General features: G+C 39.4%; 3 protein-coding genes and 2 pseudogenes across 13 annotated transcripts; all 5 read right to left on the reverse strand.

Annotated features, from left to right (window-relative positions):
- Positions 1–9,491: 9,491 nt before the first annotated feature.
- Positions 9,492–10,822, reverse strand: LOC308690352 (uncharacterized protein; the record flags this gene model as incomplete). The annotated part of the gene is made up of 2 exons (XM_081364755.1): positions 10,610–10,822; positions 9,492–9,746 (listed from the first exon to the last, which is right to left on the reverse strand). Exons 1-2 carry the CDS (start codon positions 10,799–10,801, stop codon positions 9,492–9,494), a joined length of 447 nt encoding a protein of 148 aa, XP_081220881.1. The 5' UTR covers positions 10,802–10,822.
- Positions 10,823–10,928: 106 nt separating this feature from the next.
- On the reverse strand, positions 10,929–13,140 carry LOC308690353 (myosin-4-like; annotated as a pseudogene). The gene is made up of 11 exons (XR_014032243.1): positions 13,025–13,140; positions 12,784–12,940; positions 12,676–12,703; positions 12,454–12,568; positions 12,206–12,298; positions 12,001–12,064; positions 11,809–11,907; positions 11,629–11,732; positions 11,403–11,541; positions 11,132–11,249; positions 10,929–11,021 (listed from the first exon to the last, which is right to left on the reverse strand). The product of XR_014032243.1 is annotated as a myosin-4-like (transcript).
- Positions 13,141–20,842: 7,702 nt separating this feature from the next.
- Positions 20,843–36,221, reverse strand: LOC308690355 (myosin heavy chain, fast skeletal muscle-like; annotated as a pseudogene). Its single transcript, XR_014032244.1, has 38 exons — positions 36,011–36,221; positions 35,784–35,927; positions 35,544–35,700; positions 35,413–35,440; positions 35,191–35,305; positions 34,946–35,035; positions 34,710–34,773; positions 34,518–34,616; positions 34,338–34,441; positions 34,112–34,250; positions 33,842–33,960; positions 33,596–33,745; positions 33,335–33,505; positions 32,893–33,207; positions 32,707–32,767; positions 26,988–27,159; positions 26,773–26,893; positions 26,554–26,669; positions 26,055–26,310; positions 25,722–25,964; positions 25,440–25,616; positions 25,215–25,360; positions 25,019–25,109; positions 24,550–24,939; positions 24,338–24,464; positions 23,840–23,958; positions 23,557–23,753; positions 23,290–23,473; positions 23,017–23,182; positions 22,781–22,905; positions 22,368–22,676; positions 22,044–22,247; positions 21,833–21,958; positions 21,572–21,742; positions 21,339–21,443; positions 21,165–21,260; positions 20,956–21,087; positions 20,843–20,863 (listed from the first exon to the last, which is right to left on the reverse strand). The product of XR_014032244.1 is annotated as a myosin heavy chain, fast skeletal muscle-like (transcript).
- Positions 36,222–43,407: 7,186 nt separating this feature from the next.
- hspb15 (heat shock protein, alpha-crystallin-related, b15) lies at positions 43,408–48,997 on the reverse strand (the record flags this gene model as incomplete). The annotated part of the gene is made up of 3 exons (XM_081365174.1): positions 43,408–43,564; positions 43,800–43,863; positions 48,631–48,997. 3 exons carry the CDS (start codon positions 48,995–48,997, stop codon positions 43,408–43,410), a joined length of 588 nt encoding a protein of 195 aa, XP_081221300.1.
- Positions 48,998–49,103: 106 nt separating this feature from the next.
- dab2 (DAB adaptor protein 2) lies at positions 49,104–59,737 on the reverse strand. Of its 9 annotated transcripts, none has more exons than XM_081366334.1 (16): positions 59,368–59,455; positions 59,256–59,291; positions 56,072–56,333; positions 55,825–55,964; positions 55,537–55,635; positions 55,284–55,415; positions 54,939–55,022; positions 54,600–54,626; positions 53,816–53,866; positions 53,638–53,700; positions 52,502–53,122; positions 51,571–51,703; positions 50,679–51,320; positions 50,410–50,582; positions 50,123–50,217; positions 49,443–49,972 (listed from the first exon to the last, which is right to left on the reverse strand). In XM_081366334.1, the coding sequence occupies exons 3-15, from the start codon at positions 56,202–56,204 to the stop codon at positions 50,143–50,145; spliced, it is 2,373 nt and encodes a 790-aa protein (XP_081222460.1). In that variant the 5' UTR covers positions 56,205–56,333; positions 59,256–59,291; positions 59,368–59,455; the 3' UTR covers positions 49,443–49,972; positions 50,123–50,142. The 9 variants fall into 9 exon arrangements, with proteins under 9 accessions (XP_081222465.1, XP_081222467.1, XP_081222463.1 ...); XM_081366336.1 differs by having other exon boundaries at positions 56,072–56,158; positions 59,368–59,396; XM_081366339.1 differs by lacking the exon at positions 52,502–53,122 and having other exon boundaries at positions 49,104–49,972; positions 59,368–59,737.
- Between the last annotated feature and the right edge of the window lie 1,211 nt (positions 59,738–60,948).

The following is a 60,948-nucleotide window of genomic DNA, read 5'->3' on the forward strand; positions in this document are numbered from 1 at the left end:
CCAACACGCTCACTGGCGTCCACCAGCTCTTGTTCAGCCACTTTGCAGCCTCTCTCTGTCTGCTCCAGAGCAGCTCTCAGCTCCTCAATCTCAGACTGCATCAGAGTGTTTCTGCGCTCCACCATGGCCACCTGCTCCTTCATGTCTTCCTGTCCTCTCTGGGCATCATCAAGGTGCAGTTGGGCATCCTGAACATAACAATAGCTTTAGAATAAGCTTTCAATGTGCTTTCTGGTGACCTTAACCTAACAAAAGTTAGGTTATACAAACATATTAGGCTAATACATCACAAAGTCGAACAGAAGTCAAATACCTTGAGTTGTCCCTGAATGTTCCTGAGCTGTTTCTGGGCCTCAGCAGTCTGGCGATTGGCGTGATTCAGCTGAATCTCCATCTCATTAAGGTCTCCCTCCATCTTCTTCTTGATTCTCAGGGCATCATTCCTGCTCCTGACTTCAGAGTCCAGAGTGCCCTGCATGGATTCAATGACTCTCTGGCTGTTCCTCTTGATCTGCTCCATCTCCTCATCCTTCTCTGCAAGCTTCCTGCCAATCTCTCCCTTGATCTGGTTAAGCTCAAGCTGGACACAAAGAATCTTGGACTCCTCATGCTCCAGTGTACCCTATGACAAATAAAGCAACATTTAAATATCAAAATAAAATTTTTCATTAACAACACAGTATGATGGTTCTAACAGGAATTCCATATTGATCTTCAGATACTCACTTCAGCCTCCTCCAGGGCAGTCTGAATCTCTGCCTTCTCAGTCTCCACTGTCTTCTTGGCCTTTTTCAGCTCATTGGCCTTACCAGTCTCACCTAACTGCTCTGTCAGATCTGAAATCTCCTCTATAGAAAGAAAAAAAAATATCTGTCATCATAATCACGTGTGTTTACTTTTGAAAGCTGATTTAGAATTAGAACATTGAAGTCTTTTCTAATTTAACGGTTTCATTCTTCATTTCTCAGTCGGTTTTGTTCTTACGCTGCAGATTCTTGTTCTCTCTCTTGAGGGTCTCCAGCTGATCCAGGCTCTCCTCATAGGAGTTCTTCATCTTGAACAGTTCAGTGCTGAGTGAACGAGCCTCTTTCTGGGCACCTTCCAGCTCGGCCTGATCTTCCTCATATTTCTGCTTCCATTCTGCCAGGACCTTTGGTTTTGGTGGAGATATTTTAGGATCAGTTTGTTTATAACATGTTTAACAAAGCCCATTCCAGCAATATTTTACAAAGAGAATATCATATAATGACTCAGATAGTTTACCTTGTCAAAGTTCCTCTGTTTCTTGTCAAGGTTAGCAGCCAAACCATTGGCTCTCTCCACATCGATCATGAGGTCCTCCACCTCACCCTGGAGTCTCTGTTTGGTCTTCTCCAGAGATGCACATTTGGAGTTTACGGCCTCAACTTGTTCCTCTGCCTCTTGCAGACGCTGAGCCAGCTTCTTCCTGTTAAGTAATACAAATTATTTTGAATTCCAATCTTAACCCTCAGACGGTCTTCGTTTCGGAGTCACATCCTGGGCCTTCCCGGTCAGAAGTGACCGGAGGCCTAAAAATGAAACTTCCTCCATCCCAGTAAAACCAATGCAATTTATTTTTGTTGTATAATATTTATTCTTTTTAATTTTGTATTTTGAGATCATTTTATTGAATTTACTAATATTTATGCAATATTTATGGTCTGTTTTTGCCATTGAAATTAATAAAAAAATTTATATATCCGTCCATCCATCCATCTTCTACCGCTTATCCGGGGCCGGGTCGCGGGGGCAGCAGTCTAAGCAGGGATGCCCAGACTTCCCTCTCCCTAGACACTTCCTCCAGCTCTTCCGGGGGGACACCGAGGCGTTCCCAGGCCAGCCGGGAGACATAGTCTCTCCAGCGTGTCCTAGGTCTTCCCCGGGGTCTCCTCCCGGTGGGACATGCCCGGAACACCTTCCCGGGAAGGCGTCCAGGAGGCATCCGGAAAAGATGCCCGAGCCACCTCAACTGACCCCTCTCGATGTGGAGGAGCAGCGGCTCTAATCTGAGCTCCTCCCGAGTGACCGAGCTTCTCACCCTATCTCTAAGGGATCGCCCAGCCACCCTGCGGAGAAAGCTCATTTCGGCCGCTTGTATCCGGGATCTTGTCCTTTCGGTCATGACCCACAGCTCATGACCATAGGTGAGAGTAGGAACGTAGATTGACTGGTAAATCGAGAGCTTCGCCTTGCGGCTCAGCTCCTTCTTTACCACGACAGACCGGTACAGGGACCGCATTACTGCAGAAGCTGCACCGATCCGCCTGTCAATCTCCCGTTCCATCCTTCCCTCACTCGTGAACAAGACCCCAAGATACTTGAACTCCTCCACATGAGGCAGGAGCTCTCCACCAACCTGAAGCGAGCAAGCCACCCTTTTCCGACTGAGAACCATGGCCTCGGACTTGGAGGTGCTGATTTTCATCCCAGCCGCTTCACACTCGGCTGCAAACCGTCCCAGTGCATGCTGGAGGTCCTGGTCTGATGAGGCCAACACGACAACATCATCCGCAAAGAGCAGAGATGAAATCGTGTGGTCCCCAAACCCGACCCCCTCCGGCCCCTGGCTGCGCCTAGAAATTCTGTCCATAAAAATTATGAACAGAACCGGCGACAAAGGGCAGCCCTGCCGGAGTCCAACACGCACCGGGAACAAGTCTGACTTACTGCTGGCAATACGAACCAAGCTCCTGCTCCGGTCGTACAGGGAGCGGATAGCCCTTAGCAAAGGGCCCCGGACCCCATACTCCCGGAGCACCCTCCACAGGCCGCCGCGAGGGACACAGTCGAATGCCTTCTCCAAATCCACAAAGCACATGTAGATTGGTTGGGCAAACTCCCATGAGCCCTCCAGCACCCTGTAGAGGGTATAGAGCTGGTCCAGTGTTCCACGACCGGGACGAAAACCACACTGTTCCTCCTGAATCCGAGGTTCTACTATCGGCCGGATTCTCCTCTCCAGTACCCTGGCATAGACTTTCCCAGGGAGGCTGAGAAGTGTGATCCCCCTATAGTTTGAGCACACCCTCCGATCCCCCTTCTTGAAAAGAGGGACCACCACCCCGGTCTGCCAGTCCAAAGGTACTGTCCCCAACCGCCACGCGATGTTGCAGAGGCGTGTCAGCCAAGACAGCCCCACAACATCCAGAGACTTGAGGTACTCAGGGCGGATCTCATCCACCCCCGGTGCCTTGCCACCGAGGAGTTTCTTGACTACCTCGGTGACTTCAGCTTGGGTGATGGATGAGTCCGCCTCCGAGCCCTCAGCCTCTGCTTCCTCAATGGAAGACGTGACGGCGGGATTGAGGAGATCCTCGAAGTATTCCTTCCACCGTCCGGTGATATCCCCAGTCGAGGTCAACAGCTGCCCACCTCCACTGTAAACAGCGTTGGTAGGGCACTGCTTCACCCTCCTGAGGCGCCGGACGGTTTGCCAGAATCTCTTCGAGGCCGACCGATAGTCCTTCTCCATGGCCTCACCGAACTCCTCCCAGGCCCGAGTTTTTGCCTCCACAACCACCCGGGCTGCAGTCCGCTTGGCCCGTCGGTACCCATCAGCTGCCTCAGGAGTCCCACAAGCCAGCCAGGCCCGATAGGACTCCTTCTTCAGCTTGACGGCATCCCTTACTTCCGGTGTCCACCACCGGGTTCGGGGATTGCCGCCTCGACAGGCACCGGAGACCTTACGGCCACAGCTCCGAGTGGCCGCGTTGACAATGGAGGTGGAGAACATGGTCCACTCGGACTCAATATCTCCAGACTCCCTCGGGATCTGGTCGAAGCTCTGCCGGAGGTGGGAGTTGAAGATCTCTCTGACAGGAGATTCGGCCAAACGTTCCCAACAGACCCTCACAGTACGTTTGGGTCTGCCGAGTCTGTCCAGCTTCCTCCCCCGCCATCGGATCCAACTCACCACCAGGTGGTGATCAGTTGACAGCTCCGCCCCTCTCTTCGCCCGAGTGTCCAAGACATACGGCCGGAGGTCGGATGAAACGACCACAAAGTCGATCATCGACCTCCGGCCTAGGGTGTCCCGGTGCCATGTGCACTGATGGACACCCTTATGCTTGAACATGGTGTTCGTTATGGACAAGCTGTAACTAGCACAGAAGTCCAATAACAGAACACCACTCGGGTTCAGATCAGGGGGGCCGTTCCTCCCAATCACGCCCCTCCAGGTGTCACTGTCGCTGCCCACGTGGGCGTTGAAGTCCCCCAGTAAAACGATGGAGTCCCCAGTCGGAGCACTTTCCAGCACCCCTCCCAGAGACTCCAAGAAGGCCGGGTACTCTGCACTGCCGTTCGGCCCGTAAGCACAAACGACAGTGAGAGACCTATCCCCGACCCGAAGGCGTAGGGAAGCGACCCTCTCGTTCACCGGGGTGAACTCCAACACATGGCGGCTGAGCTGGGGAGCTATAAGCAAACCCACACCAGCCCGCCGCCTCTCACCATGGGCAACTCCAGAGTGGTGAAGAGTCCATCCTCTCTCGAGGAGTGTGGTTCCAGAGCCCAAGCCGTGCGTGGAGGTGATCCCAACTATCTCTAGTCGGAATCTCTGAACCTCACGCACAAGCTCAGGCTCCTTCCCCGCCAGAGAGGTGACATTCCATGTCCCTAGAGCTAGATTCCACGTCCAGGGATCGGGTTGTCTAGGCTCCCGCCTTCGACTGCCGCCCGATCCACTTAGCACCGGCCCCTTACGGTCCCTCCTGCAGGTGGTGGGTCCACGGGAGGGTGGCCCCACGTCACTCCTTCGGGCTGAGCCCGGCCGGACCCCATGGGGGGAGGCCCGACCACCAGGCGCTCGCATACGAGCCCCAACCCCGGGCCTGGCTCCAGGGTGGGGCCCCGGCTGCGCCATACCGGGCGACGTCACGGTCCTCCTTTTTTTGGGCATCATAGGGGGTTTTGAACCGCTCTTAGTCTGACCCGTCGCCTAGGACCTGTTTGCCTTGGGAGACCCTACCAGGGGCATATAGCCCCAGACAACATAGCTCCTAGGTTCATCCGGGTACTCAAACCCCTCCACCACGGTAAGGTGGCAGTTCAAGGAGGGGAAAAAAAAAAAAATTTATATAAATATATGTATTTTTTTATTTTTTATTTATGCAGTATTTTAGTTTAATATAGACTCTAGGCCTTCAAAAAAAATGTTTGAAGCAGATTAGCACCATCTGGTGAGAGTATGGAGAGAAAGCGTAGGAGCATGGTGTAACCACTAGATGGCATCTACAGTTCTCTATGGAGAGGCATGTGAATTCCCCAGCTGTTTATGGACACATTTACTTTTTTTTTTGCACAGAATTTGTAACAAAAAATGCAATTCATTCAATTATAACACTTTTTGTAAAATATTTTTTTTTTTTTTTTTTTTTTCATTCATTTTCTATGAGGGTCATTTTTGACCGAAGACCACAAGTGTGACTATTTTTTTTTCGACCACTTAGCATGCTCGAATCATGACACCAATTTTTTTTGTGTGTGCACATACCTAATGCCATACAAGTCAACAAGTTTCGTAACATTCCAATGAAGCTGTGATTTTTAAAAATTCAAAACAGATTTTTTGTAATCAAAATTTATTGGTGTTTATGTGTATAAAAGTGTGTGTGTATGTGTGTGTGTGTGTGTGTGTGGGTGGGTGTGTCTTTTTTGTACTCTTGATGTTGTAGAGTGTCACCCCTTTACAGCGGTGTACTTTTTTTTAGGATTGAGGCCGATTTGTAGATTGTACACACAAAAATTCGGAGAATTTTTTTTTTTTTTGTCAATTTCCCATTCATTTCCTATGGGTCGGTCATTTTTGACCGAAGACCAAAATCGTCACTATTTTTTTTACGACCACTTAGCATGCTCGGATCATGACCGCAATTTTTTTTTTGTATTCACATACCTAATGCCATAAAAGTCACCAAGTTTCATAAGATTCCGATGAAGCTGTGATTTTTAGAAATTCAAAACTCAAAAATCACAAATGACCGAGGACCGTCTGAGGGTTAAATAGCTTTGAGAATTGGAAATATTATACGATAATATACATACTTGGACTCTTCAAGCTCCTCAGTGCGCTGGATGGCATCAGTTTCATATTTGGTTCTCCACTGAGCAACCTCACTGTTGGCCTTTGACATTCCCCGCTGCAGCTCAGCCTTTGCCTCCTGCTCTTCCTCAAACTGCTCACGGAGCAGGTCACAGTCATGACGGGCTGATTGCACAGCAATCACTCAATTTGCTGAGTGAAAGCTTGTTTGCCTCTGGTGAGCTGAGAAACCAGAGCCTCCTTCTCCTCCAGCTGACGGCCAAACTCACCTATTGAGATTTACATTTACAAAAACATTTTTAAAATGTAATGATGGTGAGGAAAATGGTTTATATTGATATTAATGGAGGGAAGAAGAACTGTTTTTATGACAGTGCCAATTCTTTACAGTTGAAAAACTAATTGTTCAGTCTAGTTTATGTTTGACTGTATCACACTAAACCACAACATACTTAAAATCTTCTCAGAAAAGTTGTATATCTGACATTATCTCTTTAATGTGTGCCAATGCCAGTGTGTAAACAATTTTGCCACTATAGGTTTGTGTTTCTATAAGTCATTTGTTAGTGGAGGAAATTAATATACATTTATATTTACATTTTTGAGATATTGTGCCACTTGTTACCATTCTCAGTTTGAAATCTTGCTCTTTGAGCACTGAGGTCATTTATCTGGCGAAGGTTCTCGTCATTCTTGGACTTAATTTCACTAAGTTGGTCCTCAAGTGTGCGGCACATCTTCTCAAGATTAGCCTGTAAACACATTTGACTCGTCTCAAAGAATCTTAACCATATTTGATATACTTCCTTAAAAATATTTTAGAAACGGTTCTCAAACCTTTGCTTTGGCAACAGCTTCCATGTTGCTGGAAAGATCATCAATCTCCATTTTGAATTCGCTCTTCTCTTTCTCAAGCTTCTGCTCGATACGCTGCAGGTTGTCGATTTGCTCTCCCAGCTCGGCCACACTGTCTGCCTGCTTCTTACGGAGGGCTGCAGCAGTAGCTTCATGCTGAAGGGTGGACTCTTCAAGATCACGACGCAGCTTCTGGAATTCAGCTTCACGCTTCTTATTCATCTCGATCTGAGCAGCAGTGGCTCCTCCAGCCTCCTCAAGCCTCTCACTGATCTCCTCAAGTTCCCTGGAGAGATCAGCTCTCTGCTTCTCAACCTTGGCACGAGCAGCGCACTCAGCTTTGATCTCTTCCTCAAGTTCCTCAATGTGAGCCTATGGTGGAAAAATAGTTCATTAGATTCTCAGTGATCTGATTATATTGATCGTAATGTTTGAAAAAATCTCAAAATACCTGGAGCTCCTTGATCTTCTTCTGGAGTTGAGCACCCAGAGATTGTTCATCTTCTATCTTGCTGAGCAACTGGCTTGTTTCATGTCTTTTCTGTGTGTAAAATGAGAAAACAATGAATGATCTGAAATGAATGAAAACCATTATTTTTTATAAGAATTTACAAAGAATTCCTACTTCTTCAGCTTCTCCTCAGATTGCTGCTTGTCATTCTCCAGGTCCATGATGGACTCTTGGGATAATTTCAGGTCTCCTTCAAGCTTTCTTTTGGCTCTCTCCAGGTCCATGTGGAGCTTCTTCTCTTCTTCAAGGGAACCCCCAAGCTACAGGACAATGATAAATAAAATATGTTGACAGCAGAAAACACAGTTAATTAATAACATGTTTGCATAATCAACTCACATCATCAACTTGCTGCTCAAGCTTTGTCTTGGATTTGGTCAGGGTGTTGACTTTGTCCTCCTCGGCCTGAAGATCATCCAGTGTCTGCTGATGTGCCTCTTGGGCTCAACCAGGACTTTTACCAACCACGTTTTTCAGGCATGAAAACGGGTCAGGGGTGAAGAAGGTGATAAGGATATTACCCCTTTAAGGGGGTCCGGGGGCATGATCCCCCGGGAAGAAAAATTTGAAAATTCCATATTTTAAAGCATCAATCTGATGCATTTTGAGATGCCTTTTTTTGTCAACCTTGGGAGAGCTGGAGACACTTAACTTTAGCCATGAGTCAAAAATATTATGGCCTCCTTAGTATTATGCAAGCCATTTCATGCCAGCCTGTCACTGGGTCTAACATTTACAGTAAATGAGGCACAATATGGTAAGGGCACCACAAATGGCTTAATGCAAAACCCCCACAAGATATGGTGGACATGCTGTAACTATACGAAACGCACAATACAGTGGTCAGACATTTTTTAAAGGGGTGGCACTACCCAGAGTGGGGTGGCAACTTGAGGCGGCAGGGGGTGAGGTTGGTTCTTGACCACTTTTAATAAGCCAAACCAAATTTTTAAATAACTGTCAACTACATGTTTTGGGCTTGGTCCACTGTTTTGGAAGCACAGCTCTATAAAATCTTAAAATAAAATAAAATATAGTCCTGGCCTACATCTCTACACTGCAAGTCTGAAGGGCATCTTAACTGTTCATATTGATACAATAATAAATAATATGTCCTACTTCTCATATAGTCTCATTAGCATATTGTAGCTGTACTGGACAGCAACAAATTGCAGCTACATCATCCTATCATCCTATATCATCCTCTATTGACGAGGTTTGCCAAATCGGGTTAGTCGAAGAGCCCATATACAGTACTGTAGAAGAGCAAGGTTTTCACAGTCTATAGGACTGTCACTCCAGTTCAACCCCAAACTTAGTAATATGATACTGTCACTGTTAGGGATGGGTTTCGTTAAGTATTTATCGATACTACTCCTCTTATCGATACTCCTTATCGATCCGGTACTTTAACGGTACTCTTATCGGTACTTAAAAAAAAAAAAAAAAAAAAAGTTAGATAGAGACTACTGTATATAGGCAATGTAGCCTAGGCCTATATTTATTTTTTATTACACTTTTTATTACACATTTACTCTACATTTGGACCTAATTTATTTCCAATTTGTGCAAACACTTAATATATGGGAGGTAAAATACAAGTATAGACCAAAATGTGTAAAATTATCTAGTAAATAAAGGATTAAGTCAAACAATTAAGTCAAATAATGACTACAGCATCCGCGTAGTCATTGTTTTGGTTTCCGAGAGAAGCACGTTAGAGCGAGGCTGCGTGTGAGATGCATTCAGGGACCGTAAGAAGTGCGGGAAAGGCGAGGTTTTTTTTTGTTGTTTTTTTTTCACAAATGCGCGGAAAATCTGGACAAATATATAACAGTCGAGTTCTCCAGCGGGTGGCAATAGTGGTGACAGGTAGGTTGAAGGGTCAGATTAAAGTGAAACACCGCAGATTAAAGTGTCTCCGACTGTAATTTGTAGCCTGATAAATACATTTTGCCTGCGCCGGAGGCCGGACCTGCCCTCAAGCCGGAAATCCGGCCCCCCGCCGGAATACTTTAAGCCCTGATATAAGACAGAGATTAAGTCTAGTCTTAAACCAACTCAATCTCCAACCTTATTCTCAGTGGCATGTTTCTCCTTCTCCACTTTAGCCAAGGTGAGCTCCAGGTCATCAATGTCTTTCTTCAGCTCAGAGCACTCATCCTCCAGTTTCCTCTTCTTGGCTGTCAGTTCAGCATTGATTTCTTCCTCATCCTCCAGTCTCTCAGTTGTCTCTTTGAGTTTAGCTTCAAGCTGGATTTTGCTTTTGATCAGACCCTCACACCTCTCCTCAGCATCTGAGAGATTCTCAGATTCCTGTTAAGAACAGGTTGCTATATCATTGAAAATAGCATTGCTCAATTTAATTGAGCCTAAATTTAATTAAAGGGCACCTATTATGACTCTTTTCCCAAGATGTAAAATAAGTCTCTGATGTCCCCAGAGTATGTATGTGAAGTTTTAACTCAAAATACCCAACAGATCATTTTTTACAGCATGTTTAAATTGTAATTTTTTAGGGCTCAGAAAAACGCGCTGTTTTAGTGTGTGCCCTTTAAATGCAAATTAACTGCTGCTACAACTAACAGTAAACAAATATACACACCTTTTCAGTAGGTGCTAAATAAACTGGTAAACCTTATATCCGTAAAATGACTCGAAGAGCTGTCATAAAGAGCGCGCTCGCACTTTCATTTCTTCCGTGTCTAGTCACGTTAGGCCTGTCGCTCCAGAGACCGTAAGCTAAATCACTAACAGTACAGATCCATCCTTGAGTAACAACGGCAGTAAATTAAGACTGCTATGTTCATTCTTACATCCATCAACAACACACCTCAATCGCTTAGGAGACATTCTTGTCTACAGCTGCTCAAGCGTCGAACAATGGCGGACTCTGTGTCCAGCTCACTCAGGGCGGGTCTGGGCTCAAACTGAAGTGTCACTCAACAGTCATGGGAGGGGCCTGCTCAATTCTACGTCACATTGCGCCGAATCTGAAAACAGCTCATTCTGAGACAGTGCTTATGATTTATTGAGATTGTAAAAAAAACACTGGGTGGATTTTTATCATTCTAGGGTGGTTTTGCTCACACACTGCCAACACACATTTATGTTCAAACACCATGTAAAAGTGAATTTTGCATAATAGGTGCCCTTTAAATCAATTCAAGAATACTCACAGATGCTACTTGCAGCTGCAGATCATTTTTCTCTTGCAGCAGTGCTACCATCTTCTCTTCAAGCTCCTTCTTTTTGGCTTCAGCCTTGGCAAGATCTTCTTTGCATTTTGTGAAGTCCTCTTTCATGGTTGCCAGCTCCTTCTCAGTCTCGGCACTCTTCAGCAGAGGCTTAATCTTGTAATAAACCTTCATCCATGGCCAGTGTTTGACATTCATGAATGAGCGGATGTTGTATTGAAGGGTGTAAATTGCATCCCTAATGAAACAATTTAGATAAATGCAGAATTATTGGTAAATGGACTTGTTTTTTTAATTGCATTCACATTTGCTCTCTAACAAACACATACTCTGAACTGAGAAGACACAGTGGAGCCACCCTTCTTCTTGCCTCCCTTCTTGCTGCCACCAATCTCTATTCAGATAAAGAGACAAAAGAACTTTTTTATTATTATTATTCTACTTCTGCAATAATTAGCCAGAATTTTAGGTTAAACACATGGCATGCTGGAAATGTTACTATACCTGTTGCACGGTCTGGCCTTTGGTCACAAACTCATTCCGACCTTGACTCTGGGGTAGCACAAAGCCTTCAGCATATCAGCAGAGTTCAAACCCAGAAGGTAGGCAACTTTGTCAGCGTCTGCAATTAAAAAAGTTGCAAAAAAAAATCCATCCCTTTTCTTGTCTTGAAAACTTAATGAAAACCACCATTTTCTTTGTGAAAATAGAAATACGGATCTCTCAGTTCAAAGCACTGCATGTTATGACACACATTAGTACAATGTAGTCTCACCCTCTGTGCCATCAGGCTCAGCCTGCTCCTCACGCTGCTTCTGCTTGAACTTCATGTTGCCATGATGAAGCACAGCTCCAGTGAACTTGTAGATGCTCATCTTTTCCTCATTACTAAAGCCCAGAATGTCAATAGCGCTCTGAAAATTACAGCTAAGAATGAGCTCTATGATCTTTTCTGCCATATTTAAATAGAATATGTAAACATTCAAACAGCAATGACTCACATCAGTAGCATCCAGCTCCTCTTTATCATCAATGCTGGCCACTGTGATCTGACCCTGACTGCACATGGGGAAGTCATAGGGGTTGGTGGTGATGAGCGCCATTTCTGTAAAATACACAGCATTTATGAAAGAGCATCTTACAATATTATCTGAAACATTTAATGAAATATCTGCACCTACCAATCAGCTCAGGCTTATGGTTGGTCATCATCTGGTAGAAGATGTGGTAGCCTCTCTCATCTGGAAGCTGGAATGACACTCTAGACTTCTCCAGCAGATCTGTTGAGAGAATGTAGTTGAGTCACAATCATCTGAAGAGTGACAGATAAAGACAAATGTTCAGGATGGATCAATGAAATCATGTCCACCTACATGTCTCAATGTCAGCACTAGCCAGTTTTCCAGTGGTGCCGAAATGAATTCTGATGAATTTACCCTGTTTAAAACAAAACAACAAATTATTATTATTATTATTATTATTATTATTAATGATAACAATAAAACAAAATTTCTTTATAGAAAAATCCAAACCAACTGACTAATTGAACTACATGTAAATAAGAAGTAGTGAACTTACAAAACGAGAGGAGTTGTCATTTCTCACAGTCTTGGCATTACCATAAGCCTCAAGCAGAGGGTTGGCAGCAATGATCTGGTCCTCAAGAGAGCCCTGTGATGTTTGAAGGGTTTTCAGTTATTTTCATTTATTTTCTATTTTATGACTATAACACTCTTTATAGGCACTTCACAAATTCACATATCATGTGAGATGAGTGTAAATCACCATCATTCAAAATAATATGTGTGCAGTTTTATATCTCATACCTGCATTTTGCCAGGAGTAGGTTCTTTCTTCTTTTCACCACCTGACACTGCAACTGTAGCAAAGTACTGGATGACACGTTTGGTGTTCACAGTCTTTCCAGCACCAGATTCTCCACTGGTTTATGAGAGATCAGAAGACAGAAGATGATAAGACATGTGGAAGTTCCACAAGAGGAAAATGTAACTGTTCTCAACAACTCTAATTGAAGGCTTGATACATACGTAATCAGGGCAGACTGGTTCTCTCTGTCTGTTAATTCAAAATGTAATAATGCTTAAGCAATTTTTTTATAAAAAACTTTAATTCAGATCTCCTAAATCAGATCTTACCAGTCAGCATGAACTGATATGCGTTGTCAGAGACAGAGAAGATGTGGGGTGGGGCCTCCATACGCTTTTTGCCTCTGTAGGCAGACACCACTTCTGCATCATACACTGGGAGCCACTTGTAGGGGTTCACAGTTACACAGAAGAGTCCAGAGTAAGTCTGAAATGAGCAGAGACGTGGTCAGATTGCAACAACACAGACAAAAATAACTTAAATGCTTTTATTTGTTGTTTCAGAACTTACGTAGATCATCCATGCAGCATAACGCTCTTTGAGGTTATACAGCACAGAGGCTTCATTGAGATGGGTCATGGCCATGTCCTCAATCTTGTCATACTTGGGAGGGTTCATTGGGTAGATGTCATCCTCCTTTACTGTTCTCTCCCATGAATTTGATCACTCAGATAATAGATAGACAATATATATATATATATATATATATATATATATATATATATATATATATATATATATATATATATATATATATATGTGTGTGTGTGTGTATAGGACATTGTGTAATATGAGCATCTTTTAAAATGTACCTCCTTAGTGTCAAGCAAAATAACTGTGGCTTTGCCACTCTTTGGCATCAGCCACATAGCAGGCAGACTTGGCATCAAATGGTTTGTTCTGAGCCTCAGTTCTCTCTTTCTCAGGCTTACGGAGGTAAATGGCAGCCTTGCCATAAATGGCCATCTCCGCGTCCGTACTCATGGTGGCGGCTTACTTCTGGAATTTAAAGATTGTCACAACCATAGGTAAACAGGTTAAATGTACAGACATTTGATCACTAATTTTCTACTGTAAGTAAAATCAAGGACATTGTAAAACAGGGTCCCTCAAATCCAGCCCTGAAGGGCCACTGTCCTGTACAGTTTAGCTTCAACCTTAATCAAAGACATCTGAGCAAGCTAATCATTGTCTTCAGAATTACTAGAAAATTACAGGTAGTTTTGATCAGGGTTTGAACTAAGCAGGGCAGTGGCCCTCCAGGGCCAGATTTGAGGAACCCTTTAGTAAAACATGGATATTGATTATATAAAACGCAGGGTTCTCAAGTCTCACGCATTGGCCATGAGACACACGCAATTCAACCAGTTCACACGCTCACACGCCACACCGTGTATTTCTCACGCTGAAAAGGCAATGCCAACCAAGTAGTGATGTCAAAGAGTATAGAAGCCCAAGAGGCGAAACTCTGTTTTGTTATGGGTAACAGTCTGTAGATGGCGCTGCGGAGGCGCGTCCGCCATTATGGACTGAAAGCTGCTGAAATCGTTAGCGCCAGTCAATGGCAAAATCCATTTTAGTAGGTGTTTATAGTTCATGTGTGCACTTGCTAGATTGCACATCTTTTTTGTACCTTTCCGCCTGTAATAGGACATTCATAGATTATTTTTCTTGCCATTGAAACGTTCACTGTGTAAAATATTAACTGTCTTTAGAAATGTTCATTTATATATATAAAAAAAATTTTCAAATCATATATATGGTGATGTTAACTAATTTCAAAATCAACATTTGAATAAATATCTTATTACTTATATCTAATTACTGTGTGTCTGCCTATAGCCAAGCCTATATTATTTCATTAATTTCTGTTAGTCATATAAAAAGGAAAATGCATATAGAACATAAATATTGATAGATTAAAGTTTTGCAGTAATTTTATAATTGTATCTTTGCTAACCGTAAGTGGTAGGCTAATGAAGCCGATTCGGTGGGGATACCCTTACTAAAAAGTACTAAGGAATCTTATAGTAGGCCTATTTCCGAACAATATATATATATATATTTTTTTTTTAATTGTTTTCATATTTATAGTATTTTGGGACAAAATATTATAGTAATCTTATAGGAATACTATAGTAATTTGGGACATACTAAATAAGTACGATAAGACTACTATAGCAGCTTAAAAATATTATAGTAATCTTATAGGAATACTATAGTAATTTGGGACATACTAAATAAGTTGCCTACGATAAGACTACTATAGCAGCTTAAAAATATTATAGAGGTATTACAGAACATCACAGAAGTATGTTATGTTCTGTAATACCTCTATAATATCCTAGAGCCGCTATAGTATTTCTATAGTAGTCTTATAGTACTTCTATAGTAATATTTTGTCCCAAAATACTATTTTCCTAACCAACACATATATATTTTCTGTCATTTAACGTCATTTAACGTCGGTCATCCTCATTAATGCATTTTAAATTGTTTTCATATTTAGATATGACGGCCAGAAAAAATTAAGTTATGTTAAGTTTTTGTTATGTTAAGTTTTTCAGTGCCATTGACTCCCATTATTTTTCGGCGTTTTCCTTCAGTTTTCAGTCCATAATGGCGGCCGCGCCGTCACGTCATGGGGGCAACTGTTGCTATGGAGCGTTCTATTGAGTTTCGCCTCTTGGGCTTCTATACTCTTTGGTGATGTGTCGTTCATGAACGATTCGTTCATTTTGAACAAATCTTTAATATGACTCTGGACTACCGAGTTGTCTCAGAGAGTGATTCGTTCATTTTGTGTTGACCGCGCATGCGCATTACGCAACATATGGGTCAGTGACTCGTCTGTGTCTGACTCTGGTCTGTCTGCTGGGCCGGAAAAAGAAACGATTAGTTGATCTTTCGAGTCTCGAGTTCGAGTTCGGGTCCGAGTCTTTCGTTCTTCTTCCTGTCACTCCCATAGAAGCTATGCTGTCAGTACCGGAAAGAGAAATGATTAGTTCATATCTCGAGTCTTCGGGTTTGAGAGTCCTTCGTTCTTTTGTCACGTGACTTGTCAGTCACCGTATTAAATAGCTACTAATTCACTACCTTTTTACAAACAAGCGCGTAGTTATTTTTTATTTTTTTACTTTTACAGTTACGTGATGCGTTTCTGTTCTCAAATGTATAGGCTATATTTGTGAATTTCTGTCATGAAGATTATTTTCTGTAACATTGAATATTTAAGAGTTGGTTAATGCAAAGCTTTATCCGTATGATAGGGGAAACCACTTTGATGAGACTTGTTTAGAGTGGATTATAATTTTCAGTTAATATCATAGACATATAGCCTACAAATGTGGGAAATATGGGAAATATTTTGACTATTCAAGTCTAACTTAACAAATTCAAGTCAATTAGACTATTACTAATTTTGAATAAACTGTAATTTATTTTTCTCTATTGAGTTGTTATATGATTTTTTTTTGTCCTTGTGTTATTAATGAATAAAAATCAGTTTAAAAAATTGAAATGATGTGTTATGTATTTTGGATTCATGCCTATTTTTGAGTCATTCACTATGTATTTTAGTGCTTTTTTTTTGTCACCTAAAGTTTGAAACCTACACCTTTGTAACATAGCTTATAGCCTATGTATAATATATATATATATATATATATATCAACAATGTGTGTTATTATTATAAAAATTAAAATATTATAATAACAGCAACAATAATCATAATAATAATAATAATAATAAAACACACCACAGATGCACAAGAAACATTTAGAAAAGAGACGGACAGGGCAATAAGATGGAACTTTTATTTTCAGATAATGTTTATTGCACATATTTTGTCATTTAAAATATAAAAAAATATACATTCAGACGCAGTCAATAATACGAATCTAATGTTGTATTTGATGCGAGATACCAGCGGTCACGTGACAAAAGAACGAACGACTCGAACCCGAAGACTCGAGAGATGAACTAATCTTTTCTCTTTCCGGTGCTGACAGCATAGCTTCTATGGGAGTGACAGGAAGAACGAAAGACTCGAACGAACCCGAACTCGGGACTCGGGACTCGAAAGATGAACTAATCGTTTCTGTTTCTGGCCCTGCTGTATCACACACGGCACGGCCCAGCAGACAGATCAGAGTCAGACACTGACGAGTCGACAAACGTCTCGAGACACGAGAGGAGGAGTTACAATTCAAACGGGACCAGAAAATAATTATTTTCTCCCATTCACTTGCATTGACGGTTTTTCAACTTTGAGGTCCAGCGGGGTTTTACGGAAGGGGCGGGACTCACCAGCTCAGAGCTGGTAAGTCCCGCCCCTTCCGCTAATCCCCCTGGACCTCTAGGTTGAAAAATCGTCAATGCAAGTGAATGGGAGAAAATAATTATTTTCTGGTCCCGTTTGAATTTTGCCATGAATGTGAACATAATGTTGTCTGTGAATTTTTGATATAACTTTTCGTGTAAAGAATGCTACAATTTAGCGGGTAGAAGTTTGATATACGGTTAGACTTTGTGTGAGAGCACTTTGTGGACTACAACTCTTCGCTGCTTTCGACGCGTTAGAAACGTCAACACCACTCGCATACGGACACTAGCTCACGGATCCCGCTAAACATGGCTGTGTCTTTGGTGCACTTCACCGCCTTCTTTCAGGGAGAGGACAAAATCGTTGAGGTTGGCGAAAACCACGGGTAAGTCAACTTTATGGGCTGACGTCACATAGGCGACATGTAGTCTTTCTCGTTATGTCTTTTCCACAACTGCTAGCCGAAGAATCATACAATATACTGTCAAACTCGTAACATGAAAAATTATATAAAAAATTCACAGACAACATATGTTCACATTCATGGCACAATTCAAACGGGACCAGAAAATAATTATTTTCTCCCATTCACTTGCATTGACGATTTTTCAACCTAGAGGTCCAGTTGGGGTTTTACGGATGGGCGGGACTTACCAGCTCTATTAGGTGAGTTGTTTTTTTCTTGAGAAAAATGAATGCCTATCTTGTGTACCCTACCTAATATTTATCCAAATGAGTCAATATTAAATCAAATCACAATAATTGAATTGAAATAATAAAAAAGCGTAGCTTACCAGAAATTGTACCATGTAAACATTGTAACATGTTGTCACTAAACCTAATAAAATTCAGTTTAGTTACTAAAATGTTTTGACAATCACAATACACTTATTGTTATGCAATATTTTTTTTACATCAGCCTAATCCCCCCTAACAATATAAACAATTTGTTATATTTGTGTAATTTTTGTATATTTGTAATTTTTAAAATATAAAATTAAAGAGTATATTTGATGTGATGAATTGCTCTGTCATTTATCAGATTTACCAATTGTTATAATTTCAATTTGTGCTGGTTAATTATGAACAATGGGTAAAATTGGGGGGCGGGGCTCCATTAGGCATGTGATCTCACTCCAAGCTTTTGATAAAACTTGAGAACCCTGAAAACGTGTGTGTGTTTCTACACTGGGCCAGAGCCATAATGCTTTTTTCAGTATGTTCATTTTTCACATAAAATGTCTAGTTTAATTTAGCATCTTTAGTTTAACTTACCACACTGTCACAAGTTCTGATGAATGGCTGAAACTGTAATACACACAGGAAGATATTATAACCATGCTTTTTTATTTCTAAAAACTACATTATAAAAATATTAGCAACTTATGTTTTTAAATGAATTACTTTACAAACAGTTTAAAAATAAATTAATGTTTTGTCTCACCAGAAGCAAACTTGACTGGTCTTCCGAACGCAAAGGTCTCCTGTCCCACCCATGCTCTTTATACTGTACTTGCTTTGCAAGCAATGCAGAATTTAAATATGGCTAACACCAAATATGGCTAACACCAAATATGGCTAAAATTTGAGTCAGGAAATTGATCAGATGGACCATTTGGTGCTATCCATAGTTGGGAATAGAATAAATAACTGGAAATAACACTTAAGGATAGTTTGTTAAAAAGAGTTTAACCTCAGTACTTTGCTTAAATATGCAAGATACAAAATTTATGAAATTCACATTTGAAATTAAAGGGGTGAGCAGATTTTTGATTACATTAAACATGACATGAAACATAGGCAACACTTGGAATAATTTGTAATTCCTCTTCATGTGTCTGAGTGTATTGTTTAGCAAGACTTGTCCACATAAGATAATATTCCTTATAGTAAAAAAAAAAAATGCTAAATGCTAGTCATTAAGACCATTACTGCTAACCAACCTCAATGATTTCAGCTAATGGGTTATAGCAGATGAGTGAATAAATAGATTTTTGTAAACTTCTAATATTGGTTAGTTTAATTCCTATAAATGTAACTATTAGAATGAGGTTATTTGCTATGATTTGGTCTTTTTATTAAACTGTTATTGGAATTAACAAATCAGTGTGTCTGGATTTATATATTTCTCATTTATGTTTTCTATTGACTTATTCACTGTCAATGCTGTAATCTGAATACTGAGCATTTACTGTACCTATGTTTATATTTATTTTTCATTTTATTGCTTTGCTTGATGAGTTTGCATTCCATGGACAGGCACTCTCAAGTCTCAGATTTATTGCTGTGCCTTATGTAAAAAAAAAAAAAAAAAAAAAAGACCTGTATGTAGGACTGCAATGTTAGAACTATGACTGTTCTTGACTCCAGTACAATTGCATGACTGTCTTTTTTGATGTTTTTAGTTTTAATTTAAAATAATTATATACACAACCTTTAAGACTGTCAAATAAAAAGGTCAAACAATGGACAAGATTGATAAAGTCTTATATTCACATTTATTTATTTGTATAGCGCTTCTCACAATACATATCATTTCAACTTTACAGCTATACATGCTGTGCATAACAACTATTAGCTTTACAGAAATGCATGAGTCCACATTACACATGATATGCTCTTGTCCTGACAGTGACAGATGTCTTTAATGCTTGCAAAGTCTCCATGACATATTCCAAAAATGCTTATGCTGCATCATCAAAGAGTAGGCTACCTGATACTGTTAGCTTATATATTTCATTGGACTAGTTTGTCATAGATTGGTAAATCCATGTGACCAACAAGGCAATTCATTTCTTTCAGACCATAATAATAATATGTATCACTGACAGAGCACATGAGGATGTGGTGTTTGTGTCATCATTATAATAATTACCTTCATCATCATCATCATCATCATTATCATCTTTGCTAGTAAGCAGTCATTTCAACCCCTCTCATACTATTCATGAATCATGACTATACATGATTTCAAGGATCATATTTTATTCTCACAGCTAATACACATACGTTCTTATTTTATTGCATATTCTTTCTGTCAAGGCATTACCATCCTTACTCTTTGAGATATTTTGTTTTATTACACGTGTATTTGGAAATATAGAAAACATCAGGTTAGGTAAGATGTGGTTAGTACATCAAGTATTAGACAGATATTTGTTTAATGCTTCACAATTACAATTGCTCAGAAATGTTTGCATCAATACAAACACATTTATGCCATGTGTGCTGATCTATATTGTTGTGTATAATAATTTAAACTTACCTACTTCTGCAGAGTTTCAAAACAAAAATAACACTGTACAAAGAACATGACCAAGTGGACTGTCTGGACCATGTCTTTGGTTTCATCATTAGGAGCAGTTTAATCACGCACATCCCAGTCAAGTACAGGTGCTGGATCTCATATATAATGTAGTAAAGATCCGCACACCGGAGAGCTCCCATTTACATAATTTATTAATGTGTGACGTTTCAGGCCTTTCCTCAGACAGACTGACTTTAATGATGAGACTTTGGTTTCATCATTAAAATTTGTTTTGTTTTTATAGCATAATATATAGGTTTTATTTATGTTTGCGCTGTAATCTCCTGTTAACATATCCAGTGCCTCTGGAAACTGTATCAGACTGACATGGTGAAATTCTCAACAATAAGTTCAAGGGAATTCTGTTCAAAAGAGATAACAAATTTGAGCTACACGATTAAGTTTTGTTTTTGACTTTGACACTTTTTTAATGCTAATGTAGCTATAAAGAAAAATAATATGCAGCTCGAAATCAAGTACATCAAGTTCATAAACTATTTGTTAAGCTGTATACATATCTATCAAGTGTTATAAATACCATGAAGCATACTATAGTAACAGCACAACATAAACAATGGTGAGTGAGTGAGTGAGTAAATAAATAAATCAAGAAAAATTACAACAAAAGCTTTTTTTGCTGAATTGCAAGGTTTATTGATTTCAGTTTCAGAGATGTGTAAATGGTATGTTAGGTTTTTCACTCAGCTGCCTCTTTGCCCTTGAAAAAATAGAGAGTGAACAAATACATGATTAGAATAAAAGAGAATACATGTTAAGTTTGAAAATACATGCATTAGAAAAATAAATGACCTTTCCAGCATCACGGCTCTTGGCTCTGAGCTTGTTGACCTGAGACTCAGCAATGTCAGCACGCTCCTCAGCCTCCTCAAACTCATGCTGCACCTTCCTCAACTTGGACAGGTGAGTGTTTGCTTGTTCATCCTGCAAAGTCACATACAATTATATCAGTAACTTAATATGTTCACAGGGTGTTTATATTTCTCAAATGAGATACTCACAGCTTCTTCAGCCTGTCTCTTGTAAGCCTTGACCTTCAGCTGAAGCTTGTCAACCAGATACTGCAGTCTGTTGAGGTTTTTCTTATCCTCCTCAGTCTGCAGATAATGAACATGGATCAGACTAGAACATAATCATATTATAGTGACCTGAATTTTACTACACATTGTTTGTACCTGGTAGGTGAGCTCCTTGACTCTCCTCTCATATTTGCGGACACCTTTAACAGCATCAGCTCCACGTCTCTGCTCTGCCTCAACTTCAGCCTCAAGCTCACGGACCTATGGTTAGTGGGAGACATTATGAAAATGATTTCAGTCAATGAAAACATGTATGTAAGTATTAAAGCATTACACAATTTATACCTTTCAGATCATAACTATTAACATCAGAATAAAGGCAATCTTACTCTTGACTACAGTTTCTGGAGTTGTTTCTTTCCTCCCTTCATGGCCAGATTCTCAGCCTCATCCAGACGATGCTGCAGGTCCTTCACTGTGACCTCCAGATTCTTCTTCATCCTCTCAAGGTGAGAACTGGTGTCCTGCTCCTTCTTCAGCTCTTCTGCCATCATTGCAGCCTTTTGCATTAATACAGAAAGTCATTAGATCCACATTTTTTTCAAGTACACAAGTGTCTTTTGAAACATTTGGCAGCTACTGATGCTCACATCAGTGATGGCCTTCTTGGCTTTCTCCTCTGCATTTCTGGCTTCCTGTACAGTGTCATCAACTTCACTCTGGATCTGAACAAGGTCAGCCTCAAGCTTCTTCTTGGTGTTCAGGAGACTTGTGTTCTACAAAATGGAAAGCAAAAGTTTGAACATTTTAAATGATGCTCTCAATTTCCTTAATTTCATTATAAAACCAAAATGCCCTTACCTGAGAGTGCAACAGCCCAACACGCTCACTGGCGTCCACCAGCTCTTGTTCAGCCACTTTGCGGCCTCTCTCTGTCTGCTCCAGAGCAGCTCTCAGCTCCTCAATCTCAGACTGCATCAGAGTGTTTCTGCGCTCCACCATGGCCACCTGCTCCTTCATGTCTTCCTGTCCTCTCTGGGCATCATCAAGGTGCAGTTGGGCATCCTGAACATAACAATAGCTTTAGAATGAGCTTTCAATGTGCTTTCTGGTGACCTGAACCTAACAAAAGTTGGATTATACAAACATATTAATACATCACAAAGTCGAACAGAAGTCAAATACCTTGAGTTGTCCCTGAACGTTCCTGAGCTGTTTCTGGGCCTCAGCAGCCTGGCGATTGGCGTGGCTCAGCTGAATCTCCATCTCATTAAGGTCTCCCTCCATCTTCTTCTTGATTCTCAGGGCATCATTCCTGCTCCTGACTTCAGAATCTAGAGTGCCCTGCATGGATTCAATGACTCTCTGGCTGTTCCTCTTGATCTGCTCCATCTCCTCATCCTTCTCTGCAAGCTTCCTGTCAATCTCTCCCTTGATCTGGTTTAGCTCAAGCTGGACTCGAAGAATCTTGGACTCCTCATGCTCCAGTGTACCCTATGAAAAATAAAGCAACTTTTAAATATCAGAATGAAAATATTCAGTAACAAAACAGTATGATGGTTCTAGCAAGATTTCCATATTGATCTTCAGATACTCACTTCAGCCTCCTCCAGGGCGGTCTGAATCTCTGCCTTCTCAGTCTCCACTGTCTTCTTGGCCTTTTCCAGCTCATGGATGCTCTTACCAGTCTCACCTAACTGCTCTGTCAGATCTGAAATCTCCTCTATAGAAAGAAAAAAAATATCTGTCATCATAATCACATGTGTTTACTTTTGAAAGCTAATTTAGAATTAGAACATTGAAGTCTTTTCTAATTTAACGTATTTGTTCTTACGCTGCAGATTCTTGTTCTCTCTCTTGAGGGTCTCCAGCTGATCCAGGCTCTCCTCATAGGAGTTCTTCATCTTGAACAGTTCAGTGCTGAGTGAACGAGCCTCTTTCTGGGCACCTTCCAGCTCTGCCTGACCTTCCTCATATTTCTGCTTCCATTCTGCCAGGACCTTTGGTGGAGATATTTTAGGATCGGTTTGTATATAACATGTTTAACAAAGCCCATTACATCAATATTTTTTTAAGAGAATATCATATAATGACTCAGATAGTTTACCTTGTCAAAGTTCCTCTGTTTCTTGTCAAGGTTAGCAGCCAAACCATTGGCTCTCTCCACATCAATCATGAGGTCCTCCACCTCACCCTGGAGTCTCTGTTTGGTCTTCTCCAGAGATGCACATTTGGAGTTCACGGCCTCAATTTGTTCCTCTGCCTCTTGCAGACGCTGAGCCAGCTTCTTCCTGTTAAGTAATACACATTATTTTGAATTCCAATCTATAAAATAGCTGTGAGAATTGGGAATATTATATAATATTATACATACTTGGACTCTTCAAGCTCCTCAGTGCGCTGGATGGCATCAGTTTCATATTTAGTTCTCCACTGAGCAACCTCACTGTTGGCCTTTGACATTCCCCGCTGCAGTTCAGCCTTTGCCTCCTGCTCTTCCTCAAACTGCTCACGGAGCAGGTCACAGTCATGACGGGCTGATTGCACAGCATGGGCCAGTGCGTTCTTAGCCTAAAGGACAAAGTCACATAATATTAGATTGTCTCTGCAGTAAAGTAATTGACAAGTATGTGCATGAATTAATTATGCTGTATTACCTTAACCTCCTCTTCAATCTGCCTCTTAAGCTCCTCAATTTGCTGAGTGAAAGCTTGTTTGCCTCTGGTGAGCTGAGAAACCAGAGCCTCCTTTTCCTCCAGCTGACGGCCAAACTCACCTATTGAGATTTACATTTACAAAAACATTTGTAAGATGTAATGATGGTGAGGAAAATGGTTTATATTGATTTTAATGGAGGGAAGAAGAACTGTTTTTATGACAGTAGTGCCAATTCTTTACAGTCGATAAACTAATTGCAGAGAGAACTAATTTAGTGCACTGCTATCAGTCTAGTTTATGTTTGACTGTATCACACTAAACCACATCATGCTTAAAATCCTTTCAGAAAAGTTGGATATCCAACATTCTCTTTAATGTGTGCCAATGCCAGTGTTTAAACAATTTTGCCACTATAGGTTTGTGTTTATATAAGTAATTTGTTAGTGGAGGAAATTAAATATATATTTATAATTTTGAGATATTTTGCCACTTCTTACCATTCTCAGTTTGAAGTCTTGCTCTTTGAGCACTGAGGTCATTTATCTGGCAAAGGTTCTCGTCATTCTTGGACTTAATTTCACTAAGTTGGTCCTCAAGTGTGCGGCACATCTTCTCAAGATTAGCCTGTAAACACATTTGACTTGTCTCAAAGAATCTTAACCATATTTGATATATTTCCTTAAAAGTATTTTAGAAACAGTTCTCAAACCTTTGTTTTGGCAACAGCCTCCATGTTGCTGGAAAGATCATCAATCTCCATTTTGTATTCGCTCTTCTCTTTCTCAAGCTTCTGCTTAACACGCTGCAGGTTGTCGATTTGCTCTCCCAGCTCGGCCACACTGTCTGCCTGCTTCTTGCGGAGGGCTGCAGCAGTAGCTTCATGCTGGAGGGTGGACTCTTCAAGATCACGACGCAGCTTCTGGAATTCAGCTTCACGCTTCTTATTCATCTCGATCTGAGCAGCAGTGGCTCCTCCAGCCTCCTCAAGCCTCTCACTGATCTCCTCAAGTTCCCTAGAAAGATCAGCTCTCTGCTTCTCAACCTTGGCACGAGCAGCGCGCTCAGCCTCGATCTCTTCCTCCAGTTCCTCAATGCGAGCCTATGGTGGAAAAATAGTTAATTAGATTCTCAGTGATTTGATTATATTGATCATAATGTTTGAAAAAATCTCAAAATACCTGAAGCTCCTTGATTTTCTTCTGGAGTTGAGCACCCAGAGATTGTTCATCTTCTATCTTGCTGAGCAACTGACTTGTTTCAAAGTCTTTTCTGTGTGTAAAATTAGAAAACGAATGAAACGAATTCAGATCAAATGAATGATCTGAAATAAACGAAAACCATTATTTTTTATAAGAATTTGCAAAGAATTCCTACTTCTTCAGCTTCTCCTCAGATTGGTGCTTGTCATTCTCCAGGTCCATGATGGACTCTTGGGCTAATTTCAGGTCTCCTTCAAGCTTTCTCTTGGCTCTCTCTAGGTCCATGCGGAGCTTCTTCTCTTGTTCAAGGGAACCCTTAAGCTACAGGACAATGATATATAAAATATGTTGACAGCAGAAAACATAGTTAATTAATAACATGTTTGCATAATCAACTTACATCATCAACTTGCTGCTCAAGCTTTGTCTTGGATTTGGTCAGGGTGTTGACTTTGTCCTCCTCGGCCTGAAGATCATCCAGTGTCTGCTGATGTGCCTCTTGGAGGGCTTTCTTCTCCTTCGTAAGCTTGACAATGCTCTCATCCTGAGCTGCCATTTCCTCAGTCAAGTTCTTAACCTGTATCATTTTTGTTCCAAATAAGCTTATATTTTACAGTTCATATTATATATCAACATATCAAACAGAGATTAAATCTAATCTTAGACCAACTCAATCTCCAACCTTATTCTCAGTGGCATGTTTCTCCTTCTCCACTTTAGCCAAGGTGAGCTCCAGGTCATCAATGTCTTTCTTCAGCTCAGAGCACTCATCCTCCAGTTTCCTCTTCTTGGCTGTCAGTTCAGCATTGATTTCTTCCTCATCCTCCAGTCTCTCAGTTGTCTCTTTGAGTTTAGCTTCAAGCTGGATTTTGCTTTTGATCAGACCCTCACACCTCTCCTCAGCATCTGAGAGATTTTCAGATTCCTGTTAATAACAAGTTGTTGTGTCATTGGAAATAACATTGCTCAATTTAATGGAGCCTAAATTCAATTAAATCAATTCAAGAATACTCACAGATGCTACTTGCAGCTGCAGATCATTTTTCTCTTGCAGCAGTGCTACCATCTTCTCTTCAAGCTCCTTCTTTTTGGCTTCAGCCTTGACAAGATCTTCTTTGCATTTTGTATAGTCCTCTTTCATGGTTGCCAGCTCCTTCTCAGTTTCGGCACTCTTCAGCAGAGGCTTAATCTTGTAATAAACCTTCATCCATGGCCAGTGTTTGACATTCATGAATGAGCGGATGTTGTATTGGAGGGTGTAAATTGCATCCCTTATGAAACAATTTGGAAATTCAAATGCAGAATTATTGGTAAATGGACTTTTTAAACCAGTCAATAAAAATATTTCCTTCAATTCATGGGTCAAAAATATTTGTATAGAGTATTTTTAAATACATTTATAAGCCTATTTGACAAGAAAATGGGCTTGCATAGACAGAAAAATATTTTTATTGATAACCCATTAACACTATAAATGAATGCAGGTTATGAATCATTGTTGTGCAATTTCCAACTGAGTAAGTTTTATACTAACTGAAATAGTTATTATAATAGTCATTGTGACCAGAGCAGCCAGTTTCTCATCACGCATCTCCTCAAAAACACCCAGAAGACCAGCTTTAAAGAACACCTGATATTATGTAAAACAGTAAATCAAAATATATTGATTTACCTGTATAAGCTAAATGACCACGATCACTGAATCTTTGAAAGTTGTAAAGCTGAATATTAACCTTTGTGGTTCCAAATCTGTACTCGTCATGAACGTCGATGGATCCCAGGAGTTTCTCACTGGCCTTCTTGTTATCCATAAACTGTCCCTCTGGGATAACACTGGCATTCAGCACCTTGTATCTATGGAAGATGGGAAGATTTATCAAAATGTTTTATATCTTCAAATAAAAAGTCTCCAACAAGAAATTGTATTTTCATATGGTGTCATTTATACCTCTGTTTGAAGTCACCATAGAGGATTCTGCTGGGAAAACCCTTTCTGCAGATTCTGATACCCTCTAATACAGGGGTTCCCAAACTTTTCCATGCCAAGGCCCCCCAAATACCACTAGGTTCTGGCCAAGGCCCCCCTTTTGCAGGATGTGTTATTGAACCCATCGACAACACTACGGCACGTGTAGAAATAAATAAATAAAACATCTAGGTGAACATCAGATATATATATATATATATATATTAGGGCTGGGAATCGATTAGAAAAAATTAACTAATTACTTGCACAATTTGCTGCAATTAATTGCAATTAATTGCATTTCCTCCAAGCTTGTAATCATCAATAATTAAAACTTAGAATCACCAGAAAAAAGGAACAGAAAATAGCCCTATATTAAAATAATATTAAACATCAATATATCAATGTATTATTCTTTTTCAATAATCAATCAACATAATCAATTTAAGATTTTTTTTTTCAATTTTTTTTTTTTTTTACTAATTATAAAAATAAACTATAGTCCTAAAAAAGCTATTATTACACATAGCATGTGATCAGAGCAGGTCATTTTAAAGGAATAGTTCACCCAAAAATTAAAAATTCTGTCCTCATTTACTCTTCCTCAAGTTGTTCCAAACCTTTATGACTTTCTTTCTTCTGCTGAACACAAAAGAAGATATTTTGAAGAAAGTCGGTAACCAAACGACTGATGGACCCCATTGACTTCCATATAGGAAAAAAAATACTATGGTCATGGGGACCAGCAACTGTTTAGTTACAAACCTTCTTTAAAATATCTTCTTTTGTGTTTAGCAGAAGAAAGGAAATCATACAGGTTTGGAACAACTTGAGGGAGAGTAAATGACAGAATTTTCATTTTTGGGTGAGCTATCCCTTTAACATTGTTGCCCAGCATGAATAACAGCGCAGCAAACAGAAGTCTAGAGAGAAATTTCACCTTATTTGAGCGGACTTGCTTTTCCAGTGCGTGATCGGTACATGATTGGAGCGTTTGGGCCGTGAACGACAGAGCAGAACGCGCAGCGCGCCGACACCTATGGCCGACACACACACACACACACACACGGAACGGAGAGTGCGGCGGCGCACACGGAGCGGAAAAGACCCGCTCATTAAAGCTGCTCGAGAATGAAACCCGATCCACATATTTTCGGCTTTTTAATAGCAGCCGCAACAGGAAATCATTAAAACGAGGCAAAAAAAAAGTGCTGCGTTAAATGCGTTATTTTTTTAACGCGTTAAACATTTCAAATTAATCGCAAAGATTAACGCGTTAATTCCTCCAGCCCCAATATAGCCTATATATAATAAAACACCACTTTTACCCAAACTGATTAATAAAAACAAGTTTAAATTAATACATTTTCTATAAATATTTTTGTCTTCATTTTCTTTAGTAGGCTATGTCAGAAAAGAAAATGAAGGCAAAAATCCTACTCCAGTTCTTGTTCAAACACACTATACATGCAATATGTGCATTTTAGGTACTTTTTGTGTGAAATCATATTTATTTTGTCCATCAAAAGTGTGCCTTCACTTTAATTGAGCGTGAGCAGCGCAGCAAAAATAGACTCGGCGCCGAAACCCTCCGCTTCACTGCTGCTCACGCGACGCTCCTGCTTGACGCTCACGCGCTGCTCCTGCTCGCGGTGTGAATGCACTCTCAGTGAGTGCACGCCGGAAAAAAAATCGCGCTGCTCGCGCGCCGCTCGCGGTCTGAAACGACCGTAATTCACAATGTTTCCTACATGTGCGTTCTGTGTGCATGTGTGATGCTGATGTTGCGCGATCATGTTATTCATGCGGCGCCCGAGTGCATTTGAATCGGCATATGTCAGACTGAAAATCACGTGAAAATCGGCCAATTCTTGTCACTAGCCGATCAATCAGTTCATCTCTAAAATATTAACATTAAAAGTATAATGTTAAGATAGGCTATGCAACAAATTATTATAATGTTATTTCATAACAATACTCATATTAGCAAATATTTAATATTTTTTATAAATATATATTTTTTTACTTTTTTCCGCTTTTTTCCCCAACTTGCTGCGGCCCCCCTGGCGCCCCCTGGCGGCCCCCCAGGGGGCCGCGGCCCCCACTTTGAAAACCCCTGCTCTAATACACCGTTACACCTCAGCTGGTGGATAACCAGGAAGTTCTCCATGAGACCTATAATTTACATCATAAGCTTGGTAAATTAACATTAGCATTATTAACCCATTTAATCCCACCGGTCACAATAGTGACCGTAAAAAAATGTTTCATTTCTAAGGCTATAAAAATGTTACTGAATGATCTATCAATGCATTTCCAGCAGATATTGAAATAATAAAGGGTCTCAATGAAATATGTGCAGTGTCGCATGTTTACTGTAAATTGTCACATGACCAGAGCTGTTTACTTCCTGTTTGCGCCAAGAGAAGAGGATGGCAGCAAGAAAGCTCCCAAAGAAAAGGTTATTAAAGTATGTTAAAATAAAGATAGGACATAGATTTTTGGTACACATCATGTTTAAGGTGCATTTGCAATTACTCAACTTTATTTAATGTGGTCATAGAACTCACAAACATGTCAACGGCAACAATAGTGACCGGTGGGATAACCCATTGTATCTACATGTAATACACATAGGCTAAGTGTTCTACCTTACTTTCTGCTGCTACCTTACTTTCTACCTAATTTTACACACAGACACACACACAGAAACACACACACACACACGGACCCAAGGAAGACTAGCTAGCTAGCTAATTCTGCTAGCTAATTCTGCTGCTACCTAACTTCCTACCTACTGCAACTTTCCACACACACACACACACACACACACACACACACACACTAGCTAGCTAACTAATTCTACCTAACTTTACACACACACACACACACAAACACACACACACACGCACAAGTGGTCTAGGAAGAAAAACTGAAAAAAAAACCCATCAAAATGTCCTAAATGGCCAAGATACTATCCCGTGGCCTTGAGACACTATCCCTTGGCCTCGAGACACTATCCCGTGGCCTCCAGACACTATCCCGAGGCCTCGAGACACTATCCCGTGGCCTCCAGACACTATCCCGTGGTCTCCAGACACTATCCCGTGGCCTCCAGACACTATCCCGTGGCCTCGAGATACTATCCCGTGGCCTCGAGATGGTATCCCGTGGCCTCCAGATACTATCCCGTGACCTCAAGACACTATCCCGAGGCCTCCAGACACTATCCCGTGACCTCAAGACACTATCCCGAGGCCTCCAGACACTATCCCGTGGCCTCGAGACACTATCCCATGGCCTCCAGACACTATCCCGTGGCCTCGAGACACTATCCCGTGGCCTCCAGACACTATCCCGTGGCCTCAAGACACTATCCCGTGGCCTCCAGACATTATCCCGTGGCCTCGAGATACTATCCCGTGGCCTCCAGATACTATCCCGTGGCCTCCAGACACTATCCCGTGGCCTCCAGACACTATCCCGTGGCCTCCAGACACTATCCTGTGGCCTCAAGATACTATCCTGTCGCCTCCAGATGGTATCCCGTGGCCTCCAGATACTATCCCGTGACCTCCAGACACTATCCCGAGGCCTCCAGATACTATCCCGTGGCCTCCAGACACTATCCCGAGGCCTCCAGACACTATCCCGTGGCCTCGAGATACTATCCCGTGGCCTCGAGATGGTATCCCGTGGCCTCGAGATGGTATCCCGTGGCCTCGAGATGGTATCCCGTGGCCTCCAGATACTATCCCGTGACCTCAAGATACTATCCCGAGGCCTCCAGACACTATCCCGTGGCCTCAAGACACTATCCCGTGGCCTCTAGACACTATCCCGTGGCCTCCAGACACTATCCCGTGGCCTCCAGACACTATCCCGTGGCCTCCAGACATTATCCCGTGGCCTCGAGATACTATCCCGTGGCCTCCAGATACTATCCCGTGACCTCGAGATACTATCCCGAGGCCTCCAGACACTATCCCGTGGCCTCGAGACACTATCCCGTGGCCTCCAGACACTATCCCGTGGCCTCGAGATGGTATCCCTTTGCCTCCAGATACTATCCCGTGACCTCGAGATACTATCCCGAGGCCTCCAGACACTATCCCGTGGCCTCGAGAAACTATCCCGTGGCCTCCAGACACTATCCCGTGGCCTCGAGATGGTATCCCTTTGCCTCCAGATACTATCCCGTGACCTCAAGATACTATCCCGAGGCCTCCAGACACTATCCCGTGGCCTCCAGACACCATCCCCTGGCCTCCAGACACTATCCCGTGGCCTCCAGACACTATCCCGTGGCCTCCAGACATTATCCCGTGGCCTCGAGATACTATCCCGTGGCCTCGAGATACTATCCCGTGGCCTCGAGATACTATCCCGTGGCCTCGAGACACTATCCCGAGGCCTCCAGACACTATCCCGTGGCCTCCAGACACTATCCCGTGGCCTCCAGACATTATCCCGTGGCCTCGAGATACTATCCCGTGGCCTCGTGATACTATCCCGTGGCCTCCAGACAGTATCCCGTGGCCTCGAGACACTATCCCGTGGCCTCCAGACACTATCCCGTGGCCTCCAGACACTATCCCCTGGCCTCCAGACACTATCCCGTGGCCTCGAGACACTATCCCGTGGCCTCGAGATACTATCCCGTGGCCTCGAGATACTATCCCGTGGCCTCAAGATACCATCCCGTGGCCTCAAGATACTATCCCGTGGCCTCAAGATACTATCCCGTGGCCTCAAGATAGTATCTTGTGGCCTCAAGATAGTATCTTAAGGATTTTATACACTCTTATGCACGCATGCACGCACACACACACACACACACACACACACACACACAAACACACACACACACACAAAAACACACACACACACACACACACACACACACAAACACACTGCACAGGTCAAATAGACCTATATTCAGTCTGTCCAATGGTTGATACAACACAGTATCCCACCGGTCACAATTGTGACCGATCATAAAACACACTTTTTCACACACTTTTCCATGAAAATTTAAAAAAATTATGATTGATTGTTTCAAAGGGATACTAATGACACATGATTTGGATATTTTTGTTTCTGAGAAAAATTCGGGATTAAATGGGTTAAATACATTTACATTAAATATTGTGTTAATATGAGAATATCTGTTAGTCCTTTATTACTTTACCTGGAGTCTTAAGGCCCGTTCACACCAAGCACGATAACTATAAAGATAAAGACAAAGATAACTATTTAAGCGTCCACACCAACAAAACGATAACGGTCTTTTTATTCTAAGCACGCGCGCGCGCCCCATTTTAAATCCTCATTTCTGAAAGTGATCCCAATGATATCGTTCCTCATATCTTTATCGTTATAGTTGTGGTGTGAACTCTGTTATTCTTTAATATGGAGAACGATTTTTAGAATTATATCTTTATCGTTATCTTTATAGTTATCGTCCTTGGTGTGAACGGGCCTTTAGACTCATTGGGAATCAGACAACGCCAAAAGTGAGGGTGGGTGCTCCTCAAGTTTGTCATGAGCTTGCCCAAGTTCTCCTGTTTAATCATGAAAAGATTTAGCATTCTCACTCACATTCTCTCAGTTGTTGATTTCTAGACTCAAGCAAGGTGATGTACAGTCACTGCTTCTTAAGTCCTTTCAATTGTATCAATTTTCACATTTGCTCTCTAACAAAGACATACTCTGAACTGAGAAGACACAGTCTGCATGGAGCCACCCTTCTTCTTGCCTCCCTTCTTGCTGCCACCAGTCTCTATTCAGATAAAGAGACAAAATAACACATTATAAAGAAAAAACAAGAAATGACTGCAACCCTGAATCAAAGTTTGGTCAAAATTATGTACATAATCATGTTAACATTCAGTTGTTTACCCTCAGCAACAGGTGGGTAGAGAGTAGCCAGCAGTTTGACTGAAGACTTCTGGTACAGCTGCAGAACAGACTCATTCAGTGGATCCTTGTTCTTGTCCAGCCAGCCAGAAATGTTGTAGTCCACAGTTCCAGCGTAGTGAACCAGGGAGAAGTGGGCTTCAGCCTTGCCTTTGGCAGGCTTTGGTTTTTGGAAAGCATTGTTCTTGCCAAGATGCTGATCATACAGCTTGTTCTTGAAGGAAGTGTCTGTAGCCTTGGGGAACATACACTCCTCTTCAAGAATGGAGAAGATACCCATGGGCTGTTTATGAATGTTGAATGTTGAATCATTACTAAAATGATTACTGTAGAATGTTGTTTCATTACTAAAAATGTAAGATTTTGAGAATGGACCATGGAAATGAATACATTCAAAAAACGGTCAAAACCTTCTCAATAAGCTCAATGCAAGCGGCCAAGTCCATGCCGAAGTCAATGAACTCCCAAACAATGCCCTCCTTCTTGTACTCCTCTTGCTCCAGCACAAACATGTGGTGGTTGAAAAACTGTTGCAGTTTCTCATTGGTGAAGTTGATACACAGCTGCTCCATGCTGTTGAACTGGAGGAAAAAAAATAACAGAATAACATTTACTGACTTCTGAATATGATCCAATTTACCATAAAAAAGAGATAAAAGAATCATTCTTACATCAAAGATCTCAAAGCCAGCAATGTCCAGCACACCAATGAAGAAGTTTCTTTGTTGTTTTGTGTCCAACATCTGGTTGATACGAATGACCATCCACAAGAACATCCTCTCATAGATAGATTTGGCCAAGGCGCTAACAGAGTTGTACACCTGTATGTAGAATAGAGTGGATAATTTATTCTGCTTCTGCAATAATTAGCCAGAATTTTAGGTTGAACATATGGCATGCTGGAAATGTTACTATACCTGTGGCACGGTCTGGCCTTTGGTCACAAACTCATTTCCGACCTTGACTCTGGGGTAGCACAAAGCCTTCAGCATATCAGCAGAGTTCAAACCCAGAAGGTAGGCAACTTTGTCAGCGTCTGCAATTAAAAAAGTTGCAAAAAAATCCATCCCTTTTCTTGCCTTGAAAACTAAATGAAAACCGCCCTTTTCTTTGTGAAAATAGAAATACGGATCTCTCAGTTCAAAGCACTGCATGTTATGACACACATTAGTACAATGTAGTCTCACCCTCTGTGCCATCAGGCTCAGCCTGCTCCTCGCGCTGCTTCTGCTTGAACTTCATGTTGCCATGATGAAGCACAGCTCCAGTGAACTTGTAGATGCTCATCTTTTCCTCATTACTAAAGCCCAGAATTTCAATAGCGCTCTGAAAATTACAGCTAAGAATGAGCTCTATGATCTTTTCTGCCATATTTAAATAGAATATGTAAACATTCAAACAGCAATGACTCACATCAGTAGCATCCAGCTCCTCTTTATCATCAATGCTGGCCACTGTGATCTGACCCTGACTGCACATGGGGAAGTCATAGGGGTTGGTGGTAATGAGCGTCATGTCTGTAAAATACACAGCATTTATGAAAGAGCATCTTACAATATTATCTGAAACATTTAATGAAATATCTGCACCTACCAATCAGCTCAGGCTTATGGTTGGTCATCATCTGGTAGAAGATGTGGTAGCCTCTCTCATCTGGAAGCTGGAATGTCACTCTAGACTTCTCCAGCAGATCTGTTGAGACAATGTACTTGAGTCACAATCATCTGGAGAGTGACAGAAAAAGACAAATGTTCAGGATGGATCAATGAAATCATGTCCACCTACATGTCTCAATGTCAGCACTAGCCAGTTTTCCAGTGGTGCCGAAGTGAATTCTGATGAATTTACCCTGTTTAAAACAAAATAACAAAATATTATTATTATTATTATTATTATTATTATTATTATTATTATTATTATTATTATTATTATTAATGATAACAATTAAACAAAATCTCTTTATAGAAAAATCCAAACCAACTGACTAATTGAACTACATAAATAAGAAGTAGTGAACTTACAAAACGAGAGGAGTTGTCATTTCTCACAGTCTTGGCATTACCATAAGCCTCAAGCAGAGGGTTGGCAGCAATGATCTGGTCCTCAGAGCCCTGTAATGTTTGAAGGGTTTTCAGTTATTTTCATTTATTTTCTATTTCATGACTATAACACTCTTTATAGGCACTTCACAAATTCACATATCATGTGAGATGAGTGTAAATCACCATCATTCAAAACAATATGTATGTAGTTTTATATCTCATACCTGCATTTTGCCAGGAGTAGGTTCTTTCTTCTTTTCACCACCTGACACTGCAACTGTAGCAAAGTACTGGATGACACGTTTGGTGTTCACAGTCTTTCCAGCACCAGATTCTCCACTGGTTTATGAGAGATCGGAAGACAGAAGATGATAAGACATGTGGAAATTCCACAAGAGCAAAATATGACTGTTTTCAACAACTCTAATTGAAGGCTTGATACATACGTAATCAGGACAGACTGGTTCTCTCTGTCTGTTAATTCAAAGGAAATAATGTTTAAGCAATTGTTTTATAAAAGACTATGAATGTGAATTTCAACTGAAATTTAATTCAGATCTCCTAAATCAGATCTTACCAGTAAGCATGAACTGATATGCATTGTCAGAGACAGAGAAGATGTGGGGTGGGGCCTCCATACGCTTTTTGCCTCTGTAGGCAGACATCACTTCTGCATCATACACTGGGAGCCACTTGTAAGGGTTCACAGTTGCGCAGAAGAGTCCAGAGTAGGTCTGAAATGAGCAGAGACGTGGTCAGATTGCAACAACACAGAAAAAAATAAGTTAAATGCTTTATATTTCATTTCAGAACTTACGTAGATCATCCATGCAGCATAACGCTCTTTGAGGTTATACAGCACAGAGGCTTCATTGAGATGGGTCATCATGGCCATGTCCTCAATCTTGTCATACTTGGGAGGGTTCATTGGGTAGACGTCACCCTCCTTTACTGTTCTCTCCTATACATTTGATCAATCATATAATAGATAGACAAAAAAAATATGTAGGACATTGTGCAATATGCGCATCTTTTAATATTTACCTATAGTTTCAAGCAAAATAACTGTGGCTTTGCCACCTTCTTTGCTCTTGATTGTTCCCTTGAGGTACAACTCTTTGTCATCAGCCACATAGCAGGCAGTCTTGGCATCAAATGGTTTGTTCTGAGCCTCCATTCTCTCTTTCTCAGGCTTACGGAGGTAAATGGCAGCCTTGCCATAAATGGCCATCTCTGCGTCCGTACTCATGGTGGCGGCTTACTGCAGTGAACAGAAGGTAACTTTATTTAATTTACATGAAATCATCACTATACATCATTCACTTTATAAAGTTTAAATTACACAATTGTCATCATCCATCCAAGTGTAATAATATAAAAAAAAATATATTTATGACATTGCAATTGCACTACTACATGACGAAAAAAAATAATTAAATAAATTAACTATCCATGGCTTACAAATGAGAAATGTTTCATTATTACCAAGATAAATATGGATGAACTTTACCTTTTTCTCTTCCCACTGGTGAAATTTTTCCAGCAGCCCTGTAATAGATTTAAAATTGATGTGACCTTTCTGTTCTACATTTTCCTCTAATTTAATTATCAAACATCTTGCATGCAAACATCCAGAATATTCAATAGTCACCCTTTCCTATTTTCTCTAATCATCAACTATAGTAAGTGTATTTGTAACAACTAATTTCAAACAGTAATGCTTGAAGAAAGTAGTGTTCTCACCACAATCAAAAACTCTGCTGTCTCCTCAACAGTCCTCAGGGCTTGTCCATGTACCGCCTTATATTGGATTTGTTCTGCTAGCCAAGCAGAAGTTAAATATGGATAACTAATATCTAATATGACACAAATGGGAGTCAAGGAGTTAATCAGGTGAAACATTTGGCACTGACAAACATTCTGAAGATGGAAATAACTGTACTGGTTAATATTTTTTTTCCAGAACGTAAATATATGTTTGCAATTTTTTTTTTACTATTATTATTATTTTTTGTCTTAGAGAAAAAATTTGATACATCTGATACTTTTGTTTGATACATCAATTGCATTGATATAACTGATAAGTTATGATGACATTCAACACTACATTGAAGATGCATGTAATGTCAACGGATGTATTATGATACATCAGTGACTCTGAAACCAAGACTGGATTAGTCACACATGGATTAGTTCTTATTGAATGTAACCGTTAATGTCAAGGAGAATTATGTTGAGCTGCTTGGCTTTGTCATCACTATGCAGCAGCAGCATCTCTACTGGATAATGGATTTTTCTGACTTCAAGAGAAGTATTTGTAATTAGAAAACCTCTTAAGAAATTATAGAAATAGGTATGGGCATTATATGTTCAGGACTAGTCTCAATATGAATTCTGTTGTGATCTTTTTAAATGAGAGAGAGACCTAGAGATGTTGACAGTGATTTCGCAATTGGTAGTGTCAAATGTGGGTTTGTTGTTTTTGTTACCTGGAGAAAATGTTGGAAAATGTTAGACTTAAAGGGGTGGTATAATGCCCCTTTTTACAAGATGTAAAATAAGTATGGAAGTAAAATAATTACAAATGTTTTTTTTAAAAAAAAAAAAGCTTGTTGAATTGCACTACTCTGTAGTAAATAAATATGCTTTGCATTAACCCTGCTTGCATTTTAATGCATTGTATTTTCAGGGCTTGCATTTTTATGGGCTGAAATTCAACATGGTTGTATATTTAAGCTGTGGATATTTCAATTCAAAACATTTCACACGTTTTCATTATTAAAAATTCAATAATCCTTAATAACCTTTCAGATTTCACTTCCAAAATGTTCATTCTGTTTAAAAATACAACCTATAATATTCAACCGGCAATTTTCGGTCCATTTTATTTCGCTTTACAAATTCACTTCCACAAATTCAATGGTTCAAATTCGACAGAAAATTCAACATTTGACATCCGGGAACGGCAGGAATATCAGTAGATTGCCGATTGATGATCTCCATAGCTGTTAGTCGGCCATCACCAGCAGGGGGTGCAAGTGGCTGTTGACGAAGAAGACTAGAGCAACGGGTGAGAGACTCATTCATTCGTTGAATTACAGAAATTGAGAAAGCAGTAGGCTATTTGTGATTATTATCAGGGCGATGAATTGTGATGATTATCATAATGGAAAAGCTGATAAAGACACAAAAGCTGTGTTTACATTAAAGTCTTCACTGATACTTTTGTACAAGGTTTGCACAGCTTTCTCTGTCGTGACCGAGATTATGTTATTCCCCGATGCTGATGTACAAATCAAACGTTAAATCTGAGGTAGTAGACATATATTTCTCTCGGTTGTTTAGTTTTTTTAACTTTATATTGCGGCGCTGTGCTGCAGAACTGGGGATTCCCTCAATATGTCACTCTCCAGGATTCCCCTGCAGTCTCAGGCCACTCAAAGTAATTCAATGGACAAAATACAGTGATATAAAAGACCAAACTCCCACCTTATTGTGGATGTAGGCTATATTAATAGGCTACAGGCAAGCAGATGGACTAGAATATGAACGTAACGCGCAAAGTTTCACGCTAAGCATTTCCCACTGATATACTGGCATAAGTTCACCTGACACTGGATAGTCGCACATTTAGGGACCGTCTCGAAAGTTACATACTACATCGGTACACACTTTTCTAACTTCAATAGCATTTGAAGAGAATGACTTACAGTCATAAAACCAATTGTAAAGTGTTCATGTAGGTGCCAGACATGATGCACACTTTGAGATTTTTTATATTTAATAAAATAAACTGTCAAATCATGTGTAGGCCTACATATTGTTATTTTTTCAGTACCACATGAGCTCATATTTATTTTAATATCAACTATCTAAAAAGTGTGCATCATGACACCTACATGAACACTTTACAGTTGGTTACCCTTTAAATGCAAATGAGCTGCTGCTCCCGGCACAGAGGGCGGAGCTTCAAGAGGTCAGAAACTGTTCTGCCTTTTATGTTTAAACTGGAGTCGGACAATGATGAAGAGACTCAAGAAGAAGTCAACATGTAGAATGCAACAGCCAAAAGTGAAAAGACGGATGCAACAGCTTGAGCAGACTCACAAATGTGCTCTACTACAACAACTCTTCCTCTTCTCAACATGGACTGCATTTGTTGTAGTCCTTAAAAAAACTATTTCTTTAAAAGCTAATATATTCCTTTGCTTAGAACTTTGAGCGTTGTAACTTTGTTGTTTATGCTCAAACAGCTACATTACTACATACACACAAAAACTAAAGTTAGAAAACCACCCCTTTAATGTTCAAACATCAGAAGCCTCTGTCAAACTGGAAGCATGTTACATTCATCAACAATTATCAGTATAACAATGTATGTATTGCACTATACAGTGTACTGTATGTACCCCCCCCCCCACCCATGTTAATCATGTTAAACCATTTTTTGAAATATTTTGCTTAAAATGTTTGAGAAATTGTTTTTTAGTTGATATATTGTTATATAATGGAAAAATACATTAAGTTTGTCTAAAGTGTCAACAATCATGCTTCACATGTGATATATTAGATACATGGCCGTAGCCAGCTATGAGGTCACCGAGGTCCGGACCTCGGTCATTTTTTTATATTCAAAAATAAAATTTCAAGCTCTCTGAATGATTAATTAGCCGTTTAAACCGCGTCATATGTGTGTTTGCAATTTATGTCGCTGCGAGAAGGTAGATCAGTGAACGGGGCTTGAGAGCGTGTTGTGAGCATAGACTGTAAAAAATGCGGCAGAGCGCTTTATGTCACTTTATTATAATTTATAAATAAAGCGCAAAAGAAACTACAAGCATGATGCAACAGCATCGTAGTTGATGTCAATTTGAAAGTCATGAAATGACCAAAAAGTGCCAATAAACTTTTTTTTCTTTTACATTTCCGATAATGGCGCGTATAATTTGCACTAAGTGCCTGTCTTTTTAGCAAAAAAGGCACCCACAACTAAATAGCTACAGTTGCACGGGTCGTTGGGCGTGCGTGAGGTGCTTGAAACTAAGTAGCTTTTGACGCGTTCGACTCGAGTTCGAATCCGCCTTTTGCCGAACTCGCTCTTCTCCCTCTTCTCCCTTTTCCCAATACACATGAGATGTAAAATGTATAGCCTAACATAAAGGTCTCTAGCGTTATATTTTGCCAACGAACTAATATCGAAACCGTGATATGGTTTTGTGCTTTATAAAACAGCACAAGACTTTAAGTATCCTATATAGGCATTATGTTTGTGCTGCGTGATTTAAAGAAAAGTGCGCACTTTGCTCACGCGATCAAAGGGTTTATTTCTTGCAAGTGAAGACATTAGGACAAAAGTATTGTAATTTTCCTATAGTGTAATGTAAAATATACTTTTGAAATATTCATTTTCATTTATTAGGCTATATGGATTTTATGTCATAGGAATAATTATAGAAATCATTATTATATTATTATACTAATTGTTTGGCATACTAAAACACCAGTTATAATGTAATGTAGACTGAAACTCCATATCATAACTAAAAAATATGTTTGAGCCCCCTTTAATGTCCAAGTACAAGTCAATGTTTTTTATTTGTGCACAGTTCATGGGTTGAAGCCCGTTGAAGCTCTTAATTTTGAGCTCTCAAAGAGCACCAGATTGATGCATTTAACCTTAAAATGTACAAAATTTTCTTGCGGGGGAGCATGCCCCCGAACCCCCCTAGAGGGACAGAGGTTTACCCAACATAGTTTTACAAAATCCTATATGGGAAAGATCTATCATTTATGAACTTTACTCCAGCATAGTACAACAAAGTTCCTTTTAAGTCAGTAAACTAAAACTCTTAATGCAAAATTAAAATGTCCTTGGACAAACTATACATTAGGCCTGCCTAAGGGGGGGCCTACAAGACATTGATTGTGCCCAGGGGCCTCTGAATTCTTAATCCGGCCCTGCACCTCACCTCGGACCTCACTAATTTTCAAACCCTGGTTACGGCCTTGATTAGATATTAACAATATTGCAATATCACCTCAAACATTCAATCAAAAACATCATTCACTCAAGAACAGACATCAACACTAGCATAACATTTGCCACAGCACGGAATTTTTTTTACAGCAGGGCAAATGAGTGTAGCACTGAGCCTGTACATTCTTAGCATACATGGCTTTTAGTAGGTTAGGCAAGTGAGTAAAAGAGATACAAGCCAAGATAGACAATCAAATTAAAAGGCAACCAAAATAAAACTTTTACAGCATTACATGCACATTCTGTAAAGTAAAACTTTTTTAATTACTTCCAATGGTGATCATGAAAAAATATTGAATTGCAATTATTTGAATTTCTGCCCTGAAACCATCAGTCTCCTCATACTTTATATAATGTTTTTAACAATCTTTGGAAAAAACAAGATTCATTTTCCAAGACCAACATTCAAGATCTTTTTTTTTTTTTTTTTTTTACATACTTAAGATGTATACTAGGTGAAGCTTCTTCAATACATCAGAAAACGCTAAATGTGAATAACAGATGTATTCCTGAGCAAAAGTGTTCCTTTATGCTCACACATTTATGTTGTGCATGTAACATTGAAATGTGAAGATGTTGACAAATGAAACATTTATTGAGCCGTAAATCTTAATTTGCTCATTACACGTTCATTCCACAGACAGTGGAGAGTGGCCACTGATGACCTTCTCACTATTTCAACACCATCCTTCCTCCTGAATAGCTTAAGGCTTGTAATGTAATTGGAGATTCCCTGTGCTGTATTTTTGGCATGTCCACCATGTGTGCACTCAGTAAGTTAAATGACGGTGCCAAGTGGCAGTTCCACATGCCGCGGTGTTTTGGTGTATATTTACAGGCTTAGTTCCAACCCACAATTTAATCTGGCATGTACTAACAACAGTCATCATAAACATTTTAATAGGCTCAGACTCTGTATAATACAACTGATGGCACATTCATTGGTCTTAATTGACTTATTGATGCAAGAAATAGATACATTTCTTAAAAAAAAATTAGAAAAAAAACTTTTAGAAAAGTTTTTAATAGCTGATTACGCTAATTGATTTTTAACATATATTGACATTTGATTGTGTAAAATCTATATGCGCACATACTGATCCCTAACTTGTAGGAATGACTTAGCGGAAGTTGTTTGTGCCTTAAGCAACAAATTAAATTCTGCTAGATATGGATAGAGATAAATTATGTGTGTTCTTTGCACACTTACACACTATATCCAGGTCAGAGTCTAATACAACCTAATGAACATTAAAGTCTTTAGTTAACTCTTTGGAATCATTTCAAAATAAAATTCATAGTCAGAAATCAAGAAACTCAGGAAAACCATCATATGGTAAACGTTGCCAATGGAGCTCTTCTACAGATTTATAGCATGTGGACATCTGCAACATACATCTGGCTATTTTAAAGTATTTAGTCATTTTATGGATGCTGAATTGGCACTCCATTCTATAAGTAACAGATGACACATCCTCTGGCCAACTCATGTTAGAGAAATATTTGAATCATACAAAGATAACAGAACAAAATACTTATATACATTTTCCCAAATATACATTTGGGAACATGTTGCTGTTTTTACCATGAATAGTGTAACTGAGACATGTCACTTGATTACTGCTCCTGACCAATGTGATGAAAGCTATGGAACACATCCAAAAATAGTCAAGGTACAACTGTAGCGGTAAGAAGAAACCTCTCTCCGTACTTTTGATCATCTCCATGAAGGACCAAAGAAGGAAGGCTTTGGGTTTCACAACTGCCACGACCTGCTGCACAAGCAGTGTGCTTGTGGGAAGTTCAGTACACAGAATCTGGTGTGAACTCTATGACTTTAAATAGCACCATCTATAGGATGTGACATGAAGCTCTACTCGGCTGCATGATGCTGAGATTTAGTTATGCTAACCTAATTATTGTTTAGAGATCACCATTTCAGTGTCCTCTTGTTAAATATATTTACATGATTGTATTGTTTTATTGTTACACATTTAGTAAAATGGTCTCTCAAAATCAAACAGATTGTCCTGGCATATGACACCAGCCTCAGTATGAAACCCTTTTCAAACATTTTTATTCCAGCCTGAAAAAGAGTGAACTGGTCTGATCTCTCTTTAGTCTGTCAGTACTGGTAATAGGATTGATGATCTTGGAAGAATTCATATGAAGCACAAATTATGTATTGCATAATGGTCAATCATTTAAACCAAAGTAACTTATCTATTTAGCCAGTTACTGTCTGCACACACAGTAATGTTTGTCATTTGGTAATGGTTCAAAATATGATAAATATTATCTTGCAACACCAGTATTTACAAATACTTGGTTAACCATCAAAAACAAAAGGTTAGGAAAACACATTCAATACTTTTATTGGGCATATGAACCAGTAACTAAGTTACTACTTTGCAGGCAACTGCTTGTCCATCATGTGAATAGGGATGACAGTCTCTCCAGGAAGACTGGTGTTAGAGCCAGGTAATGGGACCTCAACTGAGAGAATACCATCTCGAGACAGCATGGACTTGATCAGTTTTAGGTCTAAGTCAGCTGGAAGCCTAATGAATTACACAAGGGAAATGAAACCAGCCATGAGCAATGATGGAGTAACACCCTACATCATGTAAAGCTGAATTATGTGATGCAAAAACACAGTATTAAAAACAGCATAATTTCCGGTTAGGTTCAGCTTGGAGAAATAATTGTTGTAGTTCTTTTCATTTTAAAATACAGTATGAGTTAGCATGAGAACACAAATCAACAACAAAATAAATAAAACAAAAGCTCCCTTACTTGTATTTTCTTGTAAAGCTTCTTGAGATCAATCTGTGATTATCATGCCTTTCCTCGTGATTACCTATGAATGAAAACAGATATTAAAAGAACATGCCTATGCCATCTGAATGAAATGTGATTTGCAGAATGTGGTTGTTGTATGTGCTATTTTTAGTACATGCTAAAAAATAATTCTGTGGCTTCGTAAATATTACAGTAGCCTAATATTTAACTTTATTAAAATCTCTGATCGTTTTCTTGATTGTTTGAGTTAAACATACCAAAATAATTGACTAAAAATTCAATAGTTAATTTTATTTAAAATTTACAGTTATATTTATTTTTTTTTCACTAAAAGAATTTAGTATTTGACTAACCAATTATTTATTTATAATACATTTAATATATTTGTGAAATTTCTATCAAAATATTTGAGAGTGGAGAATTAAACTGATCTGTTTCAAGAAACAAAAATATTACTTAATTCAAATCAATATTATTCATATTTAACACACTCTTAAGAAATTGAGTAAGTTTACTCAATTAAAACAATGCACCCCTCCCCCACCCTCTGACGTGATGACAACTCGAAGGTTGAGTGAGCGCGGGCTGTTTGAATTCTCACCCCAGAACAGTTCTCTTCTCAGCGTCGCAGAATTGGTGCATTTCCTCTGTGAAATTCAGGTTTGTGTATGTTTTATTTTATCTATAAAATCATTACTGTGCTTTAAATCATTTTATAAAACGGGTAGTTCCAATCCTTGATTCTGATTGGTCAATAGCTGTGCTTTATTCACGATAAAACCAGAGAATGTAGACGGGCTCTGATAACACACAGCTATAACCGCTTCACCCAACGGTTCTATTTATCACTGCGCCCTTAGCAACACCCTTAGCAACACCCTTAGCAACACCCTTAGCAACCACACGTATCAACATAAACAGAAAAAAAACGTACGAATTAAAAAGGCTAAAATGTTTCGAATAAATTTCGATTTACTAGGTGGCATGACGATGGATGAGTGGTTTGAGGAACAATTTGGAGAGACTTCTACAAATTTGAACCGTCATGCTGAAGTGCTGAAATGTAACATTGATACATTCGAGAAGACTCGTAATGAAAAAAATACCAATGGGCAGTGAAATGCATTGGTGACTGGTGTAGTGAAAAGGGTCGCAGCATTGATTTTAAACAAATCACCAAGACGGAGCTCAACACACTTCTCCGTGACTTCTACGGAACTGTCAGAAGCTCCAAAGGCGAAAAATATGGGATCAGTAGCTATGTAGCGTTACGTGCGGGTCTGAACAGATTCCTGAATGATCCCCCTTTGAGTTTGTCCTGGTGTCTGATGAGAGAGCGAATTCACCTCATCCAATAATGTTTTCGTTGGAGTCGTAAAGACAATGAGAAGAGAGGGTCGTGATAAAACGGAGCATCACACACCAATTTCTACTAAAGATTTCAGCGCCATAAAACTGTCCGATGCGCTTAATCCCAACACACCTGAAGGACTCGTAAACAAAGTCTGGTTTGACGTGCAGTTACACTTCGGACGTAGAGGAAAAGAGGGGAACCGAGAACTCATTCCAGACTCATTCCGCATTTTAACAAACGAAAATGGTCTAAAGTAACGTTATGTCACAATGAGCTTCAATGAAGACACAAAAAAACATAAGAACCCACATGACAGAAATAAGGAGAGCAGGTGTGGCTTCATGTTCCAACAAACTGGGAACCCGCTTTGTCCCGTTGCCTCTCTAGAGAAGTACTTTTCTCTTCTGCCATCTAACCCCCCTGCTTTTAACCTTCACCCCAAAAAGCAAAACCGCTCTAAATGTGTTGGTACGTAGATCACGCAGCGGCACATAAATCATATTAGCTATTTATAATTTGTGTTAAATCTTGTTGTGTTAAAGTTTTTTCTCGTTTTTGACTGTTGCAGGTACACAAGAGAGCCTATGGGTGTGAAATACCTCGCAACAATGTTGCCGAGAATTTGTAAAGCAGCAGGCACCTCCAAGGTTTACACAAATCACTGCCTTCGCAGCACCATGGTGCAGAGATTGTCCGATGCTGGTCTCGAATCGAGGGAAATTATGTCTGTGAGTGGATATAAGTGTGAAAGTTCACTACAGAGCTACTGGAGGCCAAACTTAAAGGGATAGTTCACTTTGAAAATAAATGTTGGTATGTTTTAGCTTACCTCAAGGGCGTCCAAGATGTAGGTGTCTTTTTTTCCGCAGTAGTTTCAATTTTGATATTTTTAGGTCAAACCGTTCTTGTCTGTCAGTCATATAATGCAGGTCGATGGTCACTGTATCAAAACACAAGCACAGAGTCCAAATTAAAACAATTCCCCATCGTCCAAATTAAACAATTCCCCATCGTAAGTACACATTGATGGCCTAAGACACGAAACGAGCGGTTTGTGTGAGAAAATGAACAGTATTTATATCGTTTTTACCTCTTGTAACACAGCACACGTCCAAATGATCTGACGGCGCGGGCGGGTATAGATGTATACATAGATGTCGCCTTGGCTACGGTTTCGTTCCAATGAACTGCGTAGCCAAGGCGACATCTATGTATACATCTATACCCGCCCGCGCCGTCAGATCATTTAGACGTGTGCTGTTTTCAAGAGATAACAACGATATAAATACTGTTCGTTTTCTCACACAAACCGCTCGTTTCGTGTCTTAGGCCATCAATGTGTACTTATGATGGGGAATTGTTTCATTTGGACGATGGGGAATTGTTTTAATTTGGACTCTGTGCTTGTGTTTTGAGACAGTGTCCATCGACCTGCATTATATGACTGACTGACAGACAAGAACGGTTTGACCTAAAAATATCAAAATTGAAACTACTGCGGAAACAAAGACACCTACATCTTGGATGCCCTTGAGGTAAGCTAAAACATAAAAAATTAATTTCAAAGTGAACTATCCCTTTAAAACAAAGAAAGCACTGGAGCAACATTCTTGCTGCAACAGAAAACATTGCTGGCAGTGCTGAGCCCCAACTAAAGAGAACCGCGTTAAATATCACCACAGTGGAGCCGATTGAAATGAGACAAATATTTAAAGTCCCCGTGAACCGGAAGTTGCAAACGACTTTTCTCCAGTGTTGTGACGTATTTCCCAGTGAAACGGAATATTGAACAGAGGGCAGGGTTTTACTCTAGCGCTCCTCCTCTCCATCTCTGCTCATTACAGACTAACGGTTTGAGGGGAGTGGTTAAGCGTTGCCCAAACCAATTCCTCAAACCTACGTCATCAGAGAAGGTCCTCCAATGCAGAGGGGAGGGGCATTTTCAGATTTTGATTAAAGATTACCATGGTAAAAAAAAATTTTTTTTAAATATTTTCTTGCACGGATTAATTGTTCACCACAAGACTAGTAATATGCGCTAACAAAGTAAATAGGGTCAATTTTGATTTCATGGGGACTTTAATGCGTTCACAATAAACTGTTAAATAAATTTAAATAAACAACAATAAAAAGGCAGCAATTTATCAACTAAATTAATAACATTAATAAAATAGATTAAAGACATAACTGTTATCTATCAATATATGTGGAAATATATTCCACAAATATTTCACAAATATTGTGTTGTAAAAAATAAAAAGAATGAGACAAAGTTTGAGAACGGTTTGTTGTTTTTATTTGAGCTTTCATGCATATTACACATTGGAACGTTGTTGTTCACGGTCAGGGACTATTTTTTTCTAGCGGAATGAATGCTTTTATTGATTTAACTTCATGAAAGTTGCACTAATACATTTTTACTTTAAAATTGTGTGGTAACCGTTTTATAAAAGCAATAAGGTACTCGAGGCAAGTGCTGAATCGTGAATAAGTAACGGCTGAAGGGCGTTGTTAGGCACGACGCGAAGTCGTGCCTAACAACGCCCTTCAGCCGTTACTTATTCACAATATAGCACAGCCTCTCGTACCTTATTGCTTAACTTACTTATTTAATGCAAAACAACATACAGAGGCGTAATGTGACACATAAACGAGCCTGTCTTTTCGCGTGATTAAAACTCCTTTGCATACACCACTTTATTCCTCCTAATCATAATGAATAATTCATTTGGATGATAAAACATCCTCAGAACTGTGCACTGTTTGTTTTTGGCAGGTTATGGAGTCAATTGCTCACAGTATCTTTCGGCTTTGAGTTAAACGCAGGACGGTGGTCTGAAGTTAGAAGTTCACCCGCAGAGCACGAGTCCGTCTCCGGCACGAGAACCAGCCCTGATCCGGTGGAAATTGGATAACAGATTGGTTGATTGCACTTGAATTAGGCTACCTGAATGTTTAAATGTTTAATTTTTACTTCTAAAATGTTTGTTAAATTAGTTTAAATGTAGGCAATATTGTATACAAAACAGTGTAAAATATGCTGTATTGATACTCATCGACAATATAAGGCCAATGTCATAGCCTACTAGTGGTTGTATGGAATACTATTTTACAAAGGTTTAGAGGAAATAAAAAATGTTAACATTAGGCTACTCATTAATAAAAACAGTTAATATTACTCATACATATTGGTTTTTAAATGTTTAAATCTTAAATTAGTTCTACTCAATTTTATTTGTTACCAGTGTACCAGATGCAGTTACTCAGATTTACTTAATTTTTTTACTTACATTTACTCAATTCATACAGTATATTTCATTGATTTCGCAGCTTTAAAATTTACTCGGTTTTTTTAGTGTAAAAATGTTTCACCAAAAAAATGTCGTAAATCATAGTTCAACGTTTTAGCATGTAACAAATATGCAGTGCATTATAAATAGACCAAAGACAGACATATCAAGGTCATCATACCCATTATCTCCAAATATCCCTCCTTGGTTTTGATGCTTATCTCCTCTGGAGAAAATGGACTGACATCTAGACAGACTTTCCAGTTTTGCTGTCCTTTCATTTGTTCACACACAGATTCAGAATCCCGTCCTTCACGTCCAAGACATGATTTAGGAGGAATCTCCATGCACAAAGAGCTGAAGAGAGGTAAACGCATAGATCCTGGCCAGGTCGATGTCCCTAATCTTTTCCTGGCTGAATCTATCCAGCTAACCTCATCAGGCTCAAGGAAACAGGGGAGGTCGGTGTTTTGGTTGAAAAGATTTTTTTGTGTTCCCTCCTGAAGAGGGTCCCAGCAACCATTACGGTGAAACAAAGGACGAGGCATCTTTAAACTTAATTTCTAAACACTTCGTTTTGGAGCTTTGAATATCTTATTCTGATATAGCAAAAGTAAATCTGATATGCAGACTTGCGAAAAGCTACAGAAAGTTGTCACACACTTCTTTTATACTGTTCTCGTCAATTAAACATTCATCCCAAATTATCCAGTTCCAAAAGTCAACAAAGAGGCTTGGCAAATCTTTCACCTCTGTTACAATCTGACATACACAGAATGATGCCATCCTGTCTGTATTCATAGAACTAAAGGGGTAATGGCAAATTCTTGGCACATGACAACAGGCACACTGGCAATAAAGTTGTTTCATTAATGGCCTCTGTAGTCTGGTCACATCTTAGTGCTTTTTCTTTTACCATGGTAACGAACACTGTTGTACAATAGTATGTACTTAGTCTTTAAAGTTCTAGAGGATTCCTGTCAGTCCTGTAAACAACATTTAGAGTCAGATATACTATTATACATTAACACTGATAATTGCTCAGATTCTCCTTCCTGATGCTAAATTAAGCAAGAAGCTAAACTGTACTTTAAGTGTTTTAACACAGGGGGAAAACAAAAAGCCAGATATTCATTCACTTTCTTTAATGAAATTAAGCATATTTACGTCGTCATAAATGCTCAGGATAATTGCATAGAGAAAAATCAATTACACAAACATGATCATCTTTTATTCTCTCTCTTTCTCCATTACACTCTACAGAAGAACCCTACTTCAACTACTTCACTGTGCATCTTATTTCATGAGTGACTTGAAATTGAAATGGGTTGAATGGGCTGATCTGTGTTCAGTTAGAAAGGCACAGAAAGTGAGGTTACATCAGATATACAGTGGGAATGCAAACAGAATACAAGAAAAATGTTTTCATGAGCACATTTCTTTTCAATGTAGTAGAATGCTGATAGCAACTCTACAGTGCGTGTGTTTCTCTGGCTCAACAGCACTGGATCAGTGGGAGTGTACTGAAATAAATATGAACAGCGAATTATTTCAGGGCATTTATGTTAATAAAACAAAGCCTTGCAATGCATTGACATAACATGCCATTTGAAATCTCTGAGAAATGTGATTTATATATAGCCAAACATTAAGAAATATTTATAGTTGTGTACCAGAGCAGTGCTAAAGTTTCTCAGGCAAAAGGATTTCCCCCAAACGGGTCCCCAAAGGCATCTGCAAGGGCAGCAGTCTGAGTGGCTGGAGTGCTCTGTGAAAAATATTTTTAAAAAAGACAACGAAACTCATACACAAAATAAATAAATGAAAAAAACAAAAACACATATACATATTTTTTAAATTAACAAATTTGCAATTCCAAAAACACAGTATAAACACATGGTCAAGTGTGTCAGTGTTTAACATTATAAACTTTAAAAAAACAAAGGAAACCTGCACATACTGTATTCATAGGTGGTGCTCCAAAAGGGTTAGTTCCAAAAGTGTCATCAAAAAGGTTTGAGCCTGCAGGGACTAGATTAGGAGTGAAGGCAGCATCCAAAAGCCCTGCGGCTGGGATCGGGGTCAGACCAGCAACAGTTGCTGGAGACTGCTGGGGAGCAAGTTTGGAAGTCCCTGGACACAAGATGGGGAACTAATGATAAAAACTACCAAAATCGCTATGCTGCATGTCTTAAAATCACAAATAGCAGCTAATAATTAAATGTGTACCATTTGAGTTAACGGAGATTTGGTTTATGTCAAAGTCATCATGATCTGCCACCTCCTGAGCCAGGCCAACCTTACTGGAAAAGTACTGGTCAAATGAGCCATTGGTGTTTGGACCAGGTTCTTGTTCTGCTTTCTGGGGCTTAACCATCTGGAAATTTTTGAACATGTCTTTTCCAGTCTTCTTCTCTTTCTCCCCAAAGGGGTCCAAAGCTGTAAAGGCACTTTTGACCACTTGGGGTTCTTTCACCGGAGGACGTGGTGGAGGGCGAGGAGGAACAACTGCACCCTGCTGCATACCACCCATTATTGAATTAGGAGGCATCATGGGAGCAAATTGGTTTGCTTGGAAAGGACTGGCCGCAGAACCAGCGGTGGGCCAGGCCCCAACAGGTGCTGCGGTTGCCGGTTGACCCCAGGCTTGTGAGGCAGCTGATGGGCCGAAAGGCAAAGCTCCTTGCTGCCCCCATGCAGGTGCAGGCAGGCCTCCAAAAGCAGATGGTTGAGGAAAAGGATTTGGTTGCCCTGGAACCGTTACTTGAGGAAAACCACTCTGAGGAGGAAACATTGTGGGTGTTTGACCCCATGGAGATGGAGCTGTCCCAGGAGTTTGAGTAACAGAAGTAGGGCCCAGAGACAATGAACCTACAGAGAAAAATACAAATAAACATCAAAAAATTAAATCTCAATCATGCTCCTACTGTATATTAATTTACACCATAAATGCATATTTAGTTTTAAAACCATTGTCTCCATAATATCACACTTGAAAGTTTTCCCCTCACACAGTATAAACAGGTCTTCATACAGGATAGAAAAAAAAAAAACAAGTAAAAAAACAAATTTAATTATGAGATCAGCCAACTCAGTTATACTAGTGAAGCATGCATTATACCAAGAGCATTGATGGTGGAAGAAGGTGTGGTGTTGAACAAGTCCGCTGGAATGGATGAATTCTGATTCGAGGACTGAGACTCCTGGGTTGGTGGAGCAAAGAGTTCAGCTCCAAACATGTCATTTCCAGGTGACTGTGGAAGAACAATGTTGTTTAAAATCATTTTTAGTACTCTGCAATTAAACAAAATTACAGTGCCAAATGACATGAAAAATTCAAAAAGAGATACGTGGAATAAGGCAGCTAAGTTTGATACACAGTATATCTGTAGATGGCTTACTTGAACACATTTTTCCCCTGCACAATTAAACTAAGGCACAAAGCATGCAGTTAGTCATAGTATTGCTTTCAAGGATTCTCATGACATTGTTGTGTACATCCACAATTGCATTATGTTTGAAAAAACAACAACAACTTTAAAATTAACCATTTTGTATGGATGCATCTAGCTTCTACAGTTGAGTAGAGAAAAAGGACCAGTCAATTAGCATAAAACTTGGTAGCTTTCCTTATCAGCAAAAAGGATATAATCAATTTAAGACACACATGGACAACAATGCCATGTACCTCAACACAAGTTAATAATGTGACAGTTTCCATCCAATTTTTCCAACGTGCCAAAAAAGAAAAAGAAAAGAAAAAACCTCCCCCTAAACCATAAATCCAACTATTGATGTGAGTTGTATGAGAGACTACAAGGACTTTTTAAAATCAATCATTTAAACATCCATTCTTTCTCAAGCCTCAATGCATTTAGACAACGTGAACATCTTTACATTTAAATACAAGATGCATACTTTTTTAAAATATTGATTACATCTAAATGGCATTTATGCGATACAGCACTGTCCTTATAGTTTCTCTCATCAATGGTATGTGAAGTAATACAGACAGAGAGCTTTGTAGGGGGTTTCTCTTGCCACATGTTCACCTTGCCTCTCCTCCGCATGCATCCAGACCTCAAACTTTGGGGTGGGGGGCAAAGGACCATCAAGCCTCCATTTTGAACAGAAGGTGGCGTGATGGTTTCAAACAATGTCACTGATTTACTTGATTCACTTGATTCATTACACAAGAGAGGAGGACCTGATTTGGATATCCCATTTAAAATAGATGGGTTGTTCATTGAGGTACTCAAAGGATTCTGGCTAAAGAGGGAATTGCAGTCACGGTTCAGTTCGCTTAAAGGAAGCTGCTTTAATTGTGCATTTTGACTTTCATGGGACAACTGGGCCCTGGACAGTCCATTAAACTGCTGACTGTGTGAAGAGGAGTCTTTACTCAGGCTTTGCTGCAAGTCTGGCCCATTTAAGAGGAAACTAGAAAGATCTGACTTGTTAGAAGAAAACATGGAATCTGATTGTGTGAAATCATTCACGGGAGAAAAGGGATCATCACTGAAGGGATCAGAACTAGGAGACGGGAAAAGATCTGATGTGAATGAAACCGGTTTGTCATCTGATTTATTGCAGAGAGGAGATGGGTAGCAGATGAAAGGATTTTCTTGATTGCCAATCACAACAGCAAAGTCAAGCAGCAGAACACTCTCAGGCTGGTTTTAGAAGAAGAAAAAAAAAGATGGTGGGGTAGACTATGAAACGTACTGAAAGAAAATAGTAAGGTAGTTATAGCATCATATAACATGAAAGTTTCCATAGGAAGCATCTTAAACACCAGTAATTAAAGGCTCTTTTCCCATTTTATGGGTTTGGGTGCCATCTACTGGCCAATGGGACTTTCCCAAAAGCATTTTTAGCAGTGAAAAAGGATTTGGTCATGAAAAAGCAAATGCTTGAGACCCTTAAATGAGAAAAGAGGGCTGATGGATGACTTTGGTAGATGTTAACAGAAGATACTGGCAAAGACTTTAGTATGTTAAGAACTAAAAAGGACAGAAAATTAGGTCTAGGGAAGAAATAAAAGACAAGAAATCTAGACACATGTATCGAGGCAAACTCTTTGCTCATTCTAAAGTCTGGGTATATTTCTAAAATTAATTATTTAATAAACCACTTAAAACATGTCAACAGCAGATCCACTGCAAATTGTATACTGTAGGGTCATTACCGTAGGAGAGTGAATGTCAGGTGGAGTGGACATATTGCCAAACAGGTCCATCTGCTCTACGGTCTGAGAATAACACACAAAACATGGCACCTCTAGGTTATTTTCTGAGGATTCCAAGGTTATTAAATTATCTAATTTGTATGAAATAGCCATTTTCTATGAAGTTGCAAGCACTTACTTTTATAGCATTTTCTTGGCCATCCAGGGTGAGTAAAACATCACCACCATTCTGATGACAAAACATTAAAGGGTTAGTTCACCCAAAAATGAAAATTCTGTCATTAATTACTCACTCTCATGTTGTTCCAAACCCGCAAGACCTTCGTTCATCTTCAGTACACAGATTAAGATAATCGATGAAATCTGAGAGCTTTCTGTACCCTCATTGACAGCAAAATCATTGCTACTTTCAAGGCCCAGAAAGGTCATAAAAACATAGTTAAAATAGTCCATGTAACTACAGTGGTTCAACCTTATTATTAAGCGACGAGAATAATTTTTGTGCACAAAAAAAAACAAAAATAACAACATTGTTGAATAATCTCTTCCACGTTATTCTCCTACTCTGTTCACGTAGGGTTCTACATCAGAATGTAGGCTCACTAATTGGCGCTGGCCATGTGTGTGATGCGTGTGATGCTGACCAGCGTCGGGCAATAGTGAGCCAACGATATGATGAGAAGAGATGAGATTGTTGAATAATGTAGTTATGTTTTTACTACCTTTCTGGGCCTTGAAAGTTACTGTGACGTTGCTGTCGATGGAGGGACAGAAAGCTCTTAGATTATCAAAAATATCTTCATTAAGTTTTACAAAGATGAACGAAGGTCTTATGGGTTTGGAACGTCATGAGGGCAAGTAATTAGTGACAGAATTATCATTTTTGGGTGAACTAACCCTTTAAGACATGAATGAAAGATTACATTAAAATAAAATATTGCCCAAAAATGGTTTACACCCACCTCAATCACAGTGCCATTTCCTTCACCCTGCAAAGTAGTCAAGGTTTCAGTCAAAAAAAAAATAATCTAACAATAGTAAAACCGGTTAAAAATGTTTATGAAGACATGTTTTTTCAAAACCTTTCACAGTTTATAAAAATCTGCATATTCAATTTGAAAAGCAGTCAACTATTGAGAGCTGTTATGTATTAAAAAAAAAATAAAAAAAAAATCTAGGCAAGCCTACAATCTTCCTGCATGAAATATGTACAGTAATACCAAACTCGTTCCTCATTTTAAACTCTACATAAAGTATTTTAACTAATAAATTCCTTTTAAAGTAAATTATAGTCACATCACCTTCAGTGCAGCCTCCTGCTCTTTCTTCTTCATATTGTAGATTAGTTGAAACAGATCCTTCAAATCAATAACCAGAGACTCAGCCTGTAAGAGAGGATTCAACAACAGAAGAATACATGAGTGCTCTGCTTACACTGTGGGTAACATACTCCATTCACATTGTAATTTTTTTTATTGTGTCTTTTGTAAATGACACCAAAAAGAACGGCAAATTAATAACTCTTTACCCCAGGTTTCAAATGTCGCCCTCCATTGTTCAGACAAACCCACAACATACATTAACATTTTTATTTATACATGTATGCATTTTATAATGAATTTTGCGTTTGAAGAACGAACACTGACCTGCTGAGATGTTTTAACAGCAAAAAACTGGTGCTGTCCCTCTGCCCCGCAAACATATCCAAAGGCCCGGTTATCAGTGACATCACGAGCAATGAAAGAAATCTTATTCACCACATGTTCATGCTCAATCACCTGAGTGAGAGAGAGTGGGAGATATGACAGAGCATGCTATAAAGTGACTGGAGATTTTTATGACATGACAAGGCAGTAATTAATTTCACAAATTAACTTAAGTATCCACAAAACTACTCACCCCAGTTCTCTCATCAACAATTTTGATTCCTGTTAGAGAGATGTTCACCCATATTCTTTGCTTGTGCTTGCCTTGAGAACGAGCAGCTATTGCCATGCCCTGTACATAAACAAAAGCCAAGTACAGTTCCTTCCAACAATAACTGGACCATTAACAGAATATAATAATATTCTGTCGTCACACTGTGCACACCCAACCCTGCTACTATTAAATATCATCAAAAATACACTGTAAGATCTAAAGGACTTGGATCTAAACAACAGAAATAAAGCCATCTTGAATATGCACCTTTAGTTTCATCATGGAATCCTGACACATTTTATCCCCTCTTGCTTCTGGGACATCATCCACGCCAATAAGCTTGGCTTTATATCTCACTCCATCACCCTGAAACCTGGCGAGCAGGAACTCGTCTGTCTTCTCTGGGACTGTGGAGGAACAGGATAAGCATACACATACACACATACGTTTGTTGTAGACAACATCAACCGCATTTAAACTTTTTTTTTTTAAATAAGAGGCGGCCAGACTGTACCTTTTCTCCTTTCCCTCCAGAATGAAGTTCTGATCACAGGTGCAGTGGGTGTTGTTGCAGATGTTGGCTCAGTGGTTGATGCTGGTTCTGCTGGTACCACAGTAATTGGCTCAGCATCAGGTGGTTGCGACATGATGGGTGCTTCGTTACAGAAGAATGGAAGCGAAAGATGGAACAAAACCAGGCCGAGAGACAAAAAAAAAAAAACAAGGGGACAGACGGAGGTAGGATATTCAGCAAGCACACATTCTCAGCACTGCGCCTGGACCCCCAAAAAAGAAAAAAGATTAGCAAATGAAATTGATCGTTGAGAACATTGAAATATGATGTGGCCAGGATTTATTTTATTCATGATGCTTAGTCACAGGAACAGTTGTTGTTTTTTGCTTAGTTTTCATATTTAACAAGAACCATGTGTCTACATCTACAAGCAACTAAATCGTTTTAATTCAGAAGGCATCACATACACATCAAGAAACTTAAAACTCTGCCAACTAATTTAACTTTGGCCATAGATTCTGTTAGTGACAAAGGCAGAGGAAGGAGAGGAAACGGCATAAGCAAAAAAAAACACTTCCTGCTTCGTAAGCAAAAAAAAAAAAAGCCAAATCAGTTTTCCCCATTCCTGAAATACAGGATTATACAGGAAAACAAATTCACAAAGTAATCCCTCACTTCATTTCTATGCCTAAACTACACATTTGAACAAATTCCCTTATTTAAACATAGGACCAATAAAGTAGCCTACTTTCAATCAACAAACCAAAATACATCACCTTTAGAAACAAAATGGATAATGAAGTAAACATCATGAACTAATTTCAGAGACTAAAGGAAAGGCTGCTCATCTCAACCATAAGATACAGAGTCACACCACTCATACAAAATCACCCAACAGATGGATAAACATCTCCACAGATATCAATCAGTTAAAATTAAATGGTGTCTCATTCAACGAAGGAAGATAAAATGGTCTGAAAGACATACCTTATGAGCAGCCAATAATGTTTAGCTGCGTATTTTTCAGCAGAAAGAGGGAAAAGAAAGCAAGAGAGCAAAGGTGGGCAGACCAAAGGTTGAGCAATTAAATCCTGTTAATCCTTTTCCAGCTGCTCATCAGCCCTAAAAACATGTCTCCAATCCCATGATTCTCAGTATTACCCAAATGTTCTCATTTCAGCACTGGTTTTGGGGCAGAATTATTTTTCCCGGTTTACATTTGAGAAGAAAATCTGTCTGATGCACTCAGATTATCTGTTCCTTATCTTACATGAATTTGTCATGACCAATATTTAGCGCAAGCTTATGAGTTTACATAATCATAATGCAGCAGGAGCCCAAAGCAGTGACAAGATGACAAAATAGAGAAAATTGAAAGAAAATTTGAAAAAAAGAAAAGAAAATTGCCATCATGAAAGCATTAAGGTTTTATAACTAACCCAAAGTGTTATTAGGTCATATGACCATGAGCATCTTTTTAACCTTTAACAGCAGCAAAAAAAATAATAATAATAATAACCACTATCATGCCTTAGGGATGAAATACACATTTTTATGTACACACTATAAATGAGAATGCCGAAAAATTAGATTGGCAAATAAAGTACATTTCAAGAGTAATATGACAAAACTCTTAACTGGTAGAGGAGTAATGTTTTATGACACTAAACAGCTGACAGAGGTAGAGATATGAACAGTTTATCAGCTGAGTTTTGATTATCAGGAGCGGAAAACAGTGGCAGAATGACTGTAAGATAATTCTCATTACTGCTTATCCAGGGTCATATAGTGCAAAATAGCCTGTAATACAGCAACCATAAAAGAGTGGTAAACGAAATGAAGATTATTGTGCAAGATGACACACAATCATGAGTGTTTTCTGCTTTACAAGCACCCAAGCAGGTAATCTGCATGCTGTCTCACACAAGCACATAATAAAATGGTGATAAAGTTCACACTTTTTTTTTTTTTTTTTTTTGCTGTGAAAGTGCAGGTATAAAAGTTACTTTTAAACATGGGTTATGAAGGGCATGAATTCTGCCAGAATAAACAGAACTTTCTTCTGCCAGCCAATTCGTAGATTTTGTTTAGTTTCCCAATTAAAGTCATAAATGTCATTGATAAGTCAAGAGAATTTGGACACATTTTTCCATCTGAATGCCCAGATGCTTCAGAAATTCTGTGATCGCCTGAGTAACTGAGAATATTCAGAGACACAATCTTGTGACCATCTACACATTAACCCAGATGAGCCAAATAAGACACAAGATGGAGGAACACACAAGCTCAGAAAATGACATCTCTGAATTCTAACTTTTTTTTTTTTAATTTAGAACTTCCTCCTGACTGTTATGAGAATTTGTGAGGTCCATATATCTGAGACTGGGATATTCTTCTGTTTAAACCAGAACACACTTAAATTCCTATAATTTCTTGTTTATACTCAAATGAGGACTGGTCTCATGGCCCTGGCTGTTCAGTAACTTAAATGAACCCAAAAGTCACAACAGTTAAGTTTCATTAAAACAGAGGATTCAGCAACAGTTGAGGCCGGGTGTTCATAAACAGAGGCAAAATTCCACCTCAGCAGTATCACAAGCATGCAAGTTACCCATTAGCCAATGCACAACATATCCAATACATTAATAGCCTAATAGCTGATTAGCACGTAATGTAAAAAGAAAAGAGGCTTGGAAAGGCAATTTATAACATGATTGAAATTTTTCCTGGTTGTGACATTCTGTAATCAAAGCACATCTTTTTCAATACCTGAGAAAATGTATGTTAGGCTTACTAGGCTACACTAATATGTATTATAATAATTATTATTTCTAATATAATTTAGCCTACTAAAATGTAGCATATAATTGTGTGTATTCAGTGTATGTATGTATGCATGTATGTATCTTCTTAAAAAAAAAAAAAAAATCATTTCTTTTCCTTTTTAAAGAATTCACTTGTTAAAAATATAAAAAGTTGACGCTCTTAAATGACACGTGGTCAAATTCAAAATCACCTGTAATCATGTCAAGTCATTTCATTAAAAAAAAAAAAAAAATCTCATTGAAACGTTTCCTTTATAATGCCATCAAGTAAAATACCAACACATTCTGAAATGACAGTCAACTATCAAAACGCCACAGGTAACACTAGGGGATGCCGCGCAAGAGCCTTTGTAACTTACCGCAATGATGCATTCTTGAACTCCACACCTGAAAAACTGATAACAAACTCAAATTAATGCTGATGAGCGCCGTGGACAGTTTGAATGAGTGTAAAACCCAAACCACTCATACTCTCCAGACAGGCGGTCCTCCTCCTCCTCAAACTGCTCGCTCGCTACCGTGTGCCACACTGGCGGAGACTCGAGCGCCTCCCACAGGTACCGCGCACCTTGTCTTGACCTTTATAACAATGCTAATACCACTGATTGATTAACCTTGAATTGAACTTTTTTTTTTTTAATTAATAAGGTAATCTCTCCTGAAAGATTTATTAAAATGGCAGTTTACATAGGCCTGCATTTAGCCTTCATAGAAATGTGCAGATTTCCTTTGCATTGAACCATGGAACATTATGAAAGCCAGTAAAAAAATGAAGCTCTCTGTTCGTTCATCCTTCCTTCCTCACTACCCTTCCTCTACGGACACTGCTGACATACAGTATAAGAGCTTGCCAAACGGAGAAAGGGTTTAAAAGAGATGAGAAAACTAACAAAGGTCAATGCAGTCTCTTTTTTCTTTTTTTTTAAGGAATTGTGTAGACTCCAAAACTACACAAATGAAACGGCTATCAGTTATCTCAGGGCAACACTGATGGACTGATGATGGACTTGATGGACAGTTGATGGACTTTCAGCTCAATGTGCCATATATTAACAACCAAGGCTTTTTTTTTTTTTTCATTTAGTTTTATTACTGATATGTGAATCTTTTAAATGGGAATAATGATTATTTAGGGCATATCACTCACACATTTGAGCATTTGCGGTGTGACTGATGTCATCATTCAGGAATCATTCACATGTCTGATTTGTCATTTGAGATTTTCTTTGTTTTCTATAAAACTTATTTGGCTGGCAATATCAGTTGTAAGAGTTGTACACAAGAGTTAGTTTATGGTATGTGTCAAAGATTTCACTTACTCAGCTTCCTGCATGGAAGAACAGAAGGCTGCTTTTCCATACAGATTTTAGTTTTTGCATTGTCTAGGGATAAGAACTGAGAAATTACCTAAATCTATTTACTAAATTATGACAGCTATCTGAATGTAAAGTTTGCCTCAGAATTAAGTGTCATGCTTTCCTACAAGCTTGCATATGAAGTCTTAAACTAAAATGATAATTCTGATCATTTTAAATAATTATAATAATAATAATGTATTTATTTATGTTTGTTTTAGTGTAGTTTTTAAGGTTGCAAACTTCACCAACCATCTCCTAGATGTGCAGAAGAACTGAGTGAAGTCTCAAGTTTTTGAATTGCAATTGGACTAATAGTGCCCCAAAAACAGGAAACGAGGAGAGGAGTGCATGTCCGATCCACCTTCCTGAGTGAGCCGAGGGGAAGCGTCTGAAACATTAAAAAGTGGTGTTCTCAGCACATAGCTGTGGCGCAGGACAGGATCTATGTTCACTTTGACTGGCCAAAGTTCCTCTTTGACCCTGCACAAAGACACCATCTGAGCTGTATTGTTTTGTGACATGGTTGAATTTGATGAGTGGAGAAGGCAGCTGACTTAGCACAGATGAAGAGCAGGTTGCTGATAGGTCACTTTAAAAAATAGGAATCTACACTTATAAAAAATACACGTGTTTATTATACACCATTAATTAATTTATATGAAAGATTTCAAATAGAAGTAATAATAATTTAACT

The sequence above is a fragment of the Scardinius erythrophthalmus genome (assembly GCF_964197995.2).
Source record: "Scardinius erythrophthalmus genome assembly, chromosome: 5".
In the NCBI taxonomy this organism is placed as follows: Eukaryota; Metazoa; Chordata; class Actinopteri; order Cypriniformes; family Leuciscidae; genus Scardinius; species Scardinius erythrophthalmus.

Coding starts and splice junctions, on each gene's coding strand:
- dab2 (XM_081366334.1), bottom strand. CDS start 56,204: ATGTCGCAACCACCTGATGCTGAGCCAATTACTGTGGTACCAGCAGAA. Junction 55,416..55,536: donor TTGTTGATGAGAGAACTGGG/GTGAGTAGTTTT, acceptor TCTCTCACTCAG/GTGATTGAGCATGAACATGT. Junction 50,218..50,409: donor GAGCACCACCTATGAATACA/GTATGTGCAGGT, acceptor TATTTTTCACAG/AGCACTCCAGCCACTCAGAC.